Source organism: Oncorhynchus nerka, linkage group LG13 (genome assembly GCF_034236695.1).
Source record: "Oncorhynchus nerka isolate Pitt River linkage group LG13, Oner_Uvic_2.0, whole genome shotgun sequence".
Lineage (NCBI taxonomy): Eukaryota > Metazoa > Chordata > Actinopteri > Salmoniformes > Salmonidae > Oncorhynchus > Oncorhynchus nerka.
The window spans coordinates 4,070,499-4,135,853 of NC_088408.1; the positions used below are offsets into that span (position 1 = coordinate 4,070,499).

General features: G+C 47.5%; 1 protein-coding gene across 4 annotated transcripts; it reads left to right on the forward strand.

The window, feature by feature from the left end:
* Positions 1-31,014: 31,014 nt before the first annotated feature.
* aldh8a1 (aldehyde dehydrogenase 8 family, member A1) lies at positions 31,015-60,572 on the forward strand. Of its 4 annotated transcripts, none has more exons than XR_010465510.1 (8): positions 31,015-31,402; positions 39,451-39,598; positions 42,166-42,321; positions 48,338-48,487; positions 49,449-49,705; positions 50,710-50,871; positions 57,447-60,123; positions 60,415-60,572. XR_010465510.1 is itself a non-coding variant. In XM_065026129.1 (7 exons), the coding sequence occupies exons 1-7, from the start codon at positions 31,256-31,258 to the stop codon at positions 57,897-57,899; spliced, it is 1,473 nt and encodes a 490-aa protein (XP_064882201.1). In that variant the 5' UTR covers positions 31,015-31,255; the 3' UTR covers positions 57,900-60,572. The 4 variants fall into 4 exon arrangements, 1 of the variants encoding a protein (XP_064882201.1); XR_010465511.1 differs by having other exon boundaries at positions 57,447-59,183; positions 59,249-60,572; XR_010465512.1 differs by having other exon boundaries at positions 57,447-58,079; positions 58,114-60,572.
* The last annotated feature ends 4,783 nt before the right edge of the window (positions 60,573-65,355 follow it).

Consider the following 65,355-nt stretch of genomic DNA (forward strand, 5'->3'; position numbering starts at 1 on the left):
ACCCTTCTCCTCCTCTCTACCCTTCTCCTCCTCTCTCTACCCTTCTCCTCCTCTCTACCCTTCTCCTCCTCTCTCTACCCTTCTCCTCCTCTCTACCCATCTCCTCTTCCTACCCCTCCTCCTCTCTCTACCCTTCTCCTCCTCTCTACCCATCTCATCCTCTCCCTCCCCTTCTCCTCCACTCTCTACCCTTCTCCTCCTCTCTCTACCCCTCTCCTCCGCTCTCTACTCTTCTCCTCTCTCTACCCTCTACTCCTCTCCCTACCCCTCCTCCTCTCTCTACCCCTCTCCTCCTCTCCCTACCCCTCCTTCTCTCTCTACCCTTCTCCTCCTCTCTACCCATCTCCTCCTCTCCCTCCCCCTCTCCTCCTCTCTACCCCTCCTCTCTCTACCCCCCCTCCTCTCTCTACCCATCTCCTCCTCTCTAGCCCTCTACCTCTCTCTACCCCTCTCCTCTCTACCATCTCTCTACTCCCCCTCTCTACCATCTCTACCCCTCTCCTCTCTACCATCTCTCTACCCCTCTCCTCTCTACCATCTCTCTACCCCTCTCCTCTCTAGCATCTCTCTACCCCTCTCCTCTCCTCTCCTCTCCTCTCCTCTTCTCTTCTCTCCTCTCCTCTCCTCTCCTCTCCTCTCCTCTCCTCTCCTCTCCTCTCCTCTCCTCTCCTCTCCTCTCCTCTCCTCTTCTCTTCTCTTCTCTTCTCTTCTCTTCTCTCCTCTCCTCTCCTCTCTGAAACATCTCTCTCCCATGTGCTGTTTATGTGTGAGAGATTGAGTTGAGTGTGTTGTATTCGTCAAGCTGTGTGTGTGTACTTGTCAATCTGCGTTCATGACAAGGTAAATCTTTAGTTCGGTTCGCACCCCTGAAAATCATTCCGAGAAACGCTGTGTCACTGATCTATTTCCACGGCAACCGCCAGTTCTGAAATTAACCCTTTCCTGACTAGGCTGGGCCAGGGGCTGGGCCGAGGGCTGGGCCAGGGGCTGGACTGGGCTAGATGAATCAGTGGTGTGCTGTTATGACTGGGGTGACGGCCCCCCTGGTGTCACATCCTGCAGGAACAGGTTGATTTCAGAGAGGAATGACGCAGCACCAACCTCAGACTACTGGAAACGGGCTGTTGAATCAAAACATTGGCACGCAACTTGAATTTGTTTTATTTCATATACTGCACACCTAGTTCTTTACTGCTCCACAGTCCCCATATATTCCCTCGTAAATGTGATGAAGTGTGTGTATTACTGTGTCTCTCTCCTAGCTAAGGACCGTGAGGCGGCGCCGCAGAGTAAACTGGATTAAGAAGTTCTGCCAGACCATGGGCTGTGTGTGGTGTCTCTCTCCTGGTGTGGTAGAACAGGGGTCCTGGTGTGGTAGAACAGGGGTCCTGGTGTGGTAGAACAGGGGTCCTGGTGTGGTAGGGGTCCTGGTGTGGTAGAACAGGGGTCCTGGTGTGGTAGAACAGGGGTCCTGGTGTGGTAGAACAGGGGTCCTGGTGTGGTAGAACAGGGGTCCTGGTGTGGTAGAACAGGGGTCCTGGTGTGGTAGGGGTCCTGGTGTGGTAGGGGTCCTGGTGTGGTAGAACAGGGGTCCTGGTGTGGTAGAACAGGGGTCCTGGTGTGGTAGAACAGGGGTCCTGGTGTGGTAGAACAGGGGTCCTGGTGTGGTAGAACAGGGGTCCTGGTGTGGTAGAACAGGGGTCCTGGTGAGGTAGAACAGGGGTCCTGGTGTGGTAGAACAGGGGTCCTGGTGTTGACTATCTTATCTCCTATCCAGTACAGAGGAGAATCAGGGAGGGGGGGTGGACGCCAGCCTCTCTGTCTGTCGCAGAGGTAGCCCTGACGACCAGCCCAAACACCCCTTCCAAGAGGCCAGAGACCCCCTCTGAAGGAGCCGGTGGGGGGAGACGAGCCCCCGTCCCCTACCACCCAAGGTCGCACCCCAAGGAAGGCCAAGCAACATCTCAATGTCAGGGCAGAGCTGGAGAAGAGACAAAGGGTGGGACTCTCAGCATGGTTGTGGGGGGCGGGGTTGGGCCTGGCTGTGTGGGGGGTTGGGCCTGGCTGTGTGTGGGGGTTGGGCCTGGCTGTGTGGGGGGTTGGGCCTGCCTGTGTGGGGGGTTGGGCCTGGCTGTGTGTGGGGGTTGGGCCTGGCTGTGTGGGGGGTTGGGCCTGGCTGTGTGGGGGGTTGGGCCTGGCTGTGTGTGGGGGGTTGGGCCTGGCTGTGTGGGGGGTTGGGCCTGGCTGTGTGGGGGGTTGGGCCTGGCTGTGTGTGGGGGTTGGGCCTGGCTGTGTGGGGGGTTGGGCCTGGCTGTGTGGGGGGTTGGGCCTGGCTGTGTGTGGGGGTTAGGCCTGGCTGTGTGGGGGGTTGGGCCTGGCTGTGTGGGGGTTGGGCCTGGCTGTGTGGGGGGTTGGGCCTGGCTGTGTGTGGGGGGTTGGGCCTGGCTGTGTGTGGGGGGTTAGGCCTGGCTGTGTGGGGGGGGTTGGGCCTGGCTGTGTGGGGGGTTGGGCCTGGCTGTGTGTGGGGGTTGGGCCTGGCTGTGTGGGGGGTTGGGCCTGGCTGTGTGGGGGGTTGGGCCTGGCTGTGTGGGGGGTTGGGCCTGGCTGTGTGGGGGGTTGGGCCTGGCTGTGTGGGGGGTTGGGCCTGGCTGTGTGGGGGGTTGGGCCTGGCTGTGTGTGGGGGGTTAGGCCTGGCTGTGTGGGGGGTTGGGCCTGGCTGTGTGGGGGGGAGGTTGGGCCTGGCTGTGTGTGGGGGGTTGGGCCTGGCTGTGTGGGGGGGGTTGGGCCTGCCTGTGTGTGGGGGGTTGGGCCTGGCTGTGTGTGGGGGGTTGGGCCTGGCTGTGTGTGGGGGGTTAGGCCTGGCTGTGTGGGGGGGTTGGGCCTGGCTGTGTGGGGGGTTGGGCCTGGCTGTGTGGGGGGTTGGGCCTGGCTGTGTGGGGGGTTGGGCCTGGCTGTGTGGGGGGTTGGGCCTGGCTGTGTGGGGATGGGTTGGGCCTGGCTGTGTGTGGGGGTTGGGCCTGGCTGTGTGGGGGGTTGGGCCTGGCTGTGTGTGGGGTTGGGCCTGGCTGTGTGTGGGGTTGGGCCTGGCTGTGTGTGGGGGGTTGGGCCTGGCTGTGTGGGGGTTGGGCCTGGCTGTGTGGGGGGTTGGGCCTGGCTGTGTGGGGGGTTGGGCCTGGCTGTGTGTGGGGGTTGGGCCTGGCTGTGTGGGGGGTTGGGCCTGGCTGTGTGGGGGGGTTGGGCCTGGCTGTGTGGGGGGTTGGGCCTGGCTGTGTGGGGGGTTGGGCCTGGCTGTGTGGGGGGGGGTGGGCCTGGCTGTGTGGGGGGGTGGGCCTGGCTGTGTGGGGGGGGGGTTGGGCCTGGCTGTGTGGGGGGGGTGGGCCTGGCTGTGTGGGGGGGGGGGTGGGCCTGGCTGTGTGGGGGGGTGGGCCTGGCTGTGTGGGGGGGTTGGGCCTGGCTGTGTGGGGGGGGTGGGCCTGGCTGTGTGGGGGGGGGGTGGGCCTGGCTGTGTGGGGGTGGGGGGTGGGCCTGGCTGTGTGTATTTTCTTCAAATATAAGTTTTAATAATATACATATGTAAAAAAATTGACTCTACATTGTTATTCGATTTTCAACATTTTGTTTTTGTAAACTTAATTTTACAATCTTAATTTAGAACATAAAGACACATGGAAAGGGCAACGTTATTGGCATCCCAGAGCTAGTACTTAGGTACAGAGTCCTTGGCCAAGATAACTGCAGACAAACCCTTCTTGTCGTCATCAATGAGCTTCACCTTTCTACTGGCAATGTGGCAGCAAACTGCTCCAAGTCCTGAATGTTTGAGAGGTGTCCTCCACCAACGGTGATGTCTTCAGATCTGGCCATAAGTTATGGATGTGATTCAGATCTGGCCATAAGTTATGAATCTGATTCAGATCTGGCCATAAGTTATGGATGTGATTCAGATCCTGGCCGTAAGTTATGGATGTGATTCAGATCTGGCCATAAGTTATGGATGTGATTCAGATCTGGCCATAAGTTATGGATCTGATTCAGATCTGGCCATAAGTTATGGATCTGATTCAGATCTCACCATAAGTTATGGATCTGATTCAGATCTGGCCATAAGTTATGGATGTGATTCAGATCCTGGCCATAAGTTATGGATGTGATTCAGATCCTGGCCATAAGTTATGGATGTGATTCAGATCTGGTCATAAGTTATGGATGTGATTCAGATCTCACCATAAGTTATGGATCTGATTCAGATCTGGCCATAAGTTATGGATGTGATTCAGATCCTGGCCATAAGTTATGGATCTGATTCAGATCTCACCATATGTTATGGATCTGATTCAGATCTGGCCATAAGTTATGGATCTGATTCAGATCTGGCCATAAGTTATGGATGTGATTCAGATCTCACCATAAGTTATGGATCTGATTCAGATCTGGTCATAAGTTATGGATCTGATTCAGATCTGGCCATAAGTTATGGATCTGATTCAGATCCTGGTCATAAGTTATGGATCTGATTCAGATCTGGCCATAAGTTATGGATGTGATTCAGATCTGGCCATAAGTTATGGATCTGATTCAGATCTGGTCATAAGTTATGGATCTGATTCAGATCTGGTCATAAGTTATGGATCTGATTCAGATCTGGCCATAAGTTATGGATCTGATTCAGATCTGGCCATAAGTTATGGATGTGATTCAGATCTCACCATAAGTTATGGATCTGATTCAGATCTGGCCATAAGTTCAAATCAAATCAAATCAAATCGAATCAAATTTTATTTGTCACATACACATGGTTAGCAGATGTTAATGCGAGTGTAGCGAAATGCTTGTGCTTCTAGTTCCGACAATGCAGTGATAACCAACAAGTAATCTAACTAACAATTCCAAAACTACTGTCTTATACACAGTGTAAGGGGATAAGGAATATGTACATAAGGATATATGAATGAGTGATGGTACAGAGCAGCATACAGTAGATGGTATCGAGTACAGTATATACATATGAGATGAGTATGTCAGTTATGGATCTGATTCAGATCTGGCCATAAGTTATGGATCTGATTCAGATCTGGTCATAAGTTATGGATGTGATTCAGATCTGGCCATAAGTTATGGATCTGATTCAGATCTGGTCATAAGTTATGGATCTGATTCAGATCTGGCCATAAGTTATGGATCTGATTCAGATCTGGCCATAAGTTATGGATGTGATTCAGATCTGGCCACTTCAGAACAGTTCCTGGGACAACTGTCATGAAACCGTCTGCATGTTTAGGATGTTTTCCCCCTGGTTGTTTTTACCCAGGGGATGTAAACATTTGGGAAAACTGGTTTAAGTTTACCTGCATTACAGTCCCCGGCCACTAGGAGCGCCACTTCTAGATGAGAATTTTCTTGTTTGCTTATAACCTTCTACAGCTGGTTGAGTGGCCTTATACAGCTGGTTGAGTGGCCTTATACAGCTGGTTGAGTGGCCTTATACAGCTGGTTGAGTGGCCTTTATACAGCTGGTTGAGTGGCCTTTATACAGCTGGTTGATTGGCCTTATACAGCTGGTTGAGTGGCCTTATACAGCTGGTTGAGTGGCCTTATACAGCTGGTTGAGTGGCCTTTATACAGCTGGTTGAGTGGCCTTATACAGCTGGTTGAGTGGCCTTATACAGCTAGTTGAGTGGCCTTATACAGCTTGTTGAGTGGCCTTATACAGCTGGTTGAGTGGCCTTATAGAGCTGGTTGAGTGGCCTTATACAGCTGGTTGAGTGGCCTTTATACAGCTGGTTGAGTGGCCTTTATACAGCTGGTTGAGTGGCCTTTATACAGCTGGTTGAGTGGCCTTATACAGCTGGTTGAGTGGCCTTACACAGCTGGTTGAGTGGCCTTATACAGCTGGTTGAGTGGCCTTGTACAGCTGGTTGAGTGGCCTTATACAGCTGGTTGAGTGGCCTTATACAGCTGGTTGAGCGAGCAATACCTCGAGACTTCTTTAATATTAGACATCGCGCACCAGCTGTTATTGACAAATAGACACACACCCCCACCCCTCGTCTGTTCTGCCGGTGCAGGGAAAATCACGCCAGCTCTATAGTGTCCGTTTCTTTGTTCAGCCACGTCTCGGTGAAACATAAAATGTTACAGTTTTTAATGTCCCCTTGGTAGGATAATGTTAATAGCAGGTCATCAATTTTATTTTCTAACGATTGCACGTTAGCAAGGAGAACGGATGGCGGTGGGAGTTTACATCGCTCGCCCCCGGATTCTCAGAAGGAACTCCGATCTGCGGCCCGTTTTCCGGCATCTTTTCTTCACGCAAAAGGCATGGATCTGGGCCTGTTCCAGTGAAAGGCGTGGATCTGGGCCTGTTCCAGTGAAAGGCGTGGATCTGGGCCTGTTCCAGTGAAAGGCGTGGATCTGGGCCTGTTCCAGTGAAAGGCGTGGATCTGGGCCTGTTCCAGTGAAAGGCGGGGATCTGGGCCTGTTCCAGTGAAAGGCGGGGATCTGGGCCTGTTCCAGTGAAAGGAGTGGATCTGGGCCTGTTCCTGTGAAAGGAATGGATCTGGGCCTGTTCCTGTGAAAGGAGTGGATCTGGGCCTGTTCCAGTGAAAGGCATGGATCTGGGCCTGTTCCAGTGAAAGGAGTGGATCTGGGCCTGTTCCAGTGAAAGGAGTGGAACTGGGCCTGTTCCAGTGAAAGGAGTGGAACTGGGCCTGTTCCTGTGAAAGGAGTGGATCTGGGCCTGTTCCAGTGAAAGGAGTGGAACTGGGCCTGTTCCTGTGAAAGGAGTGGAACTGGGCCTGTTCCAGTGAAAGGAGTGGAACTGGGCCTGTTCCTGTGAAAGGAGTGGATCTGGGCCTGTTCCAGTGAAAGGAGTGGAACTGGGCCTGTTCCTGTGAAAGGAGTGGATCTGGGCCTGTTCCAGTGAAAGGAGTGGAACTGGGCCTGTTCCAGTGAAAGGAGTGGAACTGGGCCTGTTCCAGTGAAAGGAGTGGAACTGGGCCTGTTCCTGTGAAAGGAGTGGATCTGGGCCTGTTCCTGTGAAAGGAGTGGATCTGGGCCTGTTCCTGTGAAAGGAGTGGATCTGGGCCTGTTCCTGTGAGAGCAGGATATCCTTCTCGTCGGACTCGTTAAAAGGAAAATGTTTCTTCCAGTTCAAGGTGAGTAATCACTTTTCTGATGTCCAGAAGTCATAAGAGACGGTAGCAGCAACATTACGTACAAAATAAGTAAAAAAATAAGTTACGCAAAACGCCAAAAGAAATACAAAATTGCACAATTGGTTGGGAGAATGTAAAACATCAGCCATGTTGTTCGGTGCCATCTTAGGGTCTTAGGGTGCTTAGGGTCTTAGGGTGCTAGGGTCTGCTTAGGGTCTTAGGGTGCTAGGGTCTGCTTAGGGTCTTAGGGTGCTTAGGGTCTGCTTAGGGTCTTAGGGTGATAGGGTCTGCTTAGGGTCTTAGGGTCTTAGGGTCTGCTTAGAGTCTTAGGGTGCTTAGGGTCTTAGGGTCTGCTTAGGGTCTTAGGGTGCTAGGGTCTGCTTAGGGTCTTAGGGTGCTAGGGTCTGCTTGGGGTCTTAGGGTGCTAGGGTCTGCTTAGGGTTTTAGGGTGCTAGGGTCTGCTTAGGGTCTTAGGGTGCTAGGGTCTGCTTAGGGTCTTAGGGTGCTAGGGTCTGCTTAGGGTCTTAGGGTGCTTAGGGTGCTTAGGGTCTTAGGGTCTGCTCAGGGTCTTAGGGTCTGCTTAGGGTCTTAGGGTGCTAGGGTCTGCTTAGGGTCTTAGGGTGCTAGGGTCTGCTTAGGGTCTTAGGGTGCTAGGGTCTGCTTAGGGTCTTAGGGTCTTAGGGTGCTAGGGTCTGCTTAGGGTCTTAGGGTGCTAGGGTCTGTTTAGGGTCTTAGGGTGCTTAGGGTCTTAGGGTGCTAGGGTCTGCTTAGGGTCTTAGGGTGCTAGGGTCTGCTTAGGGTCTTAGGGTCTGCTTAGGGTCTTAGGGTGCTAGGGTCTGCTTAGGGTCTTAGGGTGCTAGGGTCTGCTTAGGGTCTTAGCGTGCTAGGGTCTGCTTAGGGTCTTAGGGTGCTAGGGTCTGCTTAGGGTCTTAGGGTGCTAGGGTCTGCTTAGGGTGCTAGGGTCTGCTTAGGGTCTTAGGGTGCTAGGGTCTGCTTAGGGTGCTAGGGTCTGCTTAGGGTCTTAGGGTGCTAGGGTCTGCTTAGGGTCTTAGGGTCTTAGGGTGCTAGGATCTGCTTAGGGTCTTAGGGTGCTAGGGTCTGCTTAGGGTTTTAGGGTGCTAGGGTCTGCTTAGGGTCTTAGGGTGCTAGGGTCTGCTTAGGGTCTTAGGGTGCTAGGGTCTGCTTAGGGTCTTAGGGTCTTAGGGTGCTAGGGTCTGCTTAGGGTCTTAGGGTGCTAGGGTCTGTTTAGGGTCTTAGGGTGCTTAGGGTCTTAGGGTGCTAGGGTCTGCTTAGGGTCTTAGGGTGCTAGGGTCTGCTTAGGGTCTTAGGGTCTGCTTAGGGTCTTAGGGTGCTAGGGTCTGCTTAGGGTCTTAGGGTGCTAGGGTCTGCTTAGGGTCTTAGGGTGCTAGGGTCTGCTTAGGGTCTTAGGGTGCTAGGGTCTGCTTAGGGTCTTAGGGTGCTAGGGTCTGCTTAGGGTGCTAGGGTCTGCTTAGGGTCTTAGGGTGCTAGGGTCTGCTTAGGGTGCTAGGGTCTGCTTAGGGTCTTAGGGTGCTAGGGTCTGCTTAGGGTGCTAGGGTCTGCTTAGGGTCTTAGGGTGCTAGGGTCTGCTTAGGGTCTTAGGGTCTTAGGATCTGCTTAGGGTCTTAGGGTGCTAGGGTCTGCTTAGGGTTTTAGGGTGCTAGGGTCTGCTTAGGGTCTTAGGGTGCTAGGGTCTGCTTAGGGTCTTAGGGTGCTAGCGTCTGCTTAGGGTCTTAGGGTCTTAGGGTGCTAGGGTCTGCTTAGGGTCTTAGGGTGCTAGGGTCTGTTTAGGGTCTTAGGGTGCTTAGGGTCTTAGGGTGCTAGGGTCTGCTTAGGGTCTTAGGGTGCTAGGGTCTGCTTAGGGTCTTAGGGTCTGCTTAGGGTCTTAGGGTGCTAGGGTCTGCTTAGGGTCTTAGGGTGCTAGGGTCTGCTTAGGGTCTTAGGGTGCTAGGGTCTGCTTAGGGTCTTAGGGTGCTAGGGTCTGCTTAGGGTCTTAGGGTGCTAGGGTCTGCTTAGGGTCTTAGGGTGCTAGGGTCTGCTTAGGGTGCTAGGGTCTGCTTAGGGTCTTAGGGTGCTAGGGTCTGCTTAGGGTGCTAGGGTCTGCTTAGGGTCTTAGGGTGCTAGGGTCTGCTTAGGGTCGTAGGGTCTTAGGGTGCTAGGATCTGCTTAGGGTCTTAGGGTGCTAGGGTCTGCTTAGGGTCTTAGGGTGCTAGGGTCTGCTTAGGGTCTTAGGGTGCTAGGGTCTGCTTAGGGTCTTAGGGTGCTAGGGTCTGCTTAGGGTCTTAGGGTGCTAGGGTCTGCTTAGGGTCTTAGGGTGCTAGGGTCTGCTTAGGGTCTTAGAGTGCTAGGGTCTGCTTAGGGTCTTAGGGTGCTAGGGTCTGCTTAGGGTCTTAGGGTGCTAGGGTCTGCTTAGGGTCTTAGGGTGCTAGGGTCTGCTTAGGGTCTTAGGGTCTGCTTAGGGTCTTAGGGTGCTAGGGTCTGCTTAGGGTCTTAGGGTGCTAGGGTCTGCTTAGGGTCTTAGGGTGCTAGGGTCTGCTTAGGGTCTTAGGGTGCTAGGGTCTGCTTTGGGTGCTAGGGTCTGTTTAGGGTCTTAGGGTGCTAGGGTCTGCTTAGGGTGCTAGGGTCTGCTTAGGGTCTTAGGGTGCTAGGGTCTGCTTAGGGTGCTAGGGTCTGCTTAGGGTCTTAGGGTGCTAGGGTCTGCTTAGGGTGCTAGGGTCTGCTTAGGGTCTTAGGGTGCTAGGGTCTGCTTAGGGTCTTAGGGTGCTAGGGTCTGCTTAGGGTCTTAGGGTGCTAGGGTCTGCTTAGGGTCTTAGGGTGCTAGGGTCTGCTTAGGGTCTTAGGGTGCTAGGGTCTGCTTAGGGTCTTAGGGTGCTAGGGTCTGCTTAGGGTCTTAGGGTGCTAGGGTCTGCTTAGGGTGCTAGGGTGCTAGGGTCTGCTTAGGGTCTTAGGGTGCTAGGGTCTGCTTAGGGTCTTAGGGTGCTAGGGTCTGCTTAGGGTCTTAGGGTGCTAGGGTCTGCTTAGGGTGCTAGGGTCTGCTTAGGGTCTTAGGGTGCTAGGGTCTGCTTAGGGTGCTAGGGTCTGCTTAGGGTATTAGGGTGCTAGGGTCTGCTTAGGGTCTTAGGGTCTTAGGGTGCTAGGATCTGCTTAGGGTCTTAGGGTGCTAGGGTCTGCTTAGGGTCTTAGGGTGCTAGGGTCTGCTTAGGGTCTTAGGGTCTTAGGGTCTGCTTAGGGTCTTAGGGTGCTAGGGTCTGCTTAGGGTCTTAGGGTGCTAGGGTCTGCTTAGGGTCTTAGGGTGCTAGGGTCTGCTTAGGGTCTTAGGGTGCTAGGGTCTGCTTAGGGTCTTAGGGTGCTAGGGTCTGCTTAGGGTCTTAGGGTGCTAGGGTCTGCTTAGGGTCTTAGGTTGCTAGGGTCTGCTTAGGGTCTTAGGGTGCTAGGGTCTGCTTAGGGTCTTAGGGTGCTAGGGTCTTAGGGTGCTAGGGTGCTAGGGTGCTAGGGTCTTAGGGTGCTAGGGTCTTAGGGTGCTAGGGTCTTAGGGTGCTAGGGTCTTAGGGTCTTAGGGTGCTAGGGTCTTAGGGTGCTAGGGTCTTAGGGTGCTAGGGTCTTAGGGTCTTAGGGTGCTAGGGTCTTAGGGTGCTAGGGTCTTAGGGTGCTAGGGTCTTAGGGTCTTAGGGTGCTAGGGTCTTAGGGTGCTAGGGTCTTAGGGTGCTAGGGTCTTAGGGTCTTAGGGTCTTAGGGTGCTAGGGTCTTAGGGTGCTAGGGTCTTAGGGTCTTAGGGTCTTAGGGTCTTAGGGTGCTAGGGTCTTAGGGTGCTAGGGTCTTAGGGTGCTAGGGTCTTAGGGTGCTAGGGTGCTAGGGTCTTAGGGTGCTAGGGTCTTAGGGTGCTAGGGTCTTAGGGTGCTAGGGTCTTAGGGTGCTAGGGTGCTAGGGTGCTAGGGTGCTAGGGTCTTAGGGTGCTAGGGTCTTAGGGTGCTAGGGTCTTAGGGTGCTAGGGTCTTAGGGTGCTAGGGTCTTAGGGTGCTAGGGTCTTAGGGTCTTAGGGTGCTAGGGTCTTAGGGTGCTAGGGTCTTAGGGTGCTAGGGTCTTAGGGTGCTAGGGTCTTAGGGTGCTAGGGTCTTAGGGTGCTAGGGTCTTAGGGTGCTAGGGTCTTAGGGTCTTAGGGTGCTAGGGTCTTAGGGTGCTAGGGTCTTAGGGTGCTAGGGTCTTAGGGTGCTAGGGTCTTAGGGTGCTAGGGTCTCAGGGTCTTAGGGTGCTAGGGTCTTAGGGTGCTAGGGTCTCAGGGTCTTAGGGTGCTAGGGTCTTAGGGTCTTAGGGTGCTAGGGTCTTAGGGTGCTAGGGTCTTAGGGTGCTAGGGTCTCAGGGTCTTAGGGTGCTAGGGTCTTAGGGTGCTAGGGTCTTAGGGTGCTAGGGTCTCAGTGTCTTAGGGTGCTAGGGTCTTAGGGTCTTAGGGTGCTAGGGTCTCAGGGTCTTAGGGTGCTAGGGTCTTAGGGTCTTAGGGTGCTAGGGTCTTAGGGTGCTAGGGTCTTAGGGTGCTAGGGTCTTAGGGTGCTAGGGTCTTAGGGTGCTAGGGTGCTAGGGTCTTAGGGTGCTAGGGTCTTAGGGTGCTAGGGTCTTAGGGTGCTAGGGTCTTAGGGTCTTAGGGTGCTAGGGTCTTAGGGTGCTAGGGTCTTAGGGTGCTAGGGTCTTAGGGTGCTAGGGTCTTAGGGTGCTAGGGTCTTAGGGTCTGTACCTGCTCTTACAGCGCTTAAGCAATTTGGACAAAAACAATGGAGTGCACAAAACATTAGGAACACCTGCTCTTTCAATGCCAGACTGACCATGTGAATCCAGGTGAAAGATATGATCTTTTAATGATGTCACGTGTTAAATCCACTTCAGTCCCTGTAGATGAAGGGGAGGAGTCAGGTTAAATAAGGATTTTTAAGCCTTGTGACAATTGAGACATGGATTGTGTATGTGTGCCATTCAGAGGGTGAATGGGTAAGACAAAATATTTAAGTGCCTTTGAACGGGGTATGGTGGTAGGTGCCGGGCGCAACGGTTTGAGTGTCAAGAACTGCAACGCTGCTGGGTTTTTCACGCACAACAGTTTCCAATGTGTATCACGAATGGTCCACCACCCAAAGGACATCCAGCCAACTTGACACAAGTGTTCTACATCCCGACCACTAAGAGTTCTACCACAGTGTTCTACATCCCGACCACTAAGAGTTCTACCACAGTGTTCTACATCCCGACCACTAAGAGTTCTACCACAGTGTTCTACATCCCGACCACTAAGAGTTCTACCACAGTGTTCTACATCCCGACCACTAAGAGTTCTACCACAGTGTTCTACATCCCGACCACTAAGAGTTCTACCACAGTGTTCTACATCCCGACCACTAAGAGTTCTATATCACTGTTCTACATCCCGACCACTAAGAGTTCTACCACAGTGTTCTACATCCCGACCACTAAGAGTTCTATCACAGTGTTCTACATCCCGACCACTAAGAGTTCTATCACAGTGTTCTACATCCCGACCACTAAGAGTTCTATCACAGTGTTCTACATCCCGACCACTAAGAGTTCTATCACAGTGTTCTACATCCCGACCACTAAGAGTTCTACCACAGTGTTCTACATCCCGACCACTAAGAGTTCTACCACAGTGTTCTACATCCCGACCACTAAGAGTTCTATATCACTGTTCTACATCCCGACCACTAAGAGTTCTATATCAGTGTTCTACATCCCGACCACTAAGAGTTCTACCACAGTGTTCTACATCCCGACCACTAAGAGTTCTACCACAGTGTTCTACATCCCGACCACTAAGAGTTCTACCACAGTGTTCTACATCCCGACCACTAAGAGTTCTACCACAGTGTTCTACATCCCGACCACTAAGAGTTCTATATCACTGTTCTACATCCCGACCACTAAGAGTTCTATATCAGTGTTCTACATCCCGACCACTAAGAGTTCTATATCACTGTTCTACATCCCGACCACTAAGAGTTCTATCACAGTGTTCTACATCCCGACCACTAAGAGTTCTATCACAGTGTTCTACATCCCGACCACTAAGAGTTCTACCACAGTGTTCTACATCCCGACCACTAAGAGTTCTACCACAGTGTTCTACATCCCGACCACTAAGAGTTCTATCACAGTGTTCTACATCCCGACCACTAAGAGTTCTATCACAGAGACCACTAAGAGTTCTACCACAGTGTTCTACATCCCGACCACTAAGAGTTCTATCACAGTGTTCTACATCCCGACCACTAAGAGTTCTATCACAGTGTTCTACATCCCGACCACTAAGAGTTCTATCACAGTGTTCTACATCCCGACCACTAAGAGTTCTATCACAGTGTTCTACATCCCGACCACTAAGAGTTCTACCACAGTGTTCTACATCCCGACCACTAAGAGTTCTACCACAGTGTTCTACATCCCGACCACTAAGAGTTCTATATCACTGTTCTACATCCCGACCACTAAGAGTTCTATCACAGTGTTCTACATCCCGACCACTAAGAGTTCTATCACAGTGTTCTACATCCCGACCACTAAGAGTTCTACCACAGTGTTCTACATCCCGACCACTAAGAGTTCTACCACAGTGTTCTACATCCCGACCACTAAGAGTTCTATATCACTGTTCTACATCCCGACCACTAAGAGTTCTATCACAGTGTTCTACATCCAGACCACTAAGAGTTCTATCACAGTGTTCTACATCCCGACCACTAAGAGTTCTATCACAGTGTTCTACATCCCAACCACTAAGAGTTCTATCACAGTGTTCTACATCCCGACCACTAAGAGTTCTATCACAGTGTTCTACATCCCGACCACTAAGAGTTCTATATCACTGTTCTACATCCCGACCACTAAGAGTTCTATATCACTGTTCTACATCCCGACCACTAAGAGTTCTATCACAGTGTTCTACATCCCGACCACTAAGAGTTCTATCACAGTGTTCTACATCCCGACCACTAAGAGTTCTACCACAGTGTTCTACATCCCGACCACTAAGAGTTCTATATCAGTGTTCTACATCCCGACCACTAAGAGTTCTACCACAGTGTTCTACATCCCGACCACTAAGAGTTCTATCACAGTGTTCTACATCCCGACCACTAAGAGTTCTACCACAGTGTTCTACATCCCGACCACTAAGAGTTCTACCACAGTGTTCTACATCCCGACCACTAAGAGTTCTACCACAGTGTTCTACATCCCGACCACTAAGAGTTCTACCACAGTGTTCTACATCCTGACCACTAAGAGTTCTATATCAGTGTTCTACGTCCCGACCACTAAGAGTTCTATCACAGTGTTCTACATCCTGACCACTAAGAGTTCTATATCAGTGTTCTACGTCCCGACCACTAAGAGTTCTATATCAGTGTTCTACGTCCCGACCACTAAGAGTTCTATATCAGTGTTCTACATCCCGACCACTAAGAGTTCTATAACAGTGTTCTACATCCCGACCACTAAGAGTTCTACCACAGTGTTCTACATCCCGACCACTAAGAGTTCTACCACAGTGTTCTACATCCCGACCACTGAGTTCTACCACAGTGTTCTACATCCCGACCACTAAGAGTTCTACCACAGTGTTCTACATCCCGACCACTAAGAGTTCTACCACAGTGTTCTACATCCCGACCACTAAGAGTTCTATATCACTGTTCTACATCCCGACCACTAAGAGTTCTATCACAGTGTTCTACATCCCGACCACTAAGAGTTCTATCACAGTGTTCTACATCCCGACCACTAAGAGTTCTACCACAGTGTTCTACATCCCGACCACTAAGAGTTCTACCACAGTGTTCTACATCCCGACCACTAAGAGTTCTACCACAGTGTTCTACATCCCGACCACTAAGAGTTCTATATCACTGTTCTACATCCCGACCACTAAGAGTTCTATCACAGTGTTCTACATCCCGACCACTAAGAGTTCTATCACAGTGTTCTACATCCCGACCACTAAGAGTTCTATCACAGTGTTCTACATCCCGACCACTAAGAGTTCTATCACAGTGTTCTACATCCCGACCACTAAGAGTTCTATATCACTGTTCTACATCCCGACCACTAAGAGTTCTATATCACTGTTCTACATCCCGACCACTAAGAGTTCTATCACAGTGTTCTACATCCCGACCACTAAGAGTTCTATCACAGTGTTCTACATCCCGACCACTAAGAGTTCTACCACAGTGTTCTACATCCCGACCACTGAGTTCTATATCAGTGTTCTACATCCCGACCACTAAGAGTTCTACCACAGTGTTCTACATCCCGACCACTAAGAGTTCTATCACAGTGTTCTACATCCCGACCACTAAGAGTTCTACCACAGTGTTCTACATCCCGACCACTAAGAGTTCTACCACAGTGTTCTACATCCTGACCACTAAGAGTTCTATATCAGTGTTCTACGTCCCGACCACTAAGAGTTCTATCACAGTGTTCTACATCCTGACCACTAAGAGTTCTATATCAGTGTTCTACGTCCCGACCACTAAGAGTTCTATATCAGTGTTCTACGTCCCGACCACTAAGAGTTCTATATCAGTGTTCTACATCCCGACCACTAAGAGTTCTATAACAGTGTTCTACATCCCGACCACTAAGAGTTCTATAACAGTGTTCTACATCCCGACCACTAAGAGTTCTACCACAGTGTTCTACATCCCGACCACTAAGAGTTCTATATCAGTGTTCTACGTCCCGACCACTAAGAGTTCTATCACAGTGTTCTACATCCTGACCACTAAGAGTTCTATATCCGTGTTCTACGTCCCGACCACTAAGAGTTCTATATCAGTGTTCTACATCCCGACCACTAAGAGTTCTATATCAGTGTTCTACGTCCCGACCACTAAGAGTTCTATATCAGTGTTCTACATCCCGACCACTAAGAGTTCTATAACAGTGTTCTACATCCCGACCACTAAGAGTTCTACCACAGTGTTCTACATCCCGACCACTAAGAGTTCTACCACAGTGTTCTACATCCCAACCACTAAGAGTTCTATATCAGTGTTCTACGTCCCGACCACTAAGAGTTCTACCACAGTGTTCTACATCCCGACCACTAAGAGTTCTATCACAGTGTTCTACATCCCGACCACTAAGAGTCCTACCACAGTGTTCTACATCCCGACCACTAAGAGTTCTACCACAGTGTTCTACATCCCGACCACTAAGAGTTCTATCACAGTGTTCTACATCCCGACCACTAAGAGTTCTACCACAGTGTTCTACGTCCCGACCACTAAGAGTTCTATCACAGTGTTCTACATCCCGACCACTAAGAGTTCTATCACAGTGTTCTACATCCCGACCACTAAGAGTTCTATCACAGTGTTCTACATCCCGACCACTAAGAGTTCTATCACAGTGTTCTACATCCCGACCACTAAGAGTTCTATCACAGTGTTCTACATCTCGACCACTAAGAGTTCTACCACAGTGTTCTACATCTCGACCACTAAGTGTTCTACCACAGTGTTCTACATGCCGACCACTAAGAGTTCTACCACAGTGTTCTACATCCCGACCACTAAGAGTTCTACCACAGTGTTCTACATCCCGACCACTAAGAGTTCTACCACAGTGTTCTACATCCCGACCACTAAGAGTTCTACCACAGTGTTCTACATCCCGACCACTAAGAGTTCTATATCACTGTTCTACATCCCGACCACTAAGAGTTCTATCACAGTGTTCTACATCCCGACCACTAAGAGTTCTATCACAGTGTTCTACATCCCGACCACTAAGAGTTCTACCACAGTGTTCTACATCCCGACCACTAAGAGTTCTACCACAGTGTTCTACATCCCGACCACTAAGAGTTCTATATCACTGTTCTACATCCCGACCACTAAGAGTTCTATCACAGTGTTCTACATCCCGACCACTAAGAGTTCTATCACAGTGTTCTACATCCCGACCACTAAGAGTTCTATCACAGTGTTCTACATCCCGACCACTAAGAGTTCTATCACAGTGTTCTACATCCCGACCACTAAGAGTTCTATATCACTGTTCTACATCCCGACCACTAAGAGTTCTATATCACTGTTCTACATCCCGACCACTAAGAGTTCTATCACAGTGTTCTACATCCCGACCACTAAGAGTTCTATCACAGTGTTCTACATCCCGACCACTAAGAGTTCTACCACAGTGTTCTACATCCCGACCACTAAGAGTTCTACCACAGTGTTCTACATCCCGACCACTAAGAGTTCTATATCACTGTTCTACATCCCGACCACTAAGAGTTCTATCACAGTGTTCTACATCCCGACCACTAAGAGTTCTATCACAGTGTTCTACATCCCGACCACTAAGAGTTCTATCACAGTGTTCTACATCCCGACCACTAAGAGTTCTATATCACTGTTCTACATCCCGACCACTAAGAGTTCTATATCACTGTTCTACATCCCGACCACTAAGAGTTCTATCACAGTGTTCTACATCCCGACCACTAAGAGTTCTATCACAGTGTTCTACATCCCGACCACTAAGAGTTCTACCACAGTGTTCTACATCCCGACCACTAAGAGTTCTACCACAGTGTTCTACATCCCGACCACTAAGAGTTCTATATCACTGTTCTACATCCCGACCACTAAGAGTTCTATCACAGTGTTCTACATCCCGACCACTAAGAGTTCTATCACAGTGTTCTACATCCCGACCACTAAGAGTTCTATCACAGTGTTCTACATCCCGACCACTAAGAGTTCTATATCACTGTTCTACATCCCGACCACTAAGAGTTCTATATCACTGTTCTACATCCCGACCACTAAGAGTTCTATCACAGTGTTCTACATCCCGACCACTAAGAGTTCTATATCAGTGTTCTACGTCCCGACCACTAAGAGTTCTAAATCAGTGTTCTACGTCCCGACCACTAAGAGTTCTATATCAGTGTTCTACATCCCGACCACTAAGAGTTCTATAACAGTGTTCTACATCCCGACCACTAAGAGTTCTACCACAGTGTTCTACATCCCGACCACTAAGAGTTCTATATCAGTGTTCTACGTCCCGACCACTAAGAGTTCTATCACAGTGTTCTACATCCTGACCACTAAGAGTTCTATATCCGTGTTCTACGTCCCAACCACTAAGAGTTCTATATCAGTGTTCTACATCCCGACCACTAAGAGTTCTATATCAGTGTTCTACATCCCGACCACTAAGAGTTCTATAACAGTGTTCTACATCCCGACCACTAAGAGTTCTACCACAGTGTTCTACATCCCGACCACTAAGAGTTCTACCACAGTGTTCTACATCCCGACCACTAAGAGTTCTACCACAGTGTTCTACATCCCAACCACTAAGAGTTCTATATCAGTGTTCTACGTCCCGACCACTAAGAGTTCTACCACAGTGTTCTACATCCCGACCACTAAGAGTTCTATCACAGTGTTCTACATCCCGACCACTAAGAGTTCTACCACAGTGTTCTACATCCCGACCACTAAGAGTTCTACCACAGTGTTCTACATCCTGACCACTAAGAGTTCTACCACAGTGTTCTACATCCCGACCACTAAGAGTTCTACCACAGTGTTCTACATCCCGACCACTAAGAGTTCTATCACAGTGTTCTACATCCCGACCACTAAGAGTTCTACCACAGTGTTCTACGTCCCGACCACTAAGAGTTCTATCACAGTGTTCTACATCCCGACCACTAAGAGTTCTATCACAGTGTTCTACATCCCGACCACTAAGAGTTCTATCACAGTGTTCTACATCTCGACCACTAAGAGTTCTACCACAGTGTTCTACATCTCGACCACTAAGAGTTCTACCACAGTGTTCTACATGCCGACCACTAAGAGTTCTACCACAGTGTTCTACATCCCGACCACTAAGAGTTCTATATCAGTGTTCTACGTTGGGTTATAGCTGTTCTATGTTCTCTCCCAAGAATCTGACGTGTTCTATGTCCCGACCAGTGGTATATCTGGATAGAACCTGACCACTAAGTGTTCTAAGTTCTACATCCTGGTACTCTGGACCCTGCCTTTTGGACCAGAACGGAACGGACACAAGCTTTCGTATTCGATTCCACAAATCTTTATTGTCCGAGATCGATACGCTCACATTCTCTTATTCAAGTCCACAACGCTTAAAAAAAATATATATATATATAATGTTACAATTCAACAATGTTTTATACAATTTTCTGTTTGCAAAACAAAAGAACATCCATTGTGTCCATGGCCCGTTGGATAATAATTATCGACATAAAGATGCTTCAAGCACACAGAGATATGAGAAGTAGCTGAGAGAGATTGACTGATACCATGTCTTTATGTGTATCTTCTCTCTTCTGTTATGATGTTGAAAGTGTACGTGGGTCTGAGTCGTGTTGTGACTGACAGTAGTGAAAGTGCCGAGTGTGGCTGATAACCATGGTGATGTTGCTACGGTATTAGTCAGCGTGGCGACATAGTGACTCAGTGCACAGTCTAAATTAAAGTTACCATTTCCAATGTTGTTTCTCACGCTCTCTTTCTCACTCGGCCTCTACCTTTCTTTCTCTCTTTCTCACTTTCTGTCTGTCTGTCTGTCTGTCTGTCTGTCTGTCTGTCTGTCTGTCTGTCTGTCTGTCTGTCTGTCTGTCTGTCTGTCTCTCTCTGTCTTTCTCTCTCTGTCTCTCTTTCTCTCTGTCTCTCTGTCTCTGTCTCTGTCTTTCTCTCTCTGTCTCTCTTTCTCTCTGTCTCTCTGTCTCTGTCTCTGTCTTTCTCTCTCTGTCTCTCTTTCTCTCTGTCTCTCTGTCTCTGTCTCTGTCTTTCTCTCTCTGTCTCTCTTTCTCTCTGTCTCTCTGTCTCTCTCTCTCTCTCTCTCAGTTCATTTTCAATTCAAAGGGCTTTATTGGCATGGGAAACATATGTTAACATTGCCAAAGCAAGTGAAATAGAGAATAAACTAAAGTGAAATAAACAATAAAAATGAACAGTGAACATTACACATACAGAAGTTTCAAAATAATAAATACATTTCAAATATCATATTATGTCTTTATACAGTGTCGTAACGATGTACAAATGGTTAAAGTATAAAATGGAAAATAAATCAGCATAAATATGGGTTGTATTTACAATGGTGTTTGTTCTTCACTGGTTGCCCTTTTCTTGTGGCAACAGGTCACACATCTTGCTGCTGTGATGGCACACTGTGGTATTTCACCCAGTAGATATGGGAGTTTTTCAAAATTGGATTTGTTTTCTAATTCTTTGTGGATCTGTGTAATCTGAGGGAAATATGTCTCTCTAATATGGTCATACATTTGGCAGAAGGTTAGGAAGTGCAGCTCAGTTTCCACCTCATTTTGTGGGCAGTGAGCACATAGCCTGTCTCCACGATGAGCCTCTGGACGGGACAGCAGCACGATCTATTCTGACCATCACTGGCATGGACATCATCAAGATTAATTAAATACTGTACATCACAGTTAATGTAGACCCCAGTTAATAACATGAATGTAGACCCCAGTTAATAACATGAATGTAGACCCCAGTTAATAACATGAATGTAGACCCCAGTTAATAACATGAATGTAGACCCCAGTTAATAACATGAATGTAGACCCCAGTTAATAACATGAATGTAGACCCCAGTTAATAACATGAATGTAGACCCCAGTTAATAACATGAATGTGGACCCCAGTTAATAACATGAATGTGGACCCCAGTTAATAACATGAATGTAGACCCCAGTTAATTTAATTGAATGTAGACCCCAGTTAATAACATGAATGTAGACCCCAGTTAATAACATGAATGTAGACCCCAGTTAATAACATGAATGTAGACCCCAGTTAATAACATGAATGTGGACCCCAGTTAATAACATGAATGTAGACCCCAGTTAATAACATGAATGTAGACCCCAGTTAATAACATGAATGTGGACCCCAGTTAATAACATGAATGTAGACCCCAGTTAATAACATGAATGTAGACCCCAGTTAATAACATGAATGTAGACCCCAGTTAATTTAATTGAATGTAGACCCCAGTTAATAACATGAATGTAGACCCCAGTTAATAACATGAATGTAGACCCCAGTTAATAACATGAATGTAGACCCCAGTTAATAACATGAATGTAGACCCCAGTTAATAACATGAATGTGGACCCCAGTTAATAACATGAATGTAGACCCCAGTTAATAACATGAATGTAGACCCCAGTTAATAACATGAATGTAGACCCCAGTTAATAGCATGAATGTAGACCCCAGTTTATAATGAATGTGGACCCCAGTTAATAACATGAATGTAGACCCCAGTTAATAACATGAATGTAGACCCCAGTTAATAACATGAATGTAGACCCCAGTTAATAACATGAATGTAGACCCCAGTTAATAACATGAATGTAGACCCCAGTTAATAACATGAATGTAGACCCCAGTTAATAACATGAATGTAGACCCTAGTTAATAACATGAATGTAGACCCCAGTTAATAACATGAATGTGGACCCCAGTTAATAACATGAATGTGGACCCCAGTTAATAACATGAATGTGGACCCCAGTTAATAACATGAATGTAGACCCCAGTTAATAACATGAATGTAGACCCCAGTTAATAACATGAATGTAGACCCCAGTTTATAATGAATGTGGACCCCAGTTAATAACATGAATGTGGACCCCAGTTTAAAACATAAATTATCCTTTAAACTAGTGTTAGTAATACGATGGTTGTAGTCATCAATTGTCCCATTAACAATCACCAATATAATCAAACTAACCCCTGACCTCTGACCTCTAACCCCACTGAACATCATCAAGATCAAGTGAATGTTTAAGACTGTGTATTTCTATCCCTGTAATGTCTGGTCTGTATTATCCCTGTACTGTGGTGTTAATGAGTCTCCTCTAGTGTCTGTATTAACCCTGTACTGTGGTGTTAATGAGTCTCCTCTAGTGTCTATATTAACCCTGTACTGTGGTGTTAATGAGTCTCCTCTAGTGTCTATATTAACCCTGTACTGTGGTGTTAATGAGTCTCCTCCAGTGTCTATATTAACCCTGTACTGTGGTGTGAATGAGTCTCCTCTAGTGTCTGTACTGTGGTGTTAATGAGTCTCCTCTAGTGTCTATATTAACCCTGTACTGTGGTGTTAATGAGTCTCCTCTAGTGTCTATATTAACCCTGTACTGTGGTGTTAATGAGTCTCCTCTAGTGTCTATATTAACCCTGTACTGTGGTGTTAATGAGTCTCCTCTAGTGTCTGTATTAACCCTGTACTGTGGTGTTAATGAGTCTCCTCTAGTGTCTGTACTGTGATGTTAATGAGTCTCCTCTAGTGTCTGTATTAACCCTGTACTGTGGTGTTAATGAGTCTCCTCTAGTGTCTGTATTAACCCTGTACTGTGGTGTTAATGAGTCTCCTCTAGTGTCTATATTAACCCTGTACTGTGGTGTTAATGAGTCTCCTCTAGTGTCTGTACTGTGGTGTTAATGAGTCTCCTCTAGTGTCTATATTAACCCTGTACTGTGGTGTTAATGAGTCTCCTCTAGTGTCTGTATTAACCCTGTACTGTGATGTTAATGAGTCTCCTCTAGTGTCTGTATTAACCCTGTACTGTGATGTTAATGAGTCTCCTCTAGTGTCTGTATTAACCCTGTACTGTGGTGTTAATGAGTCTCCTCTAGTGTCTGTATTAACCCTGTACTGTGGTGTTAATGAGTCTCCTCTAGTGTCTATATTAACCCTGTACTGTGATGTTAATGAGTCTCCTCTAGTGTCTGTATTAACCCTGTACTGTGGTGTTAATGAGTCTCCTCTAGTGTCTATATTAACCCTGTACTGTGATGTTAATGAGTCTCCTCTAGTGTCTGTACTGTGGTGTTAATGAGTCTCCTCTAGTGTCTGTATTAACCCTGTACTGTGGTGTTAATGAGTCTCCTCTAGTGTCTATATTAACCCTGTACTGTGGTGTTAATGAGTCTCCTCTAGTGTCTGTATTAACCCTGTACTGTGGTGTTAATGAGTCTCCTCTAGTGTCTATATTAACCCTGTACTGTGGTGTTAATGAGTCTCCTCTAGTGTCTGTATTAACCCTGTACTGTGGTGTTAATGAGTCTCCTCTAGTGTCTATATTAACCCTGTACTGTGGTGTTAATGAGTCTCCTCTAGTGTCTGTACTGTGGTGTTAATGAGTCTCCTCTAGTGTCTATATTAACCCTGTACTGTGGTGTTAATGAGTCTCCTCTAGTGTCTGTATTAACCCTGTACTGTGATGTTAATGAGTCTCCTCTAGTGTCTATATTAACCCTGTACTGTGGTGTTAATGAGTCTCCTCTAGTGTCTGTATTAACCCTGTACTGTGATGTTAATGAGTCTCCTCTAGTGTCTATATTAACCCTGTACTGTGGTGTTAATGAGTCTCCTCTAGTGTCTGTATTAACCCTGTACTGTGGTGTTAATGAGTCTCCTCTAGTGTCTGTACTGTGGTGTTAATGAGTCTCCTCTAGTGTCTATATTAACCCTGTACTGTGGTGTTAATGAGTCTCCTCTAGTGTCTGTATTAACCCTGTACTGTGGTGTTAATGAGTCTCCTCTAGTGTCTATATTAACCCTGTACTGTGGTGTTAATGAGTCTCCTCTAGTGTCTATATTAACCCTGTACTGTGATGTTAATGAGTCTCCTCTAGTGTCTGTATTAACCCTGTACTGTGATGTTAATGAGTCTCCTCTAGTGTCTGTATTAACCCTGTACTGTGATGTTAATGAGTCTCCTCTAGTGTCTGTATTAACCCTGTACTGTGATGTTAATGAGTCTCCTCTAGTGTCTGTATTAACCCTGTACTGTGGTGTTAATGAGTCTCCTCTAGTGTCTATATTAACCCTGTACTGTGGTGTTAATGAGTCTCCTCTAGTGTCTGTATTAACCCTGTACTGTGATGTTAATGAGTCTCCTCTAGTGTCTATATTAACCCTGTACTGTGATGTTAATGAGTCTCCTCTAGTGTCTGTATTAACCCTGTACTGTGGTGTTAATGAGTCTCCTCTAGTGTCTATATTAACCCTGTACTGTGGTGTTAATGAGTCTCCTCTAGTGTCTGTATTAACCCTGTACTGTGATGTTAATGAGTCTCCTCTAGTGTCTATATTAACCCTGTACTGTGATGTTAATGAGTCTCCTCTAGTGTCTGTATTAACCCTGTACTGTGGTGTTAATGAGTCTCCTCTAGTGTCTATATTAACCCTGTACTGTGGTGTTAATGAGTCTCCTCTAGTGTCTATATTAACCCTGTACTGTGATGTTAATGAGTCTCCTCTAGTGTCTGTATTAACCCTGTACTGTGGTGTTAATGAGTCTCCTCTAGTGTCGGTTGTGTGTTCTGTGATATCAAGGAGCGAATCAGATTGTGTTCCCTCTTCAGGGCCAGATTTATGCTTTTCAATATAAAAGTCCCCACCACACAGGGCTTTGCGCTATCTTAGACTGCCCCCTCCCCCCGCCCAACAAGACATGCACTGTTCAAAGGAGCTGTGTTTTAATGGTACAACACTGCCACCTTGTGTTATTGAAAGAATACAAAATATTCTCTTGCTCTCTCTCTCTCTCTCTCTCTCTCTCTCTCTCTCTCTCTCTCTCTCTCTCTCTCTCTCTCGCTTTCTCTCTCTGTCACTCTCTCTCTCTGTCTCTTTCTCTCTCTTTCTCTCACTCTCTCTCCTCTCTCTCTCCTTTCCCTCACTCTCTCTCTCTCTGTCTCTCTGTCTCTCTCTCTCACTCTCTCTCTCTCTCTCTCGCTCTCTCTCTCTCTCGCTCTCTCTCTTACTTTCTCTCTCTCTCTCTCTCTCTTACTTTCTCTCTCTGTCTCTCTCTCTCTTGCTCTCTCTCTCTCTCTCTTGCTCTCTCTCTCTCTTTCTCTCACTCTCTCCTCTCTCTTGCTCTCTCTCTCTATCTCTCTCTCTCTCTCTCTCTCTCTCTCTCTCTCTCTCTCTCTCTCTCTCTCTTTCTCTCACTCTCACTCTCTCTCCTCTCTCTTTCTCTCTCTCTCTCTCTCTCAATTCATTTTCAATTCAAAGGGCTTTATTGGCATGGGAAACATATGTTAACATTGCCAAAGCAAGTGAAATAGGTAAACAAAAGTGAAATAAACAATAAAAATGAACAGTAAACATAACACTCAAATGTCATATTGTCTATATACAGTGTTGTAATGATGTGCAAATAGTTAAAGTACAAAAGGGAAACTAAATCAACATAAATATGGGTTGTATTTACAATGGTGTTTGTTCTTCAATGGTTGCCCTTTTCTTGTGGCAACAGGTCACAAATCTTGCTGCTGTGATGGCACACTGTGGAATTTCACCCAGTAGATATGGGAGTTTATCAAAATTGGGTTTGTTTTTTGAATTCTTTGTGTATCTGTGTAATCTGAGTGAAATATGTATCTCTAATATGGTCATACATTTGGCAGGAGGTTAGGAAGTGCAGCTCAGTTTCCACCTCATTTTGTGGGCAGTGAGCACATAGCCTTCTCTTGAGAGCCAGGTCTGCCTACGGTGGCCTTTCTCAATAGCAAGGCTATGCTCACTGAGTCTGTACATAGTCAAATCTTCTACTCACGTCCTGACCATAGAAAGCCTTTATATGCTATGGTAGAGTAGGTCAGGGCGTGACTAGGGGTTTAGTCTAGTTTATATTTTCTATGTGGGGTTCTAGTTGTTTTTTTCGATGTTTGTGTTTTAGTATGATTCCCAATTAGAGGCAGCTGGTATTCGTTGTCTCTAATTGGGGATCATATTTAGGTAGTGTTTTTCCCGCCTGTGTTTGTGGGATATTTGTTTTGAGTTAGTGCACGTAGCATCTCTGTTGTCATGGTTCGTTGTTTGTTTATTTATTTATTTTTGTCTTTGCTAAGTTTCACTTTCTAATAAATAATGTGTAACTCTACGCTGCGCCTTGGTCCGACCATTATTCCAGCGAACGTGACAGAATATCCCATCTACAAAGGACCAAGCAGCGTGTCCAGGAGGAGATTAAGGAGAAAATATCCTGGACTTGGGAGGAAATCCTGGCAGGACAGGATCGCCTTCCTTGGAGACAGACAGAAGGAGATAATGGAGGACGGCGACGACGATAGGGTTCGCGGCCACAGAAAGCCGAAGGACAACCCCAATATTTTTGGGGGGGGAGGCACAAGGGGTGGCCAGTCGAGGAGAGTGCCAGAGCCCGAATGGCAAACTCTGGAGGAGCGTGTCGTCAGACCACGGCCACAGAAACCCCAAGATTATTTTGGGGGGAAGGGGGAAGAGCCAGAGACTGTCTGGGAGGCAATGGCGAGGTTGGGAGAGAGTGAGATGAGAGAGATGTTGTGCAAGTTTGTTCTGCTCAACATCTGACCAGAGGATCCGGTTAGCAGTCTGGTGCAACCTGTGCCGGGTCCACGCTTCTGGCCTCAAGTGCGCTTCTCCAGCACTCTCCCTGAGGTGTGTGTCACCATCAGTGCCGGCCCCACGCACCAGGCTTCCGGCGATAGTTCCCAGTCCAGAACTTCCAGAGACGGTCCACGGTCCGGAACCTCCTGAGACGGTCCACGGTCCGGAACCTCCTGAGGCGGTCCACGGCCCGGAACCTCCTGAGACGGTCCACGGTCCAGAACCTCCAGAGACGGTCCCCAGTCCAGAACCTCCAGAGACGGTCCACGTTCCAGAACCTCCTGAGACGGTCCACGTTCCAGAACCTCCTGAGACGGTCCACAGTCCAGAACCTCATTACATTTACATTTAAGTCATTTAGCAGACGCTCTTATCCAGAGCGACTTACAAATTGGTGCATTCACCTTATGACATCCAGTGGAACAGTAGTGCATCTAAATCTTTTAAGGGGGGTGAGAGGGATTACTTTATCCTATCCTAGGTATTCCTTAAAGAGGTGGGGTTTCAGGTGTCTCCGGAAGGTGGTGATTGGCTCCGCTGTCCTGGCGTCGTGAGGGAGTTTGTTCCACCATTGGGGGGCCAGAGCAGCGAACAGTTTTGACTGGGCTGAGCGGGAACTGTACTTCCTCAGTGGTAGGGAGGCGAGCAGGCCAGAGGTGGATGAACGCAGTGCCCTTGTTTGGGTGTAGGGCCTGATCAGAGCCTGGAGGTACTGAGGTGCCGTTCCCCTCACAGCTCCGTAGGCAAGCACCATGGTCTTGTAGCGGATGCGAGCTTCAACTGGAAGCCAGTGGAGAGAGCGGAGGAGCGGGGTGACGTGAGAGAACTTGGGAAGGTTGAACACCAGACGGGCTGCGGCGTTCTGGATGAGTTGTAGGGGTTTAATGGCACAGGCAGGGAGCCCAGCCAACAGCGAGTTGCAGTAATCCAGACGGGAGATGACAAGTGCCTGGATTAGGACCTGCGCCGCTTCCTGTGTGAGGCAGGGTCGTACTCTGCGGATGTTGTAGAGCATGAACCTACAGGAACGGGCCACCGCCTTGATGTTAGTTGAGAACGACAGGGTGTTGTCCAGGATCACGCCAAGGTTCTTAGCGCTCTGGGAGGAGGACACAATGGAGTTGTCAACCGTGATGGCGAGATCATGGAACAGGCAGTCCTTCTCCGGGAGGAAGAGCAGCTCCGTCTTGCCGAGGTTCAGCTTGAGGTGGTGATCCGTCATCCACACTGATATGTCTGCCAGACATGCAGAGATGCGATTCGCCACCTGGTCATCAGAAGGGGGAAAGGAGAAGATTAATTGTGTGTCGTCTGCATAGCAATGATAGGAGAGACCATGTGAGGTTATGACAGAGCCAAGTGACTTGGTGTATAGCGAGAATAGGAGAGGGCCTAGAACAGAGCCCTGGGGGACACCAGTGGTGAGAGCACGTGGTGTGGAGACGGATTCTCGCCACGCCACCTGGTAGGAGCGACCTGTCAGGTAGGACGCAATCCAAGCGTGGGCCGCGCCGGAGATGCCCAACTCGGAGAGGGTGGAGAGGAGGATCTGATGGTTCACAGTATCGAAGGCAGCCGGTCTAGAAGGATGAGAGCAGAGGAGAGAGAGTTAGCTTTAGCAGTGCGGAGCGCCTCTGTGATACAGAGAAGAGCAGTCTCAGTTGAATGACTAGTCTTGAAACCTGACTGATTTGGATCAAGAAGGTCATTCTGAGAGAGATAGCGGGAGAGCTGGCCAAGGACGGCACGTTCAAGAGTTTTGGAGAGAAAAGAAAGAAGGGATACTGGTCTGTAGTTGTTGACATCGGAGGGATCGAGTGTAGGTTTTTTCAGAAGGGGTGCAACTCTCGCTCTCTTGAAGACGGAAGGGACGTAGCCAGCGGTCAGGGATGAGTTGATGAGCGAGGTGAGGTAAGGGAGAAGGTCTCCGGAAATGGTCTGGAGAAGAGAGGAGGGGATAGGGTCAAGCGGGCAGGTTGTTGGGCGGCCGGCCGTCACAAGACGCGAGATATCATCTGGAGAGAGAGGGGAGAAAGAGGTCAGAGCACAGGGTAGGGCAGTGTGAGCAGAACCAGCGGTGTCGTTTGACTTAGCAAACGAGGATCGGATGTCGTCGACCTTCTTTTCAAAATGGTTGACGAAGTCATCTGCAGAGAGGGAGGAGGGGGGGGAGGGGGAGGAGGATTCAGGAGGGAGGAGAAGGTTGCAAAGAGCTTCCTAGGGTTAGAGGCAGATGCTTGGAATTTAGAGTGGTAGAAAGTGGCTTTAGCAGCAGAGAGAGAAGAGGAAAATGTAGAGAGGAGGGAGTGAAAGGATGTCAGGTCCGCAGGGAGGCGAGTTTTCCTCCATTTCCGCTCGGCTGCCCGGAGCCCTGTTCTCCAGAGACGGTCCACGGTCCGGAACCTCCAGAGACGGTCCACATTCCAGAACCTCCAGAGACGGTCCACGATCCAGAACCTCCTGAGACGGTCCACGGTCCAGAACCTCCTGAGACGGTCCACATTCCAGAACCTCCTGAGACGGTCCACATTCCAGAACCTCCTGAGACGGTCCACGGTCCGGAACCTCCTGAGACGGTCCACATTCCAGAACCTCCTGAGATGGTCCACGGTCCAGAACCTCCAGAGACGGTCCAGAACCTCCAGAGACGGTCCACGTTCCAGAACCTCCTGAGACGGTCCACGTTCCAGAACCTCCTGAGACGGTCCACGGTTAGCGCCAGTTTGCGCTGTTCTGTGAAGGGAGTAGCGTACACAGACTGACGAGTTTCGGAATCAAGGTATTTGTTTCTGGCCATGTTGAGCCTGTAATCGAACCCACAAATGCTGATGCTCCAGATACTCAACTAGTCTAAAGAAGGGCAGTTTTAATTGCTTCTTTAATCAGGACAACAGTTTTCAGCTGTGCTAATGTAGCAGTGTGATGTTGTTCCCCTGGATTATGCACCAAGTTGCACACAAGGACCAATTCAAATAGACCAGGTCAAGAGGGGATGTTAATCATTTGATAATGATAATAATAATTCAGTGTGTTTTTTAAATATTTAATAACAGCTACATAGCTAATGTTTTTCTTTGGTGTATAAACACTTTTCATATCAATATTGTACAAACATGTGATTGTAAAAGTTTTGTTTATTTTGGTTTGGTCCATGGCGTGTTTTCTGTATTTCTGTATCTCCATACCTTGACCTGACCTTCGGGCTTGCAAGGTGCCTGAGAGCTTGTGAAGCATTTATTTGGGCTGCCTTGATGACAGCTTCGCACACTCTTGGCATTCTCTCAACCAGCTTCACCTGGAATGCTTTTCCAACAGTCTTGAAGGAATTCCCATATATTCTGCGCCAAGGGTTAACGTAATGTGTGTTGTCTCTTCCTGTGCAGGGAAAATAAAGAAAATTCAACTAGCAGACCTCCAGTTGTGGCAGCGTCCTAATTAAAAGTTCACAACGCAGAATGAACCACGCTACACAAGCATAGCAGCAAAAGGGGTTTTCTAATGATCAATTAGCCTTTTAAAATGATAAACTTGGATTAGCTAACACAACGTGCCATTGGAACACAAGAGTGATGGTTGCTGATAATGTGCCTCTGTTCGCCTATGTAGATATTCCATTAAAAATCTGCCCGTTTCCAGCTACAATAGTCATTTACAACATTAACAATGTCTACACTGTATTTCTGATCAATTTGTGATACTATTTTAATGGACAAAAACTGTGCTTTTCTTTTAAAAATAAGGACATGTCTAAGTGACCCCAAACTTTTGAACGGTAGTGTACATGTAGGTAGAGTTAAAGTGAGATAATAAACAGAGAGTAGCAGTAGGGGGGGGCATGTCTGGGTAGCCAATTCATTAGCTGTTCAGGAGTCTTATAGTTTGAGGGTGGAAGCTGTTAAGAAGCGTTTTGGACCTAGACTTGGAGCTCTGGTAGCAGAGAGGACAGTCTATGACTAGGGTGGCTGGAGTCTTTGACACATTTTAGGGCCCCTATGAGAGAAATGAATGGTGGAAAAATGATTGGAACCATTTCCCTATTTCACTGCTAGGTTTTATGGGTATTATGACACCTCCACTGTGGGGCTGTATTGTAGGGGATCTAGAAAAGTGAATCTAGTTTATTTTATGTATGCTATGTAAATGATTGAAAATCGTATATTATCAACGTCCCGCCTCCACTCCACAACGATTGGTGCCTTGTCCCGTCAATAACAATTTTAGAAGTTTCTATTGGTCCATGACAATAACTACAATACCTTTGGACCATATGACCCGAATGACAACACTGACAACTATGCTTCCTAAAGACCTCCCCTTTTTCCCTTTATAGTTCCCTATTTTGGGCCAGAGCCCTATGAGTTCTGTTCTAAAGTAGTGCATCAAGTAGGGAATAGTCTGTCTTTTGGGACGTTGACCCCGACACTGGTTGTAAAGTGGGAGGGACTCCAGGGACCCGTTACTTCACGCGTTTTAATTGAACCGTGAGAAGTGAGAACATCTGTACCTGCGAGCCGAGTATCTCCACAGGTGGTTTGTATTTTCTCATCCTGGTCTCCACCTCAACTCGCCATTATTTTAACAGTATAGTCTTCATAATAACACTATTTGCCAGCCGAGCCATGTCGAAGACCGCTGACCACCGAACACACCTCGTTCTTGAGAACTACATCGGAGGAAAGTTCGTCCCGTGCTCCCGACACATCGACTCCTACGACCCTTCCACCGGGGAGGTCTACTGCAAAGTGCCCGACAGCGGAACGGATGAGGTGGGGTTAGGAGCGACGCGTGATCCTATGGTCGTCCTCAGATGAATCTGTCTGTCGTTTTGCATTTTGTTGCTGCAGACATTAAATGTTCATTTATCCCTTAGCTGCGCATTGGGCGCGTAGTTAACCCCGATAGCCTACGTGTTCAAGTGTCGCTACAATGTAGTGTAGTAGTAATGATATTACGATACAATGTATCTATCATGTACTTACACTAAGTGGGCCAATCTACCACGTTGTGTGATTTGACACACTAAATACTGAAGGCCTATAGGCAACCCCATACATACTGGAGAAAGTAGAAGACAGCATGGTATGAGCTGACGTAATGCATGATATGAGCTGACGTAATGCATGGTATGAGCTGACGTAATGCATGATATGAGCTGACGTAATGCATGATATGAGCTGACGTAATGCATGGTATGAGCTGACGTAATGCATGGTATGAGCTGACGTAATGCATGATATGAGCTGACGTAATGCATGGTATGAGCTGACGTAATGCATGGTATGAGCTGTCGTAATGCATGGTATGAGCTGACGTAATGCATGATATGAGCTGATATAATGCATGGTATGAGATGATATAATGCATGGTATGAGCTGACATAATGCATGGTATGAGCTGATATAATGCATGGTATGAGCTGACATAATGCATGGTATGAGCTGACATAATGCATGGTATGAGCTGACGTAATGCATGATATGAGCTGACATAATGCTTCATATGAGCTGACGTAATGCATGGTATGAGCTGACATAATGCTTCATATGAGCTGACATAATGCATGGTATGAGCTGATATAATGCATGGTATGAGCTGACGTAATGCTTCATATGAGCTGACGTAATGCATGATATGAGCTGACGTAATGCTTCATATGAGCTGACGTAATGCATGGTATGAGCTGACGTAATGCATGGTATGAGGTGACGTAATGCATGGTATGAGCTGATATAATGCATGGTATGAGGTGATATAATGCATGGTATGAGCTGTCGTAATGCATGGTATGAGCTGACGTAATGCTTCATATGAGCTGACGTAATGCATGGTATGAGCTGACGTAATGCATGGTATGAGGTGACGTAATGCATGGTATGAGCTGATATAATGCATGGTATGAGGTGATATAATGCATGGTATGAGCTGTCGTAATGCATGGTATGAGCTGTCGTAATGCATGATATGAGCTGACATAATGCATGGTATGAGGTGATATAATGCATGGTATGAGCTGTCGTAATGCATGGTATGAGCTGTCGTAATGCATGATATGAGCTGACATAATGCATGGTATGAGCTGACATAATGAATGATATGAGCTGTCGTAATGCATGGTATGAGCTGACGTAATGCATGGTATGAGCTGACGTAATGCATGGTATGAGCTGACATAATGCTTCATATGAGCTGACATAATGCATGGTATGAGCTGACATAATGCATGGTATGAGCTGACGTAATGCATGGTATGCGCTGACATAATGCATGGTATGAGCTGACATAATGCTTCATATGAGCTGACATAATGCATGGTATGAGCTGACGTAATGCATGATATGAGCTGACGTAATGCATGGTATGAGCTGACATAATGCTTCATATGAGCTGACATAATGCATGGTATGAGCTGACATAATGCATGGTATGAGCTGACATAATGCTTCATATGAGCTGACATAATGCATGGTATGAGCTGACGTAATGCATGGTATGAGCTGACGTAATAAATGGTATGAGCTGGCGTAATGCATGGTATGAGCTGGCGTAATGCATGGTATGAGCTGACATAATGCATGGTATGAGCTGGCGTAATGCATGGTATGAGCTGACATAATGCATGGTATGAGCTGGCGTAATGCATGGTATGAGCTGACATAATGCATGGTATGAGCTGGCGTAATGCATGGTATGAGCTGACATAATGCATGGTATGAGCTGGCGTAATGCATGGTATTCTGATATTCTGACAAGTGTAGCCTATACCTTAAATGATTCTGCCTATGTCCTCCTGCTGAGTCACAGAGATGTACCTTTGCTCTGTGCAATTTCAACAGACGGACAGCTAATGATTAACCAACTGCTAGATCAATGGACCCGGGTCTAGTCGTTCTATTAAACTCACACAACATGTTCAAGTAAGAAGTTAGGTTGCTTAATTAAAAGCTGGAAAGCCAAGACGTTCTGGCAACTAGAATACCTTTGTTGTTTTTCACTGTCTAGTTTGGTTTGGAGTGTCTGGTGTTTCTCAACATAGTAGTTTGGGTTGGAGTGTCTGGTGTTTCTCACTGTCTAGTTTGGGTTGGAGTGTCTGGTGTTTCTCACTGTCTAGTTTGGGTTGGAGTGTCTGGTGTTCCCCACTGTCTAGTTTGGGTTGGAGTGTCTGGTGTTTCTCACTGTCTAGTTTGAGTTGGAGTGTCTGGTGTTTCTCACTGTCTAGTTTGGGTTGGAGTGTCTGGTGTTTTTCACTGTCTAGTTTGGGTTGGAGTGTCTGGTGTTTCTCACTGTCTAGTTTGGGTTGGAGTGTCTGGTGTTTTTCACTGTCTAGTTTGGGTTGGAGTGTCTGGTGTTTTTCACTGTCTAGTTGGGGTTGGAGTGTCTGGTGTTTTTCACTGTCTAGTTTGGGTTGGAGTGTCTGGTGTTTTTCACTGTCTAGTTTGGTTTGGAGTGTCTGGTGTTTCTCACTACCTAGTTGGGGTTGGAGTGTCTGGTGTTTTTCACTGTCTAGTTTGGGTTGGAGTGTCTGGTGTTTCTCAACATAGTCGTTTGGGTTGGAGTGTCTGGTGTTTCTCAACATAGTAGTTTGGGTTGGAGTGTCTGGTGTTTTTCACTGTCTAGTTTGGGTTGGAGTGTCTGGTGTTTCTCACTGTCTAGTTTGGGTTGGAGTGTCTGGTGTTTTTCACTGTCTAGTTTGGGTTGGAGTGTCTGGTGTTTCTCACGGTCTAGTTTGGGTTGGAGTGTCTGGTGTTTTTCACTGTCTAGTTTGGGTTGGAGTATCTGGTGTTTCTCACGGTCTAGTTTGGGTTGGAGTCTGATGTTTTTCACTGTCTAGTTTGGGTTGGAGTGTCTGGTGTTTCTCACTGTCTAGTTTGGGTTGGAGTGTCTGGTGTTTTTCACTGTCTAGTTTGGGTTGGAGTGTCTGGTGTTTTTCACTGTCTAGTTGGGGTTGGAGTGTCTGGTGTTTCTCAACATAGTAGTTTGGGTTGGAGTGTCTGGTGTTTCTCAACATAGTAGTTTGGGTTGGAGTGTCTGGTGTTTCTCAACATAGTAGTTTGGGTTGGAGTGTCTGGTGTTCCTGTCTAGTTTGAGTTGGAGTGTCTGGTGTTTCTCACTGTCTAGTTTGGGTTGGAGTGTCTGGTGTTTCTCACTGTCTAGTTTGGGTTGGAGTGTTCTGGTGTTTCTCAACATAGTCGTTTGGGTTGGAGTGTCTGGTGTTTCTCAACATAGTCGTTTGGGTTGGAGTGTCTGGTGTTTCTCACTGTCTAGTTTGGTTTGGAGTGTCTGGTGTTTCTCACTACCTAGTTGGGGTTGGAGTGTCTGGTGTTTTTCACTGTCTAGTTTGGGTTGGAGTGTCTGGTGTCTCTCACTGTCTAGTTTGGGTTGGAGTGTCTGGTGTTTTTCACTGTCTAGTTTGGGTTGGAGTGTCTGGTGTTTCTCACTGTCTAGTTTGGGTTGGAGTGTCTGGTGTTTCTCACTGTCTAGTTTGGGTTGGAGTGTCTGGTGTTTCTCACGGTCTAGTTTGGGTTGGAGTGTCTGGTGTTTTTCACTGTCTAGTTTGGGTTGGAGTGTCTGGTGTTTCTCACGGTCTAGTTTGGGTTGGAGTCTGGTGTTTTTCACTGTCTAGTTTGGGTTGGAGTGTCTGGTGTTTCTCACTGTCTAGTTTGAGTTGGAGTGTCTGGTGTTTCTCACTGTCTAGTTTGGGTTGGAGTGTCTGGTGTTTCTCAACATAGTCGTTTGGGTTGGAGTGTCTGGTGTTTCTCAACATAGTAGTTTGGGTTGGAGTGTCTGGTGTTTTTCACTGTCTAGTTTGGGTTGGAGTGTCTGGTGTTTTTCACTGTCTAGTTTGGGTTGGAGTGTCTGGTGTTTTTCACTGTCTAGTTGGGGTTGGAGTGTCTGGTGTTTCTCAACATAGTAGTTTGGGTTGGAGTGTCTGGTGTTTCTCAACATAGTAGTTTGGGTTGGAGTGTCTGGTGTTCCTGTCTAGTTTGGGTTGGAGTGTCTGGTGTTTCTCACTGTCTAGTTTGGGTTGGAGTGTTCTGGTGTTTCTCAACATAGTCGTTTGGGTTGGAGTGTCTGGTGTTTCTCAACATAGTCGTTTGGGTTGGAGTGTCTGGTGTTCCTCACTGTCTAGTTTGGGTTGGAGTGTCTGGTGTTTCTCAACATAGTAGTTTGGGTTGGAGTGTCTGGTGTTCCTGTCTAGTTTGGGTTGGAGTGTCTGGTGTTTCTCACTGTCTAGTTTGGGTTGGAGTGTTCTGGTGTTTCTCAACATAGTCGTTTGGGTTGGAGTGTCTGGTGTTTCTCAACATAGTCGTTTGGGTTGGAGTGTCTGGTGTTCCTCACTGTCTAGTTTGGGTTGGAGTGTCTGGTGTTCCTCACTGTCTAGTTTGAGTTGGAGTGTGGTGTTTTTCACTGTCTAGTTTGGGTTGGAGTGTCTGGTGTTTCTCAACATAGTCGTTTGGGTTGGAGTGTCTGGTGTTTCTCAACATAGGCGTTTGGGTTGGAGTGTCTGGTGTTTCTCAACATAGTAGTTTGGGTTGGAGTGTCTGGTGTTTCTCACTGTCTAGTTTGGGTTGGAGTGTCTGGTGTTTCTCACTGTCTAGTTTGGGTTGGAGTGTCTGGTGTTTCTCACTGTCTAGTTTGGGTTGGAGTGTCTGGTGTTTCTCACTGTCTAGTTTGGGTTGGAGTGTCTGGTGTTTTTCACTGTCTAGTTTGGTTTGGAGTGTCTGGTGTTTCTCACTACCTAGTTGGGGTTGGAGTGTCTGGTGTTTTTCACTGTCTAGTTTGGGTTGGAGTGTCTGGTGTTTCTCACTGTCTAGTTTGGGTTGGAGTGTCTGGTGTTTTTCACTGTCTAGTTTGGGTTGGAGTGTCTGGTGTTTCTCACTGTCTAGTTTGGGTTGGAGTCTGGTGTTTTTCACTGTCTAGTTTGGGTTGGAGTGTCTGGTGTTTCTCACTGTCTAGTTTGGGTTGGAGTGTCTGGTGTTTTTCACTGTCTAGTTTGGGTTGGAGTGTCTGGTGTTTCTCAACATAGTAGTTTGGGTTGTAGTGTCTGGTGTTCCTCACTGTCTAGTTTGGGTTGGAGTGTCTGGTGTTCCTCACTGTCTAGTTTGAGTTGGAGTGTGGTGTTTTTCACTGTCTAGTTTGGGTTGGAGTGTCTGGTGTTTCTCACTGTCTAGTTTGGGTTGGAGTGTCTGGTGTTTTTCACTGTCTAGTTTGGGTTGGAGTGTCTGGTGTTTCTCACTACCTAGTTGGGGTTTGAGTGTCTGGTGTTTCTCACTGTCTAGTTTGGGTTGGAGTGTCTGGTGTTTTTCACTGTCTAGTTTGGGTTGGAGTGTCTGGTGTCTCACACTGTCTAGTTTGGGTTGGAGTGTCTGGTGTTTTTCACTGTCTAGTTTGGGTTGGGGTGTCTGGTGTTTTTCACTGTCTAGTTTGGGTTGGAGTGTCTGGTGTTTCTCACTGTCTAGTTTGGGTTGGAGTGTCTGGTGTTTTTCACTGTCTAGTTTGGGTTGGAGTGTCTGGTGTTTCTCACTGTCTAGTTTGGGTTGGAGTGTCTGGTGTTTCTCACGGTCTAGTTTGGGTTGGAGTGTCTGGTGTTTTTCACTGTCTAGTTTGGGTTGGAGTGTCTGGTGTTTCTCACGGTCTAGTTTGGGTTGGAGTGTCTGGTGTTTTTCACTGTCTAGTTTGGGTTGGAGTGTCTGGTGTTTCTCACGGTCTAGTTTGGGTTGGAGTCTGGTGTTTTTCACTGTCTAGTTTGGGTTGGAGTGTCTGGTGTTTCTCACTGTCTAGTTTGAGTTGGAGTGTCTGGTGTTTCTCACTGTCTAGTTTGGGTTGGAGTGTCTGGTGTTTTTCACTGTCTAGTTTGGGTTGGAGTGTCTGGTGTTTCTCAACATAGTCGTTTGGGTTGGAGTGTCTGGTGTTTCTCAACATAGTAGTTTGGGTTGGAGTGTCTGGTGTTTTTCACTGTCTAGTTTGGGTTGGAGTGTCTGGTGTTTTTCACTGTCTAGTTTGGGTTGGAGTGTCTGGTGTTTTTCACTGTCTAGTTGGGGTTGGAGTGTCTGGTGTTTCTCAACATAGTAGTTTGGGTTGGAGTGTCTGGTGTTTCTCAACATAGTAGTTTGGGTTGGAGTGTCTGGTGTTCCTGTCTAGTTTGAGTTGGAGTGTCTGGTGTTTCTCACTGTCTAGTTTGGGTTGGAGTGTCTGGTGTTTCTCACTGTCTAGTTTGGGTTGGAGTGTTCTGGTGTTTCTCAACATAGTCGTTTGGGTTGGAGTGTCTGGTGTTTCTCAACATAGTCGTTTGGGTTGGAGTGTCTGGTGTTCCTCACTGTCTAGTTTGGGTTGGAGTGTCTGGTGTTCCTCACTGTCTAGTTTGAGTTGGAGTGTGGTGTTTTTCACTGTCTAGTTTGGGTTGGAGTGTCTGGTGTTTCTCAACATAGTCGTTTGGGTTGGAGTGTCTGGTGTTTCTCAACATAGGCGTTTGGGTTGGAGTGTCTGGTGTTTCTCAACATAGTAGTTTGGGTTGGAGTGTCTGGTGTTTTTCCCTGTCTAGTTTGGGTTGGAGTGTCTGGTGTTTCTCACTGTCTAGTTTGGGTTGGAGTGTCTGGTGTTTCTCACTGTCTAGTTTGGGTTGGAGTGTCTGGTGTTTCTCACTGTCTAGTTTGGGTTGGAGTGTCTGGTGTTTTTCACTGTCTAGTTTGGTTTGGAGTGTCTGGTGTTTCTCACTACCTAGTTGGGGTTGGAGTGTCTGGTGTTTTTCACTGTCTAGTTTGGGTTGGAGTGTCTGGTGTTTCTCACTGTCTAGTTTGGGTTGGAGTGTCTGGTGTTTTTCACTGTCTAGTTTGGGTTGGAGTGTCTGGTGTTTCTCACTGTCTAGTTTGGGTTGGAGTCTGGTGTTTTTCACTGTCTAGTTTGGGTTGGAGTGTCTGGTGTTTCTCACTGTCTAGTTTGGGTTGGAGTGTCTGGTGTTTTTCACTGTCTAGTTTGGGTTGGAGTGTCTGGTGTTTCTCAACATAGTAGTTTGGGTTGGAGTGTCTGGTGTTCCTCACTGTCTAGTTTGGGTTGGAGTGTCTGGTGTTTCTCACTGTCTAGTTTGAGTTGGAGTGTCTGGTGTTTCTCACTGTCTAGTTTGGGTTGGAGTGTCTGGTGTTTTTCACTGTCTAGTTTGGGTTGGAGTGTCTGGTGTTTCTCACTACCTAGTTGGGGTTTGAGTGTCTGGTGTTTCTCACTGTCTAGTTTGGGTTGGAGTGTCTGGTGTTTTTCACTGTCTAGTTTGGGTTGGGGTGTCTGGTGTTTTTCACTGTCTAGTTTGGGTTGGAGTGTCTGGTGTTTCTCACTGTCTAGTTTGGGTTGGAGTGTCTGGTGTTTTTCACTGTCTAGTTTGGGTTGGAGTGTCTGGTGTTTCTCACTGTCTAGTTTGGGTTGGAGTGTCTGGTGTTTCTCACGGTCTAGTTTGGGTTGGAGTGTCTGGTGTTTTTCACTGTCTAGTTTGGGTTGGAGTGTCTGGTGTTTCTCACGGTCTAGTTTGGGTTGGAGTCTGGTGTTTTTCACTGTCTAGTTTGGGTTGGAGTGTCTGGTGTTTCTCACTGTCTAGTTTGGGTTGGAGTGTCTGGTGTTTTTCACTGTCTAGTTCACTGTTTAGACTTTTACTCAAGTAGTATTTTAATGAGTGACTTTCACTTTTACTTGAGACATTTTCTATTAAGGTATCTTTACTTTTACTCAAGTATGACAATTGGGTCCTTTTTCAATCACTGTTTATGGACTGCAGTTACATGACGTTTGGCTTGACACACACACACGCCAACCCTGTCCTGATTGGTTGCAGGTGGAGGCTGCGGTGCAGGCCGCTAGAGAGGCATTCCCTGATTGGTCAGCCCGTAGCCCAGCTGAGAGAGGTCAGGTGATGAATAAACTGGCTGACCTGATGGAAGCTCAGCTGGAAGAGTTGGCCCAGGCAGAGTCACGAGACCAAGGTGCTGACCCCTAACCCCTGATCTGATGGATATTTAATCTCTTAAAGACACCATAACTTTTGATTGTGCTTGACATTACAACATTGTTTCCTTGCTGAAATTAAACAGTTTCCTCCTGCGACTGTATTACTGTGTTCCAGGTAAAACAGTTTCCTCCTGCGACTGTATTACTGTGTTCCAGGTAAAACAGTTTCCTCCTGCGACTGTATTACTGTGTTCCAGGTAAAACAGTTTCCTCCTGCGACTGTATTACTGTGTTCCAGGTAAAACAGTTTCCTCCTGCGACTGTATTACTGTGTTCCAGGTTACACAGTTTCCTCCTGTGTATCTGTCTGTGTTCCAGGTAAAATAGTTTCCTCCTGTGTATCTGTCTGTGTTCCAGGTAAAACAGTTTCCTCCTGTGTATCTGTCTGTGTTCCAGGTAAAATAGTTTCCTCCTGTGCAACTGTCTGTGTTCCAGGTAAAATAGTTTCCTCCTGTGTATCTGTCTGTGTTCCAGGTAAAACAGTTTCCTCCTGTGTATCTGTCTGTGTTCCAGGTAAAACAGTTTCCTCCTGCGACTGTATTACTGTGTTCCAGGTTAAACAGTTTCCTCCTGTGTATCTGTCTGTGTTCCAGGTTAAACCATTACCTCCTGTGTATCTGTCTGTGTTCCAGGTAAAACAGTGTCCTCCTGTGTATCTGTCTGTGTTCCAGGTAAAACCGTTACCTCCTGTGTATCTGTCTGTGTTCCAGGTAAAACAGTTTCCTCCTACGACTGTATTACTGTGTTCCAGGTAAACCGTTACCTCCTGTGTATCTGTCTGTGTTCCAGGTTAAACCGTTACCTCCTGTGTATCTGACTGTGTTCCAGGTAAAACCGTTACCTCCTGTGTATCTGACTGTGTTCCATGTAAAACCGTTACCTCCTGTGTATCTGACTGTGTTCCAGGTAAAACCGTTACCTCCTGTGTATCTGTCTGTGTTCCAGGTTACATTACATTTACATTTAAGTCATTTAGCAGACGCTCTTATCCAGAGCGACTTACAAATTGGTGCATTCACCTTATGACATCCAGTGGAACAGCCACTTTACAATAGTGCATCTAAATCTTTTAAGGGGGGGTGAGAAGGATTACTTTATCCTATCCTAGGTATTCCTTAAAGAGGTGGGGTTTCAGGTGTTCAGTCAGTTTCCTCCTGTGTATCTGACTGTGTTCCAGGTAAAACAGTGTCCTCCTGTGTATCTGTCTGTGTTCCAGGTTAAACAGTTTCCTCCTGTGTATCTGTCTGTGTTCCAGGTAAAATAGTTTCCTCCTGTGCATCTGTCTGTGTTCCAGGTAAAACAGTTTCCTCCTGCGCCTGTATTACTGTGTTCCAGGTTAAACAGTTTCCTCCTGTGTATCTGTCTGTGTTCCAGGTAAAACAGTTTCCTCCTGTGTATCTGTCTGTGTTCCAGGTAAATCCGTTACCTCCTGTGTATCTGTCTGTGTTCCAGGTTAAACAGTTTCCTCCTGTGTATCTGTCTGTGTTCCAGGTAAAACAGTTTCCTCCTACGACTGTATTACTGTGTTCCAGGTAAACCGTTACCTCCTGTCTATCTGTCTGTGTTCCAGGTTAAACCGTTACCTCCTGTGTATCTGACTGTGTTCCAGGTAAAACCGTTACCTCCTGTGTATCTGACTGTGTTCCAGGTAAAACCGTTACCTCCTGTGTATCTGACTGTGTTCCAGGTAAAACAGTTTCCTCCTGCGACTGTATTACTGTGGTCCAGGTAAAACAGTTACCTCCTGTGTGTCTGACTGTGTTCCAGGTAAAACCGTTACCTCCTGTGTGTCTGTGTTCCAGGTAAAACCGTTACCTCCTGTGTGTCTGTGTTCCAGGTTAAACCGTTACCTCCTGTGTGTCTGTGTTCCAGGTTAAACCGTTACCTCCTGTGTATCTGTCTGTGTTCCAGGTAAAACCGTTACCTCCTCTGTGTCTGTGTTCCAGGTTAAACCGTTACCTCCTGTGTATCTGTCTGTGTTCCAGGTAAAACCGTTACCTCCTCTGTGTCTGTGTTCCAGGTAAAACAGTTTCCTCCTGTGTATCTGTCTGTGTTCCAGGTAAAACCGTTACCTCCTCTGTGTCTGTGTTCCAGGTAAAACAGTTTCCTCCTGTGTATCTGTCTGTGTTCCAGGTAAAACCGTTACCTCCTCTGTGTCTGTGTTCCAGGTTAAACCGTTACCTCCTGTGTATCTGTCTGTGTTCCAGGTAAAACCGTTACCTCCTCTGTGTCTGTGTTCCAGGTAAAACAGTTTCCTCCTGTGTATCTGTCTGTGTTCCAGGTAAAACCGTTACCTCCTCTGTGTCTGTGTTCCAGGTTAAACCATTACCTCCTGTGTATCTGTCTGTGTTCCAGGTAAAACAGTTTCCTCCTGTGTATCTGTCTGTGTTCCAGGTAAAACAGTTTCCTCCTGTGTATCTGTCTGTGTTCCAGGTAAAACCGTTACCTCCTCTGTGTCTGTGTTCCAGGTTAAACCGTTACCTCCTGTGTATCTGTCTGTGTTCCAGGTTAAACCGTTACCTCCTGTGTATCTGTGTTCCAGGTAAAACCGTAATGTTCGCCCGTACGGTGGATGTCCCGCGGGCGGTCGATAACTTCAGGTTCTTTGCCTCTTCTGTTCTCCACCACACCACCGACTGTACTACCATGGACCATCTGGGCTGTGTCAACTACACTGTCCGTAGTCCTGTGGGAGTGGGTGAGTCCTAGCTGTCTGTGGGGGTGTGTCTGTGGGGGGGCGTCTGTGTTTGTGGGGGTGTCTGTGTGTGTGTGCGGGGTCTGTGTGTGTGTGTGTGTGTGTGTGTGTGTGTGTGTGTGTGTGTGTGTGTGGGGGAGGGTCTGTGTGTGTGGGGGGTGTGTGGGAGGAGATCTGTGTGTGAGGGGGCCTGTGTGTGGAGGGAGGTCTGTGTGTGGGGGGGGTCTGTGTGTGGGGGGTCTGTGTGTGTGGGGGGCCTGTGTGTGGAGGGAGGTCTGTGTGTGGGGGGGGTCTGTGTGTGGAGGGAGGTCTGTGTGTGGGGGGGGGGCCTGTGTGTGGGGGAGGTCTGTGTGTGGGGGGGTCTGTGTGTGGAGGGAGGTCTGTGTGTGGGGGGGGCCTGTGTGTGGAGGGAGGTCTGTGTGTGGGGGGGGATCTGTGTGTGTGGGGGGGGTCTGTGTGTGGAGGGAGGTCTGTGTGTGGGGGGTCTGTGTGTGGAGGGAGGTCTGTGTGTGGGGGTCTGTGTGTGGAGGGAGGTCTGTGTGTGGGGGTGGGGGTCTGTGTGTGGAGGGAGGTCTGTGTGGGGGGGGTCTGTGTGTGGAGGGAGGTCTGTGTGTGGGGGGGGGGGTCTGTGTGTGTGGGGTGGAAGGTGTGAGACCAGGCCTTGATGAACTAAAAGCTTTTGAAGTTCTAAAGTCTCCAGGCTCAGCCCAATAGTATTTGACTCAGACACACCAATAGTGAGTGACTCAGACACACCAATAGTATTTGACTCAGACACACCAATAGTATTTGACTCAGACACACCAATAGAGTTTGACTCAGACACACCAATAGTATTTGACTCAGACACACCAATAGAGTTTGACTCAGACACACCAATAGTGATTGACTCAGACACACCAATAGAGTTTGACTCAGACACACCAATAGTATTTGACTCAGACACACCAATAGTGAGTGTCTCAGACACACCAATAGTATTTGACTCAGACACACCAATAGTATTTGACTCAGACACACCAATAGAGTTTGACTCAGACACACCAATAGTGATTGACTCAGACACACCAATAGAGTTTGACTCAGACACACCAATAGTATTTGACTCAGACACACCAATAGAGTTTGACTCAGACACACCAATAGTGATTGACTCAGACACACCAATAGAGTTTGACTCAGACACACCAATAGTATTTGACTCAGACACACCAATAGTATTTGACTCAGACACACCAATAGTGAGTGACTCAGACACACCAATAGTGATTGACTCAGACACACCAATAGTGATTGACTCAGACACACCAATAGAGTTTGACTCAGACACACCAATAGTATTTGACTCAGACACACCAATAGTGATTGACTCAGACACACCAATAGTATTTGACTCAGACACACCAATAGTGTTTGACTCAGACACACCAATAGAGTTTGACTCAGACACACCAATAGTGTTTGACTCAGACACACCAATAGAGTTTGACTCAGACACACCAATAGTGATTGACTCAGACACACCAATAGTGATTGACTCAGACACACCAATAGTGAGTGACTCAGACACACCAATAGTGATTGACTCAGACACACCAATAGTGATTGACTCAGACACACCAATAGTGATTGACTCAGACACACCAATAGTGATTGACTCAGACACACCAATAGTGTTTGACTCAGACACACCAATAGTGAGTGACTCAGACACACCAATAGTATTTGACTCAGACACACCAATAGAGTTTGACTCAGACACACCAATAGAGTTTGACTCAGACACACCAATAGTATTCGACTCAGACACACCAATAGAGTTTGACTCAGACACACCAATAGTATTTGACTCAGACACACCAATAGTATTTGACTCAGACACACCAATAGTGAGTGTCTCAGACACACCAATAGTATTTGACTCAGACACACCAATAGTGAGTGTCTCAGACACACCAATAGTGATTGACTCAGACACACCAATAGTGTTTGCCTGCTGAGAGAACTTAGTGAACCGAGTGCAAAACAATTTTTCATGTAGAATCACGATATATGTGTCAGTCAACTCACTGCACGATCAGTAGACAACGGGAGATGCTCAGCTCACTGCACGATCAGTAGACAACAGGAGATGCTCAGCTCACTGCACGATCAGTAGACAACAGGAGATCCTCAGAGAGCTGCACGATCAGTAGACAACGGGAGATCCTCAGAGAGCTGCACGATCAGTAGACAACAGGAGATCCTCAGAGAGCTGCACGATCAGTAGACAACAGGAGATCCTCAGAGAGCTGCACGATCAGTAGACAACAGGAGATCCTCAGAGAGCTGCACGATCAGTAGACAACAGGAGATCCTCAGAGAGCTGCACGATCAGTAGACAACAGGAGATCCTCAACTCACTGCACGATCAGTAGACAACAGGAGATCCTCAACTCACTGCACGATCAGTAGACAACAGGAGATCCTCAGAGAGCTGCACGATCAGTAGACAACGGGAGATCCTCAACTCACTGCACGATCAGTAGACAACAGGAGATCCTCAGAGAGCTGCACGATCAGTAGACAACGGGAGATCCTCAACTCACTGCACGATCAGTAGACGACAGGAGATCCTCAGAGAGCTGCACGATCAGTAGACAACAGGAGATCCTCAACTCACTGCACGATCAGTAGACAACAGGAGATCCTCAGAGAGCTGCACGATCAGTAGACAACGGGAGATCCTCAACTCACTGCACGATCAGTAGACAACAGGAGATCCTCAGAGAGCTGCACGATCAGTAGACAACAGGAGATCCTCAGAGAGCTGCACGATCAGTAGACAACAGGAGATCCTCAGAGAGCTGCATGATCAGTAGACAACAGGAGATCCTCAGAGAGCTGCACGATCAGTAGACAACAGGAGATCCTCAACTCACTGCACGATCAGTAGACAACGGGAGATCCTCAACTCACTGCACGATCAGTAGACAACGGGAGATCCTCAACTCACTGCACGATCAGTAGACAACAGGAGATCCTCAGAGAGCTGCACGATCAGTAGACAACAGGAGATGCTCAACTCGCTGCACGATCAGTAGACAACGGGAGATCCTCAACTCACTGCACGATCAGTAGACAACAGGAGATCCTCAACTCACTGCACGATCAGTAGACAACAGGAGATGCTCAGAGAGCTGCACGATCAGTAGACAACAGGAGATCCTCAGAGAGCTGCACGATCAGTAGACAACAGGAGATCCTCAACTCACTGCACGATCAGTAGACAACAGGAGATCCTCAGAGAGCTGCACGATCAGTAGACAACAGGAGATCCTCAGAGAGCTGCACGATCAGTAGACAACAGGAGATCCTCAGAGAGCTGCACGATCAGTAGACAACAGGAGATCCTCAGAGAGCTGCACGATCAGTAGACAACAGGAGATCCTCAGAGAGCTGCACGATCAGTAGACAACAGGAGATCCTCAACTCACTGCACGATCAGTAGACAACAGGAGATCCTCAACTCACTGCACGATCAGTAGACAACAGGAGATCCTCAGAGAGCTGCACGATCAGTAGACAACGGGAGATCCTCAACTCACTGCACGATCAGTAGACAACAGGAGATCCTCAGAGAGCTGCACGATCAGTAGACAACGGGAGATCCTCAACTCACTGCACGATCAGTAGACGACAGGAGATCCTCAGAGAGCTGCACGATCAGTAGACAACAGGAGATCCTCAACTCACTGCACGATCAGTAGACAACAGGAGATCCTCAGAGAGCTGCACGATCAGTAGACAACGGGAGATCCTCAACTCACTGCACGATCAGTAGACAACAGGAGATCCTCAGAGAGCTGCACGATCAGTAGACAACAGGAGATCCTCAGAGAGCTGCACGATCAGTAGACAACAGGAGATCCTCAGAGAGCTGCATGATCAGTAGACAACAGGAGATCCTCAGAGAGCTGCACGATCAGTAGACAACAGGAGATGCTCAACTCACTGCACGATCAGTAGACGACAGGAGATGCTCAACTCACTGCACGATCAGTAGACAACAGGAGATCCTCAACTCACTGCACGATCAGTAGACAACAGGAGATGCTCAGAGAGCTGCACGATCAGTAGACAACAGGAGATCCTCAGAGAGCTGCACGATCAGTAGACAACAGGAGATCCTCAACTCACTGCACGATCAGTAGACAACAGGAGATCCTCAGAGAGCTGCACGATCAGTAGACAACAGGAGATCCTCAGAGAGCTGCACGATCAGTAGACAACAGGAGATCCTCAGAGAGCTGCACGATCAGTAGACAACAGGAGATCCTCAGAGAGCTGCACGATCAGTAGACAACAGGAGATCCTCAGAGAGCTGCACGATCAGTAGACAACAGGAGATGCTCAACTCACTGCACGATCAGTAGACGACAGAAGATGCTCAACTCACTGCACGATCAGTAGACAACAGGAGATCCTCAACTCACTGCACGATCAGTAGACAACGGGAGATCCTCAACTCACTGCACGATCAGTAGACAACAGGAGATCCTCAGAGAGCTGCACGATCAGTAGACAACAGGAGATGCTCAACTCGCTGCACGATCAGTAGACAACGGGAGATCCTCAACTCACTGCACGATCAGTAGACAACAGGAGATCCTCAACTCACTGCACGATCAGTAGACAACAGGAGATGCTCAGAGAGCTGCACGATCAGTAGACAACAGGAGATCCTCAGAGAGCTGCACGATCAGTAGACAACAGGAGATGCTCAACTCACTGCACGATCAGTAGACAACGGGAGATCCTCAGAGAGCTGCACGATCAGTAGACAACAGGAGATCCTCAGAGAGCTGCACGATCAGTAGACAACAGGAGATCCTCAGAGAGCTGCACGATCAGTAGACAACAGGAGATCCTCAGAGAGCTGCACGATCAGTAGACAACGGGAGATCCTCAACTCACTGCACGATCAGTAGACGACAGGAGATCCTCAGAGAGCTGCACGATCAGTAGACAACGGGAGATCCTCAACTCACTGCACGATCAGTAGACAACAGGAGATCCTCAGAGAGCTGCACGATCAGTAGACAACAGGAGATCCTCAGAGAGCTGCACGATCAGTAGACAACAGGAGATGCTCAACTCACTGCACGATCAGTAGACGACAGGAGATGCTCAACTCACTGCACGATCAGTAGACAACAGGAGATCCTCAACTCACTGCACGATCAGTAGACAACGGGAGATCCTCAACTCACTGCACGATCAGTAGACAACAGGAGATCCTCAGAGAGCTGCACGATCAGTAGACAACAGGAGATGCTCAACTCGCTGCACGATCAGTAGACAACAGGAGATCCTCAGAGAGCTGCACGATCAGTAGACAACAGGAGATGCTCAACTCGCTGCACGATCAGTAGACAACAGGAGATCCTCAACTCACTGCACGATCAGTAGACAACAGGAGATCCTCAGAGAGCTGCACGATCAGTAGACAACAGGAGATCCTCAGAGAGCTGCACGATCAGTAGACAACGGGAGATCCTCAGAGAGCTGCACGATCAGTAGACAACAGGAGATGCTCAGACAACAGGAGATGCTCAGACAACAGGAGATCCTCAGACAACAGGAGATCCTCAGACAACAGGAGATCCTCAGACAACAGGAGATCCTCAGAGAGCTGCACGATCAGTAGACAACAGGAGATCCTCAGACAACAGGAGATCCTCAGACAACAGGAGATCCTCAGACAACAGGAGATCCTCAACTCACTGCACGATCAGTAGACAACAGGAGATCCTCAGAGAGCTGCACGATCAGTAGACAACAGGAGATCCTCAGAGAGCTGCACGATCAGTAGACAACAGGAGATCCTCAGAGAGCTGCACGATCAGTAGACAACAGGAGATCCTCAGAGAGCTGCACGATCAGTAGACAACGGGAGATCCTCAGACAACAGGAGATCCTCTAACTGACCAACTGATTCTCTGTGTGTGTGTGTGTGTGTGTGTGTGTGTGTGTGTAGCTGGTCTGATCAGTCCCTGGAACCTGCCTCTATACCTGCTCACCTGGAAGATCGCTCCGGCTGTTGCTACGGGCAACACGGTGGTTGCTAAGCCCAGCGAGATGACCTCGGTAACCGCCTGGATGATGTGCAAACTACTGGAGGAGGCCGGTAGGACTACGCTACCCACAATGCAACACACCTCACTTCATTACAACTCATCAGCAATGACACTGGTGAAAAACTAAACTGGTGAAAGCAAACTCCTCTTTCTCTCCCCATTTTTCTCTCTCTTTTCCATCCCTTCTCCTCTTCTCCTCTTCTCCTCCTCTCCTCCTCTCCTCTTCTCCTCTCCTCCTCTCCTCTTCTCTTCTCTTCTCCTCTCCTCTCCTCCTCTCCTCTCCTCCTCTCCTCTTCTTCTCCTCTTCTCCCTCTCTTCTCCTCTTCTCCTCCTCTCCTCCTCTCCTCTCTCTCCTCTCCTCCTCTCCTCTTCTCTTCTCTCCTCCTCTCCTCTCCTCCTCTCCTCCTCTCCTCCTCTTCTTCTCCTCTTCTCCTCTCTTCTCTTCTCCTCTCCTCTTCTCCTCTTCTCCTCTTCCTCCTCTCCTCCTCTCTCCTCTCCTCCTCTCCTCTCCTCTCCTCCTCTTCTCCTCTCCTCTCCTCCTCTCCTCCTCTTCTCCTCCTCTCCTCTTCTCCTCTTCCTCCCTCCTCCTCTCCTCTCCTCTCCTCCTCTCCTCTCCTCTCCTCCTCTTCTCCTCTCCTCCTCTCCTCTTCTCCTCTTCTCCTCTTCCTCCTCTCCTCCTCTCTCCTCTCCTCCTCTCCTCTCCTCTCCTCCTCTTCTCCTCTCCTCTCCTCCTCTCCTCCTCTTCTCCTCCTCTCCTCTTCTCCTCTTCCTCCTCTCCTCCTCTCCTCTCCTCTCCTCCTCTCCTCTCCTCTCCTCCTCTTCTCCTCTCCTCCTCTCCTCTTCTCCTCTTCTCCTCTTCTCCTCTTCCCCTCTTCCCCTCTTCTCCTCTCCTCCTCTCCTCTCCTCTCCTCCTCTTCTCCTCTCCTCTCCTCCTCTCCTCCTCTTCTTCTCCTCTCCTCCTCTCCTCTTCTCCTCTCCTCTTGTCCTCTTCTCCCCTCCCTCTCCCCCCAGGGTTTCCTCCGGGCGTGGTCAACATGGTGTTCGGCACCGGCCCGCGGGCGGGCGATGCTCTCGTGGGCCACCCTGACGTCCCATTGGTCAGTTTCACGGGCTCCACGGCGACGGCCCAGCGGATCACAGAGCGCTCGGCTCCGTTCTGTAAGAAGCTGAGCCTGGAGCTGGGCGGGAAGAACCCCGCCATCGTCTTCTCAGACGCTGACCTAGACCAAGCTGTCACCACCACCGTACGATCCTCCTTCTCCAATCAGGTGAGAGTAAGACTCAGGATAGGTCAATAGAGTGAGAGAGGGACTCAGGATGAGCCAATAGGGTAAGAGGGGGACTCAGGATGAGCCAATAGGGTAAGAGAGGGACTCAGGATGAGCCAATAGGGTAAGAGGGGGACTCAGGATGAGCCAATAGGGTAAGAGAGGGACTCAGGATGAGCCAATAGGGTAAGAGGGGGACTCAGGGTGAGCCAATAGGGTAAGAGGGGGACTCAGGGTGAGCCAATAGGGTAAGAGGGGGACTCAGGGTGAGCCAATAGGGTAAGAGGGGGACTCAGGGTGAGCCAATAGGGTAAGAGGGGGACTCAGGGTGAGCCAATAGGGTAAGAGGGGGACTCAGGGTGAGCCAATAGGGTAAGAGGGGGACTCAGGGTGAGCCAATAGGGTAAGAGGGGGACTCAGGGTGAGCCAATAGGGTAAGAGGGGGACTCAGGGTGAGCCAATAGGGTAAGAGGGGGACTCAGGATGAGCCAATAGTACGAGAGCATCATCAGTACTGACTTGCCTAGTTAAATAAAGGTACAAAATAAAAGTCTGACCAATCGTGGAATATTGAGTTTGCAGTTGAGTGAGATGATGAAACATTATAGAATGCTTAGATAAAATAAATGCATTGGTAGAAGTGTCATGTTCTCTGTCATGTAGAATGAGGAATCATATCGGCTGTGTTCATGACCGTTTTATACATGAAACCCTTCTGAATGACCCTCTATAACAGACGTTGCAAGTTCATGTGTTGGCCACATGGTGGTGACATTTCTCACATTTTTGCTAGCTGACAGTAAGGTGACCTACTTCCTCTTCCTCCTCCTCTTTCTCCCCCTCTTCCTCTTCCTCCTCCTCATCCTCCTCTTCCTCCTCATCCTCCTCTTCCTCATCATCTTCCTCCCCCTCTTCCTCCTCTTCCTCCTCCTCTTCCTCCTCCTCCCCCTCTTCTTCCTCTTCCTCCTCTTCCTCCTCCTCCCCCTCCTCCTCCTCCTCACCAGGGTGAGATCTGTCTGTGCACCAGTAGGATCTACGTAGAGAGGAGTATTTACCCAGAGTTCCTGAAGAGGTTTGTGGCGGCCGCGCGGGAATGGAAGACTGGTGCGCCCTCCGACCCCGACAACAATAACGGAGCTCTGGTCAGCAGGGAACACCTGGAGAAGGTATGATGTCACATAATATACAGGGTATTAACAGTGTTTCCCCTAGGATTTAGTTTCTGGTGGGATGGAGTTTTGGCCTGCCTCGTGACATCACCAATAAGATGGAGGACCAAACCTCTCTGTCAGTAGCAGCTAGTTGTCCGTTTTCCCCACTAAGTTACAGTCCTGGCAGAAGCCTTGTTCTTTTATATTTATTAAATATATAATATATATAAATGTACATTTATGTTTCTTTTTTGACCATTTTAATATAAAACAATCACAGTAATGTAGTTAATTATTACCCAGAAATGATTTGACATTGAGAAGGGGAAAAACAGCTGCATTGGACCTTAAAGCTAATTTAAAACTAATTTCCTGCAATTCCACACATTTTCCCCTTTGGGCAGAGAGAAAATGTGCGGTTTTAAAGTAACTTTTAAAAGTGAATATTCTGTTAATTCTGTTACCCAAATAATGTTGTTGACTCATCCTTTACTCGTATTTGTGGCCAAAGCATAAATTAAAGAACAAAAAATACTTACTTCAACAATCCCACCTCAATCTTGTATCTCAAACAGACCGTTTTGAAAAATGCTGTCTATTTCCTAGAGTATGATGTCATACTTCTGAGGAGGATGAGCTGGCCAATCAGGGGTCTAGAGGGGGATGAGCTGGCCAATCGGCGGTCTACTAGAGGAGGATGAGCTGGCCAATCAATGGTCTAGAAGGGGATGATGGCTAATGCCATGGCTATTGCTGTGTTCTTATGCTATCTGAGTGGCTCAAACATTATAACCAAAATCAATGGCCCAATGCCATGACGTTGTTACTTCTCCCTGACTGTCTGGATTTTATTCTAGTGGTTGTTACTTCTCCCTGACTGTTTGGATTTTATTCTAGTGGTTGTTACTTCTCCCTGACTGTCTGGATTTTATTCTAGTGGTTGTTACTTCTCCATGACTGTCTGGATTTTATTCTAGTGGTTGTTACTTCTCCCTGACTGTCTGGATTTTATTCTAGTGGTTGTTACTTCTCCCTGACTGTCTGGATTTTATTCTAGTGGTTGTTACTTCTCCCTGACTGTCTGGATTTTATTCTAGTGGTTGTTACTTCTCCCTGACTGTCTGGATTTGATTCTAGTGGTTGTTACTTCTCCCTGACTGTCTGGATTTTATTCTAGTGGTTGTTACTTCTCCCTGACTGTCTGGATTTTATTCTAGTGGTTGTTACTTCTCCCTGACTGTCTGGATTTTATTCTAGTGGTTGTTACTTCTCCATGACTGTCTGGATTTTATTCTAGTGGTTGTTACTTCTCCCTGACTGTCTGGATTTTATTCTAGTGGTTGTTACTTCTCCATGACTGTCTGGATTTTATTCTAGTGGTTGTTACTTCTCCCTGACTGTCTGGATTTTATTCTAGTGGTTGTTACTTCTCCCTGACTGTCTGGATTTTATTCTAGTGGTTGTTACTTCTCCCTGACTGTCTGGATTTTATTCTAGTGGTTGTTACTTCTCCCTGACTGTCTGGATTTTATTCTAGTGGTTGTTACTTCTCCCTGACTGTCTGGATTTTATTCTAATGGTTGTTACTTCTCCCTGACTGTCTGGATTTTATTCTAATGGTTGTTACTTCTCCCTGACTGTCTGGATTTTATTCTAATGGTTGTTACTTCTCCCTGACTGTCTGGATTTTATTCTAGTGGTTGTTACTTCTCCCTGACTGTCTGGATTTTATTCTAGTGGTTGTTACTTCTCCCTGACTGTCTGGATTTTATTCTAGTGGTTGTTACTTCTCCCTGACTGTCTGGATTTTATTCTAGTGGTTGTTACTTCTCCCTGACTGTCTGGATTTTATTCTAGTGGTTGTTACTTCTCCCTGACTGTCTGGATTTTATTCTAGTGGTTGTTACTTCTCCCTGACTGTCTGGATTTTATTCTAGTGGTTGTTACTTCTCCCTGACTGTCTGGATTTTATTCTAGTGGTTGTTACTTCTCCTGACTGTCTGGATTTTATTCTAGTGGTTGTTACTTCTCCATGACTGTCTGGATTTTATTCTAATGGTTGTTACTTCTCCCTGACTGTCTGGATTTTATTCTAGTGGTTGTTACTTCTCCCTGACTGTCTGGATTTTATTCTAGTGGTTGTTACTTCTCCCTGACTGTCTGGATTTTATTCTAGTGGTTGTTACTTCTCCCTGACTGTCTGGATTTTATTCTAGTGGTTGTTACTTCTCCTGACTGTCTGGATTTTATTCTAGTGGTTGTTACTTCTCCCTGACTGTCTGGATTTTATTCTAGTGGTTGTTACTTCTCCCTGACTGTCTGGATTTTATTCTAGTGGTTGTTACTTCTCCCTGACTGTCTGGATTTTATTCTAGTGGTTGTTACTTCTCCCTGACTGTCTGGATTTTATTCTAGTGGTTGTTACTTCTCCATGACTGTCTGGATTTTATTCTAGTGGTTGTTACTTCTCCCTGACTGTCTGGATTTTATTCTAGTGGTTGTTACTTCTCCCTGACTGTCTGGATTTTATTCTAGTGGTTGTTACTTCTCCCTGACTGTCTGGATTTTATTCTAGTGGTTGTTACTTCTCCCTGACTGTCTGGATTTTATTCTAGTGGTTGTTACTTCTCCCTGACTGTCTGTATTTTATTCTAGTGGTTGTTACTTCTCCCTGACTGTCTGGATTTTATTCTAGTGGTTGTTACTTCTCCCTGACTGTCTGGATTTTATTCTAGTGGTTGTTACTTCTCCCTGACTGTCTGGATTTTATTCTAGTGGTTGTTACTTCTCCCTGACTGTCTGGATTTTATTCTAGTGGTTGTTACTTCTCCATGACTGTCTGGATTTTATTCTAGTGGTTGTTACTTCTCCCTGACTGTCTGGATTTTATTCTAGTGGTTGTTACTTCTCCCTGACTGTCTGGATTTTATTCTAGTGGTTGTTACTTCTCCCTGACTGTCTGGATTTTATTCTAGTGGTTGTTACTTCTCCCTGACTGTCTGGATTTTATTCTAGTGGTTGTTACTTCTCCTGACTGTCTGGATTTTATTCTAGTGGTTGTTACTTCTCCCTGACTGTCTGGATTTTATTCTAGTGGTTGTTACTTCTCCCTGACTGTCTGGATTTTATTCTAGTGGTTGTTACTTCTCCCTGACTGTCTGGATTTTATTCTAGTGGTTGTTACTTCTCCCTGACTGTCTGGATTTTATTCTAGTGGTTGTTACTTCTCCATGACTGTCTGGATTTTATTCTAGTGGTTGTTACTTCTCCCTGACTGTCTGGATTTTATTCTAGTGGTTGTTACTTCTCCCTGACTGTCTGGATTTTATTCTAGTGGTTGTTACTTCTCCCTGACTGTCTGGATTTTATTCTAGTGGTTGTTACTTCTCCCTGACTGTCTGGATTTTATTCTAGTGGTTGTTACTTCTCCCTGACTGTCTGGATTTTATTCTAGTGGTTGTTACTTCTCCCTGACTGTCTGGATTTTATTCTAGTGGTTGTTACTTCTCCCTGACTGTCTGGATTTTATTCTAGTGGTTGTTACTTCTCCCTGACTGTCTGGATTTTATTCTAGTGGTTGTTACTTCTCCTGACTGTCTGGATTTTATTCTAGTGGTTGTTACTTCTCCATGACTGTCTGGATTTTATTCTAGTGGTTGTTACTTCTCCCTGACTGTCTGGATTTTATTCTAGTGGTTGTTACTTCTCCCTGACTGTCTGGATTTTATTCTAGTGGTTGTTACTTCTCCCTGACTGTCTGGATTTTATTCTAGTGGTTGTTACTTCTCCCTGACTGTCTGGATTTTATTCTAGTGGTTGTTACTTCTCCCTGACTGTCTGGATTTTATTCTAGTGGTTGTTACTTCTCCCTGACTGTCTGGATTTTATTCTAGTGGTTGTTACTTCTCCCTGACTGTCTGGATTTTATTCTAGTGGTTGTTACTTCTCCCTGACTGTCTGGATTTTATTCTAGTGGTTGTTAGTTCTCGAAGATCATGTTATTAAAAATTAATTATCTACATACTTCACATAAGGAAATCAGTCAGTTGGGAAAATACATGTATTAGGCCCTAATCTATTGATTTCACATGACTGGGAATACAGATATACATCTGTTGGTCACAAGATAACCTTAAAAAATGTTTTGGGGGGCGTGGATTAGAAAACCAGTCAGTATCTGGTGTGACCACCATTTGCCTCATGCAGCGCGACACATCTCCTTCACACAGAGTTGATCAGGCTGTTGATTGTGGCCTGTGAAATGTTGGTCCCACTCCTCTTCAATGGCTGTGTGAAGTTGCTGGATATTGGCGGGAACTGGAACACTCTGTTGTACACATCAATCCAGAGCATCCCAAACATGCTCAATGGGTGACATGTCTGGTGAGAATGCAGACCATGGAAGAACTGGGACATTTTCAGATTCAGGAATTGTGTACAGATCCTAGTGACATGGGGCCATGTATTATCATGCTGAAACATGAGGTGATGGTGGATGAATGGCACGACAAAGGGCCTCGCCTCAGGATCTCGTCACGGTATCTCTGTGTATTTAAATTTGTTCCTGAAATTGAGAGAAATAAGCATATATACAGTGGGGAGAACAAGTATTTGATACACTGCTGACCGATACGAGGCGCTGCTCACTGGGGACACCGTGCGCCTCACGGCATAACACGGTGCCTGCCCGGTCCCTCTCTCTCCACGGTAAGCACGGGGAGTTGGCGCAGTTCTCCTACCTGACTTCGCCACACTCCCCGTGTGCCCCCCCAATACATTTTTGGGGCTGCCTCTCGTCCCAGCTGCGCTGCCATGCTGCCTCCTCATACCACCGCCGCTCAGCTCTTGCTGCCTCCAGCTCTGCTTTGGGGCGGCGATATTCTCCAGCCTGAGCCCAAGGTCCTTCTCCGTTCAAAATCTCCTCCCATGTCCAGGAGTCTTGAGATTTTGGCTGCTGCTGCTGCCTGTTACCACGCTGCTTGGTCCTTTGGTGGTGGGTGTTTCTGTAACGTTCGTCGTTGGGAGAAAGAGAGGAGGACCAAGGTGCAGGGTGGTAAGTATTCATATTCTCCTTTTAATGAAAACGAATACTCAAACAAAACACAACAAAACACGAGAACGAAACGAAAACAGTCCTGAACGGTGAAATACAAACACAGAACAGAAAATAAACACCGAAACCCAGGTGGAAAAACGCTGCCTAAATATAATTCTCAATCAGAGACAACTAACGATACCTGCCTCTGATTGAGAACCATACCAGGCCAAACACAAAAACACAACGTAGAAAACGGAACATAGACAACCCACCCAACTCACGCCCTGACCAACCTAAAACAAAGACATAACAAAAGAACTAAGGTCAGAACGTGACAGCTTTGTTAATCAGCACAACAGTTTACAGCTGAAGAAAGGTCTTTGTTTCTGGCCATGTTGAGCCTGTAATCGAACCCACAAATGCTGATGCTCCAGATACTCAACTAGTCTAAAGGAGGCCAGTTTTATTGCTTCTTTAATCAGGACAACAGTTTTCAGCTGTGCTAACATAATTGCAAAAGGGTTTCCTAATGATCAATTAGCCTTTTAAAATGATAAACTTGGATTAGCTAACACAACGTGCCATTGGAACACAGGAGTGATGGTTGCTGATAATGGGCCTCTGTTCGCCTATGTAGATATTCCAGGTACGTAGCTTCCTGACCCTGGTCTGTGTTATGGTTATATTAACATATACACCTGTCTAACCTGTCCCTCCCCCATCCAGGTACGTATCTTCCTGACCCTGGTCTGTGTTGTGGTTATATTAACATATACACCTGTCTAACCTGTCCCTCCAGGTACGTAGCTTCCTGACCCTGGTCTGTGTTATGGTTATATTAACATATACACCTGTCTAACCTGTCCCTCCAGGTACGTAGCTTCCTGACCCTGGTCTGTGTTATTGATATATTAACATATACACCTGTCTAACCTGTCCCTCCAGGTACGTACCTTCCTGACCCTGGTCTGTGATATGGTTATATTAACATATACACCTGTCTAACCTGTCCCTCCAGGTACGTAGCTTCCTGACCCTGGTCTGTGTTATGGTTATATTAACATATACACCTGTCTAACCTGTCCCTCCCCCATCCAGGTACGTAGCTTCCTGATCCTGGTCTGTGTTATGGTTATATTAACATATACACCTGTCTAACCTGTCCCTCCCCCATCCAGGTACGTAGCTTCCTGATCCTGGTCTGTGTTATGGTTATATTAACATATACACCTGTCTAACCTGTCCCTCCTCCATCCAGGTACGTAGCTTCCTGACCCTGGTCTGTGTTATGGTTATATTAACATATACACCTGTCTAACCTGTCCCTCCTCCATCCAGGTACGTAGCTTCCTGACCCTGGTCTGTGTTATGGTTATATTAACATATACACCTGTCTAACCTGTCCCTCCAGGTACGTAGCTTCCTGACCCTGGTCTGTGTTGTGGTTATATTAACATATACACCTGTCTAACCTGTCCCTCCAGGTACGTAGCTTCTTGACCCTGGTCTGTGTTATGGTTATATTAACATATACACCTGTCTGTCCCTCCAGGTGCGTAGCTTCGTGACCCTGGCTCGGTCGGAGGGCGCCGCGGTGCTGTGTGGGGAGGGCGAGGACCCGCTGGTGCTCCCCCAACGTAACACCAGCGGCTACTTCATGCGTCCCACCGTCATCGCCGACGTAGCTGAGTCGTCCCGTGTGATGCAGGACGAGATCTTCGGCCCCGTCGTCTGCGTCAACCCCTTCGACGGCGAAGACGATGCCGTCGCTAAGGGCAACGGGGTACGCTATGGCCTGGCGGCGACTGTGTGGACGCGTGACGTCGGACGAGTGCACCGGGTGGCGAGGAGGTTAGAGGCGGGGCTCGTCTGGACCAACTGTTGGCTGGTCAGAGACCTGAACCTACCGTTCGGAGGCATGAAGAACTCAGGGGTGGGGAGGGAAGGAGGGAGGGATAGCTATCACTTCTTTACGGAGGTGAAGACCATCACTGTTAAACACTGAGAGGATGGAGGGAAAAAATGTTTCTGTTGGTGTGTGTGTGGTCTTAACCCTAACCCTTTACTCATGATCCCCAAATTAACATTTGCCACGTCCCCACGAGAACAATGGCTATTTTACACTTAGGGGTTAGGTTTAGGCTTAGAGTTTCAATTAGGGTTAGGCATTAGGGTTAGGGGTTAGGTTTAGAGGTTAGAGGTTAGGGGTTAGGGGTTAGGTTTAGGCTTAGAGTTACAATTAGGGTTAGGCATTAGGGTTAGGGGTTAGGGGTTAGGATTAGGGGTTAGGTGTTAGGGTTAGGGGTTAGGTTTAGGCTTAGAGTTACAATTAGGGTTAGGCATTAGGGTTAGGGGTTAGGTTTAGAGGTTAGAGGTTAGGGGTTAGGTTTAGGCTTAGAGTTACAATTAGGGTTAGGCATTAGGGTTAGGGGTTAGGTTAAGGCTTAGAGTTACAATTAGGGTTAGGCATTAGGGTTAGGAGTTAGGATTAGGAGTTAAGGTTAGGAGTTAGGGTTAGGCGTTGGGGTTAGGATTAGGGTTTAGGGGTTAGGAGTTAGGATTAGGGGTTAGGAGTTAGGGGTTAGGAGTTAGGATTAGGGGTTAGGAGTTAGGGTTAGGAGTTAGGGTTAGGGGTTAGGGTTTAGAGGTTAGGGTTTAGAGGTTAGGGTTTAGAGGTTAGGGTTAGAGGTTAGGGGTTAGAGGTTAGAGATTAGGGTTAGAGGTTAGGGGTTAGAGGTTAGGGTTAGAGGTTAGGGTTAGAGGTTAGGGTTAGAGGTTAGGGTTAGAGGTTAGGGTTAGGGTTAGAGGTTTAGGGTTAGAGGTTAGGGTTAGAGGGTTAGGGTTAGAGATTAGGGTTAGAGTTAGAGGTTAGAGGGTTAGAGGTTAGAGATTAGGGTTAGAGTTAGAGATTAGGGTCAGAGGTTAGAGGTTAGAGGTTTAGGGTTAGAGGTTTAGGTTAGAGGTTAGGGTTAGAGTTAGGGTTAGAGGTTAGGGTTAGAGGTTTAGGTTAGAGGTTAGGGTTAGAGTTAGGGTTAGAGGTTAGGGTTAGGGTTAGGGTTAGAGGTTAGGGTTAGAGTTAGGTTTAGAGGTCGGGGTTAGAGGTTAGGTTTAGAGGTTAGAGGTTTATAGGGTTAGAGTTAGGGTTAGAGGTTAGGGTTAGAGGTTAGGTTTAGGGGTTAGAGGTTAGAGGGTAGGGGGTTAGAGGTTAGGGTTAGAGGTTAGAGGTTAGGGTTAGAGGTTAGGGTTAGAGGTTAGGGTTAGAGGTTAGGGTTAGAGGTTAGAGGTTAGGGTTAGAGGTTAGGGTTAGAGGTTAGGGTTAGAGGTTAGGGTTAGAGGTTAGGGTTAGGGTTAGAGGTTAGAGGTTAGGGTTAGAGGTTAGGGTTAGAGGTTAGGGTTAGGTGTCTCGCTCAAATGACTGTTTTGTTTTATGACATGAATTGTTTATGATTATTTTCCTCACACATCCCCTTCGAGGCAATAAAGCTTTTCTGTCTGGATGACTTTCATCTTGCAATCACACCTGCACTTGTTTTTTCTTTCTGGTTCTGCGGAAGAGGGAGACAGGTATGTAGAAGGAGACAGGTAGGTAGAAGGAGACAGGTATTTAGAGGGAGACAGGTAGGTAGAGGGAGACAGGTAGGGAGAGGGAGACAGGTAGGGAGAGGGAGACAGGTAGGTAGAGGGAGACAGGTATGTAGAGGGAGACAGATATGTAGAGGGAGACAGGTATGTAGAGGGAGACAGGTATGTAGAGGGAGACAGGTAGGTAGAGGGAGACAGGTAGGTAGAGGGAGACAGGTAGGTAGAGGGAGACAGGTAGGTAGAGGGAGACAGAGATTAATGGAGACAGGTAGGTAAAGGGAGACAGGTAGGTAGAGGGAGACAGGTAGGTAGAGGGAGACAGGTAGGTAGAAGGAGAGAGGTAGGTAGAGGGAGACAGGTAGGTAGAGGGAGACAGGTAGGTAGAGGGAGACAGGTAGGTAGAGGGAGACAGGTATGTAGAGGGAGACAGGTAGGTAGAGGGAGACAGGTAGGTAGAGGGAGACAGGTAGGTAGAGGGAGACAGGTAGGTAGAGGGAGACAGGTATGTAGAGGGTTAGATGTTAGAGGGTTAGAGGTTAGAGGTTAGGGTTAGAGGTTAGAGGTTAGGGTTAGAGGTTAGAGGTTAGGGTTAGAGGTTAGGGTTAGAGGATAGGGTTAGAGGTTAGGGTTAGGGTTAGAGGTTAGAGGTTAGGGTTAGAGATTAGGGTTAGAGGTTAGGGTTAGAGGTTAGGGTTAGAGTTAGGTTTAGAGGTCGGGGTTAGAGGTTAGGTTTAGAGGTTAGAGGTTAGGTTTAGAGGTTAGAGGTTTATAGGGTTAGGGTTAGAGGTTAGGGTTAGAGGTTAGAGGTTAGAGGTTAGGGTTAGAGGTTAGGGTTAGAGGTTAGAGGTTAGGGTTAGAGGTTAGGGTTAGAGGTTAGGGTTAGAGGTTAGGGTTAGAGGTTAGAGGTTAGGGTTAGAGGTTAGAGGTTAGGGTTAGAGGTTAGGGTTAGAGGTTAGGGTTAGAGGTTAGGGTTAGGTGTCTCGCTCAAATGACTGTTTTGTTTTATGACATGAATTGTTTATGATTATTTTCCTCACACATCCCCTTCGAGGCAATAAAGCTTTTCTGTCTGGATGACTTTCATCTTGCAATCACACCTGCACTTGTTTTTTCTTTCTGGTTCTGCGGAAGAGGGAGACAGGTAGGTAGAGGGAGACAGGTATGTAGAAGGAGACAGGTAGGTAGAAGGAGACAGGTATTTAGAGGGAGACAGGTAGGTAGAGGGAGACAGGTATGTAGAGGGAGACAGGTATGTAGAGGGAGACAGGTAGGTAGAGGGAGACAGGTATGTAGAGGGAGACAGGTATGTAGAGGGAGACAGGTAGGTAGAGTGAGACAGGTATGTAGTGGGAGACAGTTTGGTAGAGTGAGACAGGTATTGAGAGGGAGACAGGTATGTAGAGGGAGACAGGTATGTAGAGGGAGACAGAGATGTAGAGGGAGACAGAGATGTAGAGGGAGACAGGTAGGTAGAGGGAGACAGGTAGGTAGAGGGAGACAGGTATGTAGAGGGAGACAGGTAGGTAGAGGGAGACAGAGATGAATGGAGACAGGTAGGTAGAGGGAGACAGGTCGGTAGAGGGAGACAGGTCGGTAGAGGGAGACAGGTCGGTAGAGGGAGACAGGTATGTAGTGGGAGACAGTTTGGTAGAGTGAGACAGGTATTGAGAGGGAGACAGGTATGTAGAGGGAGACAGGTATGTAGAGGGAGACAGAGATGTAGAGGGAGACAGGTAGGTAGAGGGAGACAGGTAGGTAGAGGGAGACAGGTAGGTAGAGGGAGACAGGTATGTAGAGGGAGACAGGTAGGTAGAGGGAGACAGAGATGAATGGAGACAGGTAGGTAGAGGGAGACAGGTAGGTAGAGGGAGACAGGTATGTAGAGGGAGACAGGTAGGTAGAGGGAGACAGGTATGTAGAGGGAGACAGGTATGTAGAGGGAGACGGGTATGTATAAGGAGAGAGGTAGGAAGAGGGAGACAAGTCGGTAGAGGGAGACAGGTCGGTAGAGGGAGACAGGTATGTAGAGGGAGACAGGTATGTAGAAGGAGAGAGGTAGGTAGAGGGAGACAGGTATGTAGAGGGAGACAGGTATGTAGAGGGAGACAGGTAGGTAGAGTGAGACAGGTAAATCAAATCCAATCAAATTTTATTTGTCACATACACATGGTTAGCAGATGTTAATGCGAGTGTAGCGAAATGCTTGTGCTTCTAGTTCCGACAATGCAGTGATAACCAACAAGTAATCTAACTAACAATTCCAAAACTACTGTCTTATACACAGTGTAAGGGGATAAGGAATATGTACATAAGGATATATGAATGAGTGATGGTACAGAGCAGCATACAGTAGATGGTATCGAGTACAGTATATACATATGAGATGAGTATGTAGACAAAGTAAACAAAGTGGCATAGTTAAAGTGGCTAGTGATACATGTATTACATAAGGATGCAGTCGATGATCTAGAGTACAGTATATACGTATGCATATGAGATGAATAATGTAGGGTAAGTAACATTATATAAGGTAGCATTGTTTAAAGTGGCTAGTGATATATTTACATCATTTCCCATCAATTCCCATTATTAAAGTGGCTGGAGTTGGGTCAGTGTCAATGACAGTGTGTTGGCAGCAGCCACTCAATGTTAGTGATTGCTGTTTAACAGTCTGATGGCCTTGAGATAGAAGCTGTTTTTCAGTCTCTCGGTCCCAGCTTTGATGCACCTGTACTGACCTCACCTTCTGGATGATAGCGGGGTGAACAGGCAGTGGTTCGGGTGGTTGATGTCCTTGATGATCTTTATGGCCTTCCTGTAACATCGGGTGGTGTAGGTGTCCTGGAGGGCAGGTAGTTTGCCCCGGTGATGCGTTGTGCAGACCTCACTACCCTCTGGAGAGCCTTACGGTTGAGGGCGGAGCAGTTGCCGTACCAGGCGGTGATACAGCCCGCCAGGATGCTCTCGATTGTGCATCTGTAGAAGTTTGTGAGTGCTTTTGGTGACAAGCCGAATTTCTTCAGCCTCCTGAGGTTGAAGAGGCGCTGCTGCGCCTTCTTCACGACGCTGTCAGTGTGAGTGGACCAATTCAGTTTGTCTGTGATGTGTATGCCGAGGAACTTAAAACTTGCTACCCTCTCCACTACTGATCCATCGATGTGGATAGGGGGGTGTTCCCTCTGCTGTTTCCTGAAGTCCACAATCATCTCCTTAGTTTTGTTGACGTTGAGTGTGAGGTTATTTTCCTGACACCACACTCCGAGGGCCCTCACCTCCTCCCTGTAGGCCGTCTCGTCGTTGTTGGTAATCAAGCCTACCACTGTTGTGTCGTCCGCAAACTTGATGATTGAGTTGGAGGCGTGCATGGCCACGCAGTCGTGGGTGAACAGGGAGTACAGGAGAGGGCTCAGAACGCACCCTTGTGGGGCCCCCGTGTTGAGGATCAGCGGGGAGGAGATTTTGTTGCCTACCCTCACCACCTATGTAGAAGGAGACAGGTAGGTAGAGGGAGACAAGTCGGTAGAGGGAGACAGGTCGGTAGAGGGAGACAGGTATGTAGAGGGAGACAGGTAGGTAGTGGGAGACAGTTTGGTAGAGTGAGACAGGTATTGAGAGGGAGACAGGTATGTAGAGGGAGACAGGTATGTAGAGGGAGACAGAGATGTAGAGGGAGACAGGTAGGTAGAGGGAGACAGGTAGGTAGAGGGAGACAGAGATGTAGAGGGAGACAGGTAGGTAGAGGGAGACAGGTAGGTAGAGGGAGACAGGTATGTAGAGGGAGACAGGTAGGTAGAGGGAGACAGGTAGGTAGAGGGAGACAGGTAGGTAGAGGGAGACAGGTAGGTAGAGGGAGACAGGTATGTAGAGGGACACAGGTAGGTAGAGGGAGACAGGTATGTAGAGGGAGACAGAGATGAATGGAGACAGGTAGGTAGAGGGAGACAGGTAGGTAGAGGGAGACAGGTAGGTAGAGGGAGACAGGTAGGTAGAGGGAGACAGGTATGTAGAGGGAGACAGGTAGGTAGAGGGAGACAGGTATGTAGAGGGAGACAGAGATGAATGGAGACAGGTAGGTAGAGGGAGACAGGTAGGTAGAGGGAGACAGGTATGTAGAGGGAGATAGGTAGGTAGAGGGAGACAGGTATGTAGAGGGAGACAGAGATGAATGGAGACAGGTAGGTAGAGGGAGACAGGTAGGTAGAGGGAGACAGGTATGTAGAAGGAGAGAGGTAGGTAGAGGGAGACAAGTCGGTAGAGGGAGACAGGTCGGTAGAGGGAGACAGGTATGTAGAGGGAGACAGGTTGGTAGAGGGAGACAGGTTGGTAGAGGGAGACAGGTATTGAGAGGGAGACAGGTATTGAGAGGGAGACAGGTAGGTAGAGGGAGACAGATATGCAGAGGGAGACAGGTATGTAGAGGGAGACAGGTAGGTAGAGGGAGACAGGTAGGTAGAGGGAGAAGGTAGGTAGAGGGAGAAGGTAGGTAGAGGGAGACAGGTAGGTAGAGGGAGACAGGTAGGTAGAGGGAGACAGGTAGGGAGAGGGAGACAGGTTGGTAGAGGGAGACAGGTAGGTAGAGGGAGACAGGTATGTAGAGGGAGTCAGGTAGGTAGAGGGAGACAGGTAGGTAGACGGAGACAGGTAGGTAGAGGGAGACAGGTAGGTAGAGGGAGACAGGTAGGTAGAGGGAGTCAGGTAGGTAGAGGGAGACAGGTAGGTAGAGGGAGACAGGTAGGTAGAGGGAGTCAGGTAGGTAGAGGGAGACAGGTATGTAGAGGGAGACAGGTAGGTAGAGGGAGACAGGTATGTAGAGGGATACAGAGATGAATGGAGACAGGTAGGTAGAGGGAGACAGGTAGGTAGAGGTAGACAGGTAGGTAGAGGGAGACAGGTAGGTAGAGGGAGACAGGTATGTAGACAATGCCCCCATGCACAAAGCAAGGTCCATACAGAAATGGTTTGTGTGGAAGAACTTGATTGGCCGTCACAGAGCCCTGACCTCAACCCCATCGAACACCTTTGGGATGAATTGGAACGCCGACTGAGAGCCAGGCCTAATCGCCCAACATCAGTGCACGATCTCACTAATGCTGTTGTGGCTGAATGGAAGCAAGTCCCTGCAGCAATGTTCCAACATCTAGTGGAAAGCCATCCCAGAAGAGTGGAGGCTGTTATAGCAGCAATGTTCCAACATCTAGTGGAAAGCCTTCCCAGAAGAGTGGAGGCTGTTATAGCAGCAATGTTCCAACATCTAGTGGAAAGCCTTCCCAGAAGAGTGGAGGCTGTTATAGGGGGGCCCAACTCCATATTAATGACCATGATTTTGGAATGAGATGTTCGACGAGCAGGTGTCAATTAATCTGTTGGTTCTCACCTGTTCTTCCACTTCAGTCAGGTAATCTGTTGGTTCTCACCTGTTATTCCACTTCAGTCAGGTAATCTGTTGGTTCTCACCTGTTCTTCCACTTCAGTCAGGTAATCTGTTGGTTCTCACCTGCTATTCCACTTCAGTCAGGTAATCTGTTGGTTCTCACCTGTTATTCCACTTCAGTCAGGTAATCTGTTGGTTCTCACCTGCTATTCCACTTCAGTCAGGTAATCTGTTGGTTCTCACCTGCTATTCCACTTCAGTCAGGTAATATGTTGGTTCTCACCTGTTCTTCCACTTCAGTCAGGTAATCTGTTGGTTCTCACCTGTTCTTCCACTTCAGTCAGGTAATCTGTTGGTTCTCACCTGTTCTTCCACTTCAGTCAGGTAATCTGTTGGTTCTCACCTGTTCTTCCACTTCAGTCAGGTAATCTGTTGGTTCTCACCTGCTATTCCACTTCAGTCAGGTAATCTGTTGGTTCTCACCTGTTCTTCCACTTCAGTCAGGTAA

Bases quoted from the DNA above. Each gene is read 5' to 3' on its own strand.
- aldh8a1 (XM_065026129.1), top strand. From the start codon at position 31,256: ATGTCGAAGACCGCTGACCACCGAACACACCTCGTTCTTGAGAACTAC. The intron at 31,403-39,450 runs GTGGGGTTAGGA...GATTGGTTGCAG, and splicing joins CCGACAGCGGAACGGATGAG to GTGGAGGCTGCGGTGCAGGC. The intron at 42,322-48,337 runs GTGAGTCCTAGC...GTGTGTGTGTAG, and splicing joins CCGTAGTCCTGTGGGAGTGG to CTGGTCTGATCAGTCCCTGG.